General features: G+C 47.6%; 6 long non-coding RNA genes across 7 annotated transcripts; all 6 read left to right on the top strand.

Annotated features, from left to right (window-relative positions):
- Positions 1 to 1,687: 1,687 nt before the first annotated feature.
- On the top strand, positions 1,688 to 2,525 carry LOC137839986 (uncharacterized). Its single transcript, XR_011086379.1, has 3 exons — positions 1,688 to 2,092; positions 2,270 to 2,316; positions 2,440 to 2,525. It is a non-coding gene; the product is annotated as an uncharacterized lncRNA (long non-coding RNA).
- Positions 2,526 to 11,351: 8,826 nt separating this feature from the next.
- Positions 11,352 to 12,727, top strand: LOC137840007 (uncharacterized). Its single transcript, XR_011086395.1, has 3 exons — positions 11,352 to 11,429; positions 11,897 to 12,073; positions 12,201 to 12,727. It is a non-coding gene; the product is annotated as an uncharacterized lncRNA (long non-coding RNA).
- Positions 12,728 to 26,553: 13,826 nt separating this feature from the next.
- LOC137839996 (uncharacterized) lies at positions 26,554 to 27,080 on the top strand. The gene is made up of 3 exons (XR_011086383.1): positions 26,554 to 26,653; positions 26,831 to 26,877; positions 27,001 to 27,080. It is a non-coding gene; the product is annotated as an uncharacterized lncRNA (long non-coding RNA).
- Positions 27,081 to 39,980: 12,900 nt separating this feature from the next.
- Positions 39,981 to 41,598, top strand: LOC137840002 (uncharacterized). Of its 2 annotated transcripts, none has more exons than XR_011086390.1 (4): positions 39,981 to 40,074; positions 40,949 to 41,019; positions 41,156 to 41,260; positions 41,405 to 41,598. It is a non-coding gene; the product is annotated as an uncharacterized lncRNA (long non-coding RNA). The 2 variants fall into 2 exon arrangements; XR_011086389.1 differs by lacking the exon at positions 39,981 to 40,074 and adding an exon at positions 40,434 to 40,864.
- Positions 41,599 to 45,439: 3,841 nt separating this feature from the next.
- On the top strand, positions 45,440 to 46,127 carry LOC137839985 (uncharacterized). The gene is made up of 3 exons (XR_011086378.1): positions 45,440 to 45,694; positions 45,872 to 45,918; positions 46,042 to 46,127. It is a non-coding gene; the product is annotated as an uncharacterized lncRNA (long non-coding RNA).
- A 7,653-nt stretch (positions 46,128 to 53,780) lies between these two features.
- On the top strand, positions 53,781 to 55,229 carry LOC137840008 (uncharacterized). The gene is made up of 3 exons (XR_011086396.1): positions 53,781 to 54,124; positions 54,237 to 54,313; positions 54,781 to 55,229. It is a non-coding gene; the product is annotated as an uncharacterized lncRNA (long non-coding RNA).
- Positions 55,230 to 60,948: the final 5,719 nt, after the last annotated feature.

Below are 60,948 nucleotides of genomic sequence, written 5' to 3'. Positions count from 1 at the left end.
ACAGCGCGCAACAGGTAAGGGCCCAAAGCCAGCCCGGCACTTACTTGCACGCTTACTGGCTTTTGAATGCCACTTTCCATTTGTCCGTCCTAGAGGAACAAAGAGCTGAAAGAATTCATCGAAGCTCAGAAGAGACAAATCAAACAATTGGAGGAGAAGTTTCTGTTTCTCTTTCTATTCTTCTCCTTGGCCTTCATTCTGTGGCCCTAAAACCAGCTGGTGAGTGAGCTCCAGCGGCACCGCACTCGACACCTCCGATACACTGCCAGCCGGTCTCAGACGTTGGCAGACGCTCCGATGCCAACGTATACCCCCCGCCACGGTGACAGAGGCACCGCGTCACACCGGCGCTCATCCAATCAGAAGGCAGGAAAAGCAAATTCACATGCAGGGCACTTTTGAACCAGAAGAGAGCGCCACAAAAAACGGTTGTTGCCCCAAACGCGCACTAAAAAGGGTCAGAATAACAAGAGTCCCACTGGCCAGCCGGGGCCACCCGTCCAGCTGTTTCTTCAGGGGGGAAAAAAATTGGAGTCACCGGTGAGTACATTTTGCATTTAGCTCTGCTTTTCTGCTTCTGTCTTCAAGTGTGTGGCATCCTGCGATCAAAGATTCAGCCAACCCCAAAGCGGTTGACCTCAACGTCCCACCACCATGCCTACCAGAGCAGGTGACGTGATGCTTTGGACATCCTTCCGTCTCAGATGCCCAAAAGTACTCTTTGCCACATCTGCGGCAATACGGTGTCTTTTCAAAGGTGCAAATAAATCCAGCGTGGGCGGAACACGCACGTCTTCGGTTTTTCCCGCTTTGTTTGTGTGACAGCTGTTGTGAAAACTTTATACAAATAAAGTTGTATAGTACAGGTTTGGCCAAGCCGCAACTCCCGAACCGCATGCGGCTCTTTTATGTTCATATCAACATTTGTGTGTGTGTGTGTGTGTGTGTGTGGGGGGGGGGGGGGTTGTGCGTGTTGGCTTCACTTGAGTTCAATTTGGTATTTTGGTCAAAAGCGCATGTGGTGAAATTCCACAAAGTAGGATGGGCAAACACATTTCTTTAAACTATGAGTGTCAATTGGGCTCTCGAAATGGCAGGGAAAAGATGCACAGCAAAACGAAAATACGTAGATGAACACAGGACGTTTTAATCAGAGTGGGAAAGTTTCTATTTTTTGTTGAACGTGATGGCAAACCATTCTGCCTGATATGTCAGACCTCAGCGCATTTCAAAGATTCAAATCTTCAGCGCCATGCACTTCAGCTCACTCCATGCTAACATTGATCAGGCGTCGAACCCGCAACATCATGCTTAAGAGGTGGCCATGCTAACCAGTGCGCCATTATGTCAACGCATAATAACTGTAAGTCTACTGATCAAAACAGCGGTTACTATATGACGTCGCTACGTCGTGGTCACGTGACGCAGACAAGACGTCAATGGACGTGGGCAGAGTTAACTTGTTTAAAAGGGAGTGGGCAGAAGAAATATTTAATTTATTTAAATCTATTTTGAGTGCACACCATTATGCCAATGCATAACAACTGTAAATCTACTAAACAAAACAGCGGTTGCTATATGACATCTGCCACGTCGTGGTCACGTGACATACGTGACGTCGATGGGCGTAACTTTCGCCGGAATTCAAATCCGCGGGGAGAGTTAACTTGTTTAAAAGGGAGTGGGCAGAAGAATTATTTAATTTATTTAAATCTATTTGGAGTGTGCGCCATTATGTCAATGCATAACAACTGTAAGTCTACTAAACAAAACAGCGGTTGCTATATGACGTCTGCCACGTCGTGGTCACGTGACGCGGACGTGACGTCGACGCCTACTTTACATCCCACCGATCACAGGACCCCTCGGCTGCATAACCGTGCCCCCTTCCCAACCAATCGGATTTGCTATACGCGAAAACGACGCCAATGGAAAGAGCTTCCGCCCAAATTTAAATCCGTGGGCGTGGCTCGCAGCAGGAAGTAGGAAAACGGCGGTGATGTTGACAAAGACACAGCGGATGGTAACATACGACTAACAAGAGAAATATTTTTATTTTCTGCTTGCAACTGGACCGTCCAGAGCGTACACGGTAAGTACAACTCATCGTTTTTAAAAATAAGTACTTTTGTTGCCCTGAAAAGCGAGTGAGCGTGGCGTTTGTGGGGGACGTCGAATTTCGACGATTCTTTCTGGTCAACGGTTGTAAATGATTGTGTTGATTAAAAAAGAAAAATTGATGTAACTCTACTTTTAACTGCCGTTTCAGATAGATTTGGAATTGCATCACATCCAATTTTGCCTAGAGCGTACACGGTAAGTAACACTCATTGTGTTTAAGGAGATTTACGTTTGTAATAGCAGAAGTGTAGCCGCGTTGCGTTGTACGTGTGAAAATTGGTCGAGGCGAAATGTTAATGTTTAATTTCATTCCTTTAGGTTCCACGGTGTTTGTTGGCTGCAAGTTTTCCACTGCAAGAAGAGGCTCGTATCATTGACCAGGAGCGAGCTACAATGGTGAGTAGCCATAACATTTATGTTAAACACTTCCTATTTCATGTCTAACAGTACTTGATTTAACAAATAATCATAAATAAATACAGTGTGGGCACTGAAGTTAACATATGTGATTATACTGCCTAATCTGTCACCGAGTAGATTGTTGCAAAGTAATATAAGATCCAAATTCAGAATAGTTTTCAAAAGAAGGCCATTAGAATTATATACAAGTCTGATTACCCTGGACAAGCTATTAATTAAATCACAAATTCTTCAATTCAAAGATTTGGTAGATTATCAGACAAATAATGTCTAACAGTAATTGATTTAACACATCACGATAAGTAGATTGAGTGTGGGCACTCTCAAGTTAACATATGTGATTATACTGCCTAATCTGTTACAGAGTATGTTGTTGCCAAGTAATGTAGAATAGATCCAAAGTAGTAATCCAGAATAGTTTTGAAGAGGCCATTAGAATGATAAACAAATCTGATTACCTTGAACATAATAACAAGCTAAGTGTTTAATATGTCCTATGAAGTCAAAATTGGGCACCATCATGTGGTGAAATTTGGAATTGCATCACATCCAATTTTGCCTGGGAACAAACAGATTACATAAATCTTAGTTTTGAATAAACCACTCCTTCTCAAACAAGTAAACTCTGCCCATTTTGCGCAGTAGATGTTCTGTTAATATCTAGTATTTATACAAAGTCATAATTTAAATTGCTTTCAACCTTCATTCATCGGTTCAACCAACATTACTCGCTCTTATTACCAACTTGTATTGATTTAACTAAGCGTTTAATACTTCCTATCAGGTCTCAAATCGAGATTTGGCAAAATACAATTTCAGCAAATCCAATTTTGCCAGGGAACAAAAATAGATTAAATAAACTAAATAAGTCCTCTTCCCATTAAATAAATCAGAAAAGTCTGTCTTGTAACCAGTCCTCTTCAAACAAGTAAAGTCTGCCCATTTTGTGCCGTAGATTTTGTGTCTATGCCTAGTATTTAAACAAAATCATAATTTAAACGACTTCTTTCCTTCATTCACTTTGGAAATTTGGAATTGCAGCAAATCGAATTTTGCCAGGGAACAAAAATAGATCAATTAAACTAAATAAGTCTTCTTCCCATTAAATAAATTAAAAAAGTCTGTCTTGTAACCAGTCCTTTTCAAACAAGTAAAGTCTGCCCATTTTGTGCCGTCGATTTTGTGTTTATGCCTAGTATTTATACAAAATCATAATTTAAAGGACTTCATTCCTTCATTCACTTTGGAAATTTGGAATTGCAGCACATCAAATTTTGCCTGGGAAGAAAAGTAGATTAAATAAATTTAATAAGTCTTACTACTTCCCATTAAATAAATTAAATACGTCTTACTTGTTTCCACTCCTTTTCAAAACAGTAGTTTAAAACGAGGGCCCTTCACTCAATCTTTAACCTCAACCCCGCACGTTGTGTTGTATCTGTGAATGTTGGTTGTGGCCAAATGATAGTTTTCTTTCATTCGTTTAGGTTCCAAGAAAACTTGATGTAACTCTAGTTTTAACTGCCGTTTCAGATAAGCGGGTATTACGTCGCAGTCATGTGCCGCGGATATGACGTAATTGCCGGAACCTCCGCCAAAATTCAAATCTGTTGGCGCGATGGCCGTGAGCCACTGAGCAGCGACGATTATCAACAGAAATATCTTTATTTTCTGCTTGCAACTGGACCGTCTAGAGCGTACACGGTAAGTAACACTCATTGTGTTTAAGGAGATTTACGTTTGTAATAGCAGAAGTGTAGCCGCGTTGCGTTGTACGTGTGAAAATTGGTCGAGGCGAAATGTTAATGTTTAATTTCATTCCTTTAGGTTCCACGGTGTTTGTTGGCTGCAAGTTTTCCACTGCAAGAAGAGGCTCGTATCATTGACCAGGAGCGAGCTACAATGGTGAGTAGCCATTACATTTATGTTAAACACTTCCTATTTCATGTCTAACAGTACTTGATTTAACAAATAACCATAAATAAATACAGTGTGGGCACTGAAGTTAACATATGTGATTATACTGCCTAATCTGTCACCGAGTAGATTGTTGCAAAGTAATATAAGATCCAAAGTTGTAATTCAGAATAGTTTTCAAAAGAAGGCCATTAGAATTATATACAAGTCTGATTACCCTGAACATAACAACAAGCTATTAATTAAATCACAAATTCTTCAATTCAAAGATTTGGTAGATTATCAGACAAATAATGTCTAACAGTAATTGATTTAACACATCACGATAAGTAGATTGAGTGTGGGCACTCTCAAGTTAACATATATGATTATACTGCCTAATCTGTTACAGAGTATGTTGTTGCCAAGTAATGTAGAATAGATCCAAAGTAGTAATCCAGAATAGTTTTGAAGAGGCCATTAGAATAATAAACAAATCTGATTACCTTGAACATAATAACAAGCTAAGTGTTTAATATGTCCTATGAAGTCGAAATTGGGCACCGTCATGTGGTGAAATTTGGAATTGCATCACATCCAATTTTGCCTGGGAACAAACAGATTAAATAAATCTTAGTTTTGAATAAGCCACTCCTTCTCAAACAAGTAAACTCTGCCCATTTCGCGCAGTAGATGTTCTGTTAATATCTAGTATTTATACAAAGTCATAATTTAAATTGCTTTCAACCTTCATTCATCGGTTCAACCAACATTACTCGCTCTTACTACCAACTTGTATTGATTTAACTAAGCGTTTAATACTTCCTATCAGGTCTCAAGGCAAGATTTGGCAAAATACAGTTTCAGCAAATCCAATTTTGCCAGGGAACAAAAATAGATTAAATAAACTAAATAAGTCTTCTTCCCAATAAATAAATCAGAAAAGTCTGTCTTGTAACCAGTCCTCTTCAAACAAGTAAAGTCTGCCCATTTTGTGCCGTAGATTTTGTGTCCATGCCTAGTATTTAAACAAAATCATAATTTAAACGACTTCTTGCCTTCATTCACTTTGGAAATTTGGAATTGCAGCAAATCGAATTTTGCCAGGGAACAAAAATAGATCAATTAAACTAAGTCTTCTTCCCATTAAATAAATTAAAAAAGTCTGTCTTGTAACCAGTCCTTTTCAAACAAGTAAAGTCTGCCCATTTTGTGCCGTCGATTTTGTGTTAATGCCTAGTATTTATACAAAATCATAATTTAAAGGACTTCATTCCTTCATTCACTTTGGAAATTTGGAATCGCAGCACATCAAATTTTGCCTGGGAAGAAAAGTAGATTAAATAAATTTAATAAGTCTTACTACTTCCCATTAAATAAATTAAATACGTCTTACTTGTTCCCACTCCTTTTCAAAACAGTAGTTTAAAACGAGGGCCCTTCACTCAACCTTTAACCCTATTTATTCACCTTCTAGGCTAAGTGTTAAAGGCTAAGTGTTAAAGGCTAAGTGTTAAAGGCTAAGTGTTAAAGGCTAAGTGTTAAAGGCTAAGTGTTAAAGGCTAAGTGCCAGAGGCTAGGCGCCAGAGGCGAGTTTTTGTGGGCTGAAGTTTTAGTGGGGTTAGTGTGAATACAATCCAAAAGAATACAACAGAATACAATACAATAGAATATAATACATAGATTAAATTCAATAGCTCTTACTACTTCCCATTAAATAAATTAAATACGTCTTACTTGTTCCCAATCCTTTTCAAAAAAGTAGTTTAAAACTGGCCAAATGATAGTTTTCTTTCATTCGTTTAGGTTCCACGGTGTTTGTTGGCTATGTTTTCCACTGTCAGAAGGATGAAAATACAAAGTACAACGCTTGGACGTGGGCGAAGACGTCACCGGTGAGTCCTTCCTTCCTATTTATTTACCTTCTAGATGCTAGAGGCTAAGTGTTAGAGGCTAAGTGTTAGAGGCTAAGTGTTAAAGGCAACACAATACGAACAACACAACACAATACGAACAACTCAACACAATATGAACAACACAATATGAACAACACAACACAATACGAACAACACAACACAATACGAACAACACAACACAATACGAACAACACAACACATTACGAACAACACAACACAATACGAACAACACAACGATACTGCACTGAACAACACGATACCGCACTGAGAAACACGATACCGCACTGAACAACACGATACCGCACTGAACAACACCATGCCGCACTGAACACCATGCCACACTGAACAACACCATCCCGCACTGAACAACACCATGCCGCACTAAACAACACCATGCCGCACTAAACAACACCATGCCGCACTGAACAACACCATGCCTCACTGAACGACACCATGCCGCACTGAAAGACACCATGCCGCACTGAACGACACCATGCCGCACTGAAAGACACCATCCCGCACTGAACACCATGCCGCACTGAACAACACCATCCTGCACTGAACAACACCATCCCGCACTGAACAACACCATGCCGCACTGAACAACATTATGCCGCACTGAACAACATTATGCCGCACTGAACATTATGCCGCACTGAACAACACCATGCCGCACTGAACAACACCATGCCGCACTGAACAACACCATGCCGCACTGAACAACACCATGCCGCACTGAACAACACCATGCCGCACTGAACAACACCATGCCGCACTGAACAACATTATGCCGCACTGAACAACACCATTCCGCATTGAACACCATGCCGCACTGAACAACACCATCCCGCACTGAACAACACCATCCCGCACTGAACAACATTATGCCGCACTGAACAACATTATGCCGCACTGAACAACACCATGCCGCACTGAACAACACCATCCTGCACTGAACAACACCATCCCGCACTGAACAACACCATGCCGCACTGAACAACACCATGCCGCACTGAACAACATTATAACGCACTGAACAACACCATCCCGCACTGAACAACACCATGCCGCACTAAACAACATTATGCCGCACTGAACAACATTACGCCGAAAAGAACAACACCATGCCGCACTGAACAACACCATGCCGCACTGAACAACACCATGCCGCACTGAACAACACCATGCCGCACTGAACAACACCATGCCGCACTGAACAACACGATCCCGCATTGAACACCATGCCGCACTGAACAACACCATGCCGCACTGAACAACACCATGCCGCACTGAACAACACCATGCCGCACTGAACAACACCATTCCGCACTGAACAACACCATGCCGCACTGAACAACATTATGCTGCACTGAACAACACCATGCCGCACTGAACAACAACATGCCGCACTGAAAAACATTATGCCGCACTGAACAACACCATCCCGCACTGAACTACACCATGCCGCACTGAACAACACCATGCCGCACTGAACAACACCATGCCGCAATGAACAACACCATCCCGCACTGAACAACATTATGCCGCACTGAACAACATTATGCCGCACTGAACAACACCATCCTGCACTGAACAACACCATGCCGCACTGAACAACACCATGCCGCACTGAACAACACCATTCCGCACTGAACAACACCATGCCGCACTGAACAACACCATCCTGCACTGAACAACACCATCCCGCACTGAACAACACCATGCCGCACTGAACAACACCATGCCGCACTGAACAACACCATGCCGCACTGAACAACACCATGCCGCACTGAACAACACCATGCCGCACTGAACAACACGATCCCGCATTGAACAACACCATGCCGCACTGAACAACACCATGCCGCACTGAACAACACCATGCCGCACTGAACAACACCATTCCGCACTGAACAACACCATGCCGCCCTGAACAACATTATGCTGCACTGAACAACACCATGCCGCACTGAACAACAACATGCCGCACTGAAAAACATTATGCCGCACTGAACAACACCATCCCGCACTGAACTACACCATGCCGCACTGAACAACACCATGCCGCACTGAACAACACCATGCCGCAATGAACAACACCATCCCGCACTGAACAACATTATGCCGCACTGAACAACATTATGCCGCACTGAACAACACCATCCTGCACTGAACAACACCATGCCGCACTGAACAACACCATGCCGCACTGAACAACACCATTCCGCACTGAACAACACCATGCCGCACTGAACAACACCATCCTGCACTGAACAACACCATCCCGCACTGAACAACACCATGCCGCACTGAACAACACCATGCCGCACTGAACAACACCATGCCGCACTGAACAACACCATGCCGCACTGAACAACACGATCCCGCATTGAACAACACCATGCCGCACTGAACAACACCATGCCGCACTGAACAACACCATCCCGCACTGAACAACACCATGCCGCACTGAACAACATTATGGCGCACTGAACAACATTATGCCGCACTGAACAACACCATGCCGCACTGAACAACACCATGCCGCACTGAACAACACCATGCCGCACTGAACAACACCATCCCGCACTGAACAACACCATGCCGCACTGAGCAACACCATGCCGCACTGAGCAACACCATGCCGCACTGAACAACACCATCCTGCACTGAACAACACCATGCCGCATTGAACAACACCATGCCGCACTGAACAACACCATGCCGCACTGAACAACATTACGCTGCACTGAACAACACCATGCCGCACTGAACAACACCATGCCGCACTGAACAACACCATGCCGCATTGAACAACACCATGCCGCATTGAACAACACCATGCCGCACTGAACAACACCATCCTGCACTGAACAACACCATGCCGCATTGAACAACACCATGCCGCACTGAACAACACCATCCTGCACTGAACAACACCATCCCGCACTGAACAACACCATCCCGCATTGAACAACACCATCCTGCACTGAACAACACCATGCCGCACTGAACAACACCATGCCGCACTGAACAACACCATTCCGCACTGAACAACACCATGCCGCACTGAACAACACCATCCTGCACTGAACAACACCATCCCGCACTGAACAACACCATGCCGCATTGAACAACACCATCCTGCACTGAACAACACCATCCTGCACTGAACAACACCATGCCGCACTGAACAACACCATGCCGCACTGAACAACACCATGCCGCACTGAACAACACCATGCCGCACTGAACAACATTATGCCGCACTGAACAACATTATGTCGCACTGAACAACACCATGCCGCACTGAACAACACCATGCTGCACTGAACAACATTATGCCGCACTGAAAAACACCATGCCGCACTGAACAACACCATCCCGCACTGAACAACACCATGCCGCATTGAACAACACCATGCCGCACTGAACAACACCATGCTGCACTGAACAACACCATGCTGCACTGAACAACACGATCCTGCATTGAACAACACCATGCCGCACTGAACAACACCATCCTGCACTGAACAACACCATCCTGCACTGAACAGCACCACCCCGTACTGAACAACACGATCCCGCATTGAACAACACCATCCCACACTGAACAACACCATGCCGCACTGAACAACACCATTCCGCACTGAACAACACCATGCCGCACTGAACAACACCATGCCGCACTGAACAACACCATTCCGCACTGAACAACACCATCCCGCACTGAACAACACCATGCCGCATTGAACAACACCATGCCGCACTGAACAACACCATGCTGCACTGAACAACACCATGCTGCACTGAACAACACGATCCTGCATTGAACAACACCATGCCGCACTGAACAACACCATCCTGCACTGAACAACACCATCCTGCACTGAACAACACCATCCCGCACTGAACAACACCATGCCGCATTGAACAACACCATGCCGCACTGAAGAACACCATCCTGCACTGAACAACACCATCCCGCACTGAACAACACCATGCCGCACTGAACAACATTATGGCTTACTGAACAACATTATGCCGCACTGAACAACACCATGCCGCACTGAACAACACCATGCCGCACTGAACAACACCATGCCGCACTGAACAACATTATGCCGCACTGAACAACATTATGCCGCACTGAACAACACCATGCCGCACTGAACAACACCATGCCGCACTGAACAACACCATGCCGCACTGAACAACACGACGTCGCACTGAACAACACGACGCCGCACAGAACAACACGACGCCGCACAGAATAACACAATACCGCACAGAACAACACAATACCGCACAAACAATTTTAGATAATATTACGTCGCAGTCATGTGACGCGGACATGACGTCAATAGGCGGAACTCACGGCAAAATTATAATCCGTGGGCGTGGCTTGCAACAGGAAGTAGGAAAGCGGCAATTCTGGCAAACAAGACACAGCGGTTAGTAACACGATGACTTACAAGGCAAATATTTTTGTTTTCAGCTTGCAACTTGACCGTCTAGAGCGTACAAGGTAATTACAACTGTTTTTTTTTTAGCCCTGAAAAGCGAGGGAGTGTGGCGTTTGGGAGGAATGTCGAACTCGGCGTCTGCTTCCAGCCACAGACGCCAAATTTCGACGATTATTTCGACTGGTCAACGGTTGTAAATTATTGCGTTGACTAAAAACTTTATTTAACTCTACTCTTAACTTTGCCGTTTCAGATATGCGGGTATTACACCGCGGAAATGACGTCAATAGGCTGAACTCTCGCCAAAATTCAAATCTGTGGGCGCAATGGCCTTGAGCGAGACACCGGATACAAACACGACGATTATCAACAGAAATATCTTTATTTTCTGCTTGCAAGTGGACCGTCTAGAGCGTACACGGTAAGTACAACTCATTGTGTTTAAAAAGATTTACGTTTGTGTAGTTTGCGTTGCGTTGTATCTGTGAATGTTGGTTTAGGCTAAATGTTAATGTTTAATTTCATTCCTTTAGGTTCCACGGTGTTTGTTGGCTGTATGTTTTCCACTGCAAGAAGAGGCTCGTATCATTGACCAGCAGGAGCTACAATGGTGAGTACCCCTTTCGTCTTCCATTTATGTTAAACACTTCCTATTTCATGTCTAACAGTACTCGATTTAACAAATAACCATAAATAAATACAGTGTGGGCAGTCACGTTAACATATGTGATTATCCTGCCTAATATGTTTATCACAAATATGTCACTAATCACTAATATGTTTATTTGTTTATCACAACACCTTTGGACCTTCAGCAATCGATTATTTCCCTTCATCTACATAGAGACAGAACGATGGTGTCTTAAACATCTCATTCATTTCACCAAATAACTTCACGCAGGTGGATAACGGCCGTCTCGGTCACGCTATGTTGCGTGATGCAGTTTTGAAGAACCAAATGCATTTATTCAATGAATAAGTCAAGCTAGTTCTATGTTTATGATGTTGTAAGTTACGGTACCGATTGAAGTTGAGTTCGAAGCCAGTGGAAAACAGCGCTGCGTTTGTGCTCTCCAGGTACAAATGTTGTGATCTCTGACTGACGACCGGGCGAGACTCGAGTAAGAGATGTCCAAACGAGCTCCGGCAGGGCGGGCCAAGGCGGAGCGAACGGACGCCCTTCAGGCCGCCAATGACGAGCTGAGAACCAAACTGATGGACGTCCAGTTAGAACTTCAGCAGGAGAAGAACAAGGTGAAAACCTCAACAGACAGACACTGCCTGCCTCCCTGCCTGCCTCCCTGCCTGCCTCCCTGCCTGCCTCCCTCCCTCCCAGTTTTCCCGATGTAGATTAGACATGCGTGTGCCATGACTGTGTCAGCCTACATCAACAAATGCACCGAGGACGTCAGCACCACTAAGAATATCATCACCCGGGGCAACCAACGACCCTGGATGACTGAGGAGGTACGTCAAACGCTACGAGCGCGGAACTCTGCCTTCAAGTCTGGCGCCAAGGAGACACTGAGGACAGCGAGAGCCAACTTGAACCGTGCCATCAGGATAGCGAAGCGAGACCGCAGTCGAAAATTTCAGGATCGTTTCCACGACGTCAAAAACATCAGGAGTATGTAGCAAGGCATACGGGCGATTACAGACTACAACTCACCCTCCCCCCCCCCCCGGTGGGTGTAGTTGATGCTGACTTTCTAAATGGTCTAAATAACTTCTTTGGCTGTTCCTGGACTTCAGCTCAGCGTTTAACACCATCATCCCACAGCATCTGGTAGGAAAATTGGAACACCTGGGCTTCAACACCCCCCTTCGCAACTGGCTGCTAGACTTCCTCACCAACAGACCTCAGTCAGTCCGGGTCGGACAGAACACCTCTGATGTCATCACCCTCAGCACAGGCTCCCTTCAGGGCTGCGTCCTGAGCCCCCTGCTGTGCACCCTGATGACACACGACTGCGTCCTCAGGTTCACCACCAATCACATCGTGAAGTCAGCAGACGACACAACGGAGGTGGGGCTCATCAGAGACAACAACGACCTGGACTACAGAGAGGAGGTGGAGCAGCTGGTGGGCTGGTGCAGAGAAAACAGCCTGATCCTGAATGAGGAGAAGATGAAGGAGATCATCGTCGACTTCAGGAAAAAACAGCCTCACCACGCTCCACTGATCATCAACAGCTCAGCTGTGGAGGTGGTCAGCAGCACCAAATTCCTGGGGGTCCACATCACAGAAGACCTCACCTGGACTATGAACACTACGGCACTGGTCAAGAGGGCACAGAAGCGCTTGTACTTCCTGCGGAGGATGAGGAGAGCCCACCTGCCCCCACCCATCATGAGGACGTTCTACAGGAGCACCATAGAGAGCATTCTGACAAGCTGTCTCTCTGTGTGGTGTGGAGGCTGCACCGCCTCCGATTGGAAGAACGTGAGGAGAGTGGTGAGGACAGCAGAGAGGATCATAGGGGCTCCTCTTCCCTCCATTCAGGACATTTCATCTCAGCGCTGCATGTCCCGTGCCCGTAACATCATCAATGACCCATCACACCCCCACCATGGACTGTTCTCCCTGCTGCCCTCTGGGAAGAGGTTTGCAGCATCCGCTGCAGGTCCACCAGGTTCTGCAACAGCTTTTTCCCTGCTGTCATCAGACTGTTGAACACTAGAACTGTTGAGCTCTAAACTGAACTCTGCATCACACATTCACAGAACTGTACTTTATGACACTACGGACCTCTATCTTGCACTATCTCGCACTACCAACTTTACTGAACTTGCATAAACCCTTTAAATAGAAGTTTAATACATGGTTTAGCATTCCTCTGCACACTCTTGAATACTGTTTTGCCTACTTGCACTATTGCATAATTATCACTGCTGCACTTTATACTTATTTTTAATATATATATATATATATATATATAGTATATGTATATATATATATTTTCATAGGATATGTTACTTCTATTCAACTGCAATATCACTACTTTGTTGTAAGACGTATGCAACGGAATTTCGTTTTGTATGCACCATGTGCAGACAAGATGACAATAAAGTTTGTCTAAGTCTAAGTCTAAGTCATGTCAGGTCAGCTGTCTGGAGAGAGAGAGAAGTCAGGACCTGCGGGCGGAGCACCACCGTGCCACCGCCGCCATGACGGAACTCAAAAGCAAACTCCATGAGGAGAAGCAGAAAGAGTTAGCCATTACCAGGGAGACATTACTGCGGCAGCATGAAATGGAGCTGATGAGAGTGATCAAAATCAAAGATGGAGAGATCCAGCGACTGAATGCCTTGGTCCTCAGCCTGAGGGACGGCTCCATGGACAAGGTGATCCGCTCTATCCGTGTCTGACTATCCGCACGCCACGTCGGGCTTCGATGCGGCCGCTACCGTATTGTGTAGCTTGTCCCCAGTAAGCGTCGCGGCGCTCCGTTGCGGTCTCAACGGCCCGGTGTGGCGCAATGTCTGCTCAGGTGAGGAGGGGGGGCGCTTTGCTGGCGGAGGTGGAGGAGACGCGGCGGTGTCGGGAGACGCGGCGGTGTCGGGAGACCGAGCGGTGTCGCCTCCACCAGGAGCGCGGAAGAAGCCCTGGCAGCGGCCCAGCAGGCCTGGCAGTCCCGAGCGGCCGAGCTCCGATCGGCTCATCACCAGCATCGGGAGGAGCTGAGCCGAACCAAGAGAGACTGCGAGAGGGAGATCCGCCGACTGGTAGGACTGATCAGATGCGCGGTGCGTGGCTATGTTCCCAATTTCGTTGTATACCTGCAGTGCAATGACACCTAAGGCATTCTATTCTATTCTATTTCACAAGAAGAAAATGTCCGGTTGCTCGCTTCGCTTTTGTCACAGCAAAGGTGTTCTAGTCGATTCAAGAAAAAAATTGGCCGGTTGCTCTCTTTGTTTTTGTCACAATTCTGGCAAATGAGTTTGCCCGCCTGCCTGAGCGCTCCCCGTTTGTACATCCAGACGAATGAGATCAAGCTGAAAGACAGAGCGGTTAGTGTTTTGGATGAAGCCCTGGGGCCGGCCACGTCCACCGCCTTCAGCTGCAGACTCAGGCTGCCGAGCAGCAGATCGCTGCCCTGAGGGATTCCCAAAGGGCGGGCCTAAACTACCCTGGAAGTGGGGTCAACGCCGCTACTAGCAATCCTCTTCATTGCGTAAGCCACCTCATCACACACTTGCAGTACGCATGACTTAGTTCGTTGCTGGAGGAAGGTAGCACAAAAACAGTTTTGAACTTTGAACGAGTGCTTGTGTGTGTGTGTTGCGGGGCGTTTTCAGTCTCAGGAGGATCGGGACACGCGACGGTTTCATCTGAAAATCGCTGAGCTCAGCGCAGTCATCAGGAAACTGGAGGATCGAAACGCCCTGCTTTCTGAAGAGCGCAATGAACTGGTAATTTATTGACGGCACGCTTGAAGGTTTGCGCTACGTTTGATGCGCGCCATCCAGCGAGGCACCCATTGCGCTTGCTTATTAGTTGAGCGGCGCGGCGAGTCGGTTGCCTGGTAGATGTCTTTTATTGGGAGCCAAAGCCACGATTCCGTTCAAACCGATGCAAAAGGAATGGATACGTTCTGGCCCGCGTGTTGTGCGTCTTTCACATCCCGCACTTCATGCTTGCAGCTAAAGCGACTGAGAGAAACAGAAAGCCAGTTTCTGCCACTCCTGTACAAAAACAAACGCCTGAGCAGGAAGAATGAAGAACTCTCGCTGGTGCTGTGTCGCCTTGAAAACAAAGTGCGCTTTGTCACCCAGGAGAACGAGGAGATGGCAAGCTTGGTAAGTCGACGCGGACAACGGCGTCGTGCCAACAGAGTCCACTGCATTTGTGTTCCACAGAGAAGGCCTAGTTCGCTCAATGACCTGGACCGCGGTTGCGGCCAGCAGGACGGTGAAATGGAGTTCCTTCAAGTTGTGGAGCAGCGGCACATCATCGACGACTTGTCCAAGGTCTTCAGGCAGGCGACTCGGTGCACGTACGGCAGCGCCGCGCTCGCTCGCTGTCGCCAGGAAACCTTTTCCGTCCAAAGCTTGGCCGGCGGCCGCCATCCAAAAAATTGGCCCCTTAAATTCCGACCTTTCAAGCAGGAGCATTGTGCGCACGCGTTTGAACACGCTTTAGACTTGTTTTGCCGTTTTCAGCAGCTCAAAGCTCCCGTTTTGTCAGCGCCTTTGCCACTCGCTGTGCGCTGAAAACGACGGACTTGCCCGGCTGCTCAGCCCGTCAACCATGAGCCGCGAGCGCGACGTCATTGTCCGTAGGCAGCTAGTGGCAAAATGCACCCTGTTAGAGTTGCGCTCGCTCCAACTTATTTTGCAAGAACCACACGGGAGACAAGTAAGTTCTTTTGGACACCTGCAGGTGGAGAGTCCATCCGTTGTACGAATGAAGTCTGACTCTCGGCTCCTGCACGAGCATTTTAATTAAGAGAAACAGGGTGGGTGTAAGAGTGGATTGAATAGAGGAAGCCCTTGACCTCTAGTCAAAACATAGCAAGGGGTGTTTTACGACTTTGTGTAGGAAGGGATAAGCGATAGGGATAAATAAGGGATAAATAATATTATTTATTACAGGTCGCAGTCAAAGTCAAAGCAACACAATGATACGATAAAGATAATCTGGAAAACCCTGACACACCCTGTAGTTGTCACTTTTGGAAAAGACGAGCGTCCCTCCAATCATCGCCGGTGACGTGTTTTTCAGGCTCTGGAGACAGGAGCTCATGTCAGAAATGTCATTGTGAGTCGCGTTTGTTTCTGCGCCGGAGCCGTTCGTTCCCTTTGCATCCAAAGAATCTCAAAGGCGGATTATTTGTGTCGACAGGAGAGAGATTTGCTGCTACGATACCGACGTCGAGAATCTCTGAGGAGGAACAAAGCGTGAGGTCCTGCAAGGTGAGTCTGTTTGTTTGCGGCTGCTTGGTGTTGCGCAAGATGAAATGGCCTTTTTCTCGCTATCGTTCCTCTCGTCGATTCATCGTGAGGTGTCGCTTCAGTTTGTTCAGAGAGATGTTTGCTTCCGCGCCCGCAGGTCATCGAAACATTTTACGGCTACGACGAAGACGTGTTGGTGGACCCGGACGGATCGTCCTTGTCTTTTCACACCGACAGAACCCCCGACACGGAACCCGAAGAGGTAGCCCGCCATTTCTGCCAGCGTATTGGCACCAAACATTCCTCTTCAGCCTGGAATCGGACTCGTCTTTGCGTCGCGGGTGCTTTGTCGCCGGTCTGACTGATTCTGGTACTAGTGCTGTGTTGCATTGGTGTGTGCATGAAGAGGCGGAGCTTCGCTACCGCCAGCTGACGCAAGAATATCAAGCGCTGCAACGAGCCTACGCTCTGCTAGCCCAGACCAGCGAAGGGGACTACGACGCCGAGAAGGAGATCAAGGTGGCGCCCCTTCCCGCAACCCCCGGCCGGGTCGCAGCCTCCCCGTTCTCACCCAGCCTCGGGTGTTCTCTGGTCTGAAAGGAGGAGGAGGAGCCTCCCTCCTCCTCCTTTCAGACCAGAGAAAAGCTGATGGTAGAAATGGGTCACTATCAAAGCAGAGTAGCAGATCTGGAGTCAGCGCTGAAGCAACAAGGACAGGTAAGCTCATCAATGAGCACACCTTTTTCTCAGACAAAATAGCTACATTCTTCAGTCACTCATCCGTCTGGCATTACTGGACCAACCCCCCCCCCCCCCCCCGAACGTGGCTGGGAAAATGCGGAGAAAAGCAAATGTCATTTTCCAGTCAACCAAAGAATTTGTGGATGAAAATGACACAACATTCCAAAGCTGTCCACGCGTTTGTCTCTTCTAGAATGTCAAGTGGGTGGAGGAGAAGCAGCTGCTGCGTCAGAGCAATCAGCAGTTGGCCGAAAAGGTGACGGAAAGAAAGGCGCTGGGCGGAGTCGCTTGGCGTCACACCTGTCGGGAAGCCCCGCAGATGAGGTCTGACTGTCTTTTCAGGTCAGGCGGATGGAGGCGGAAGAAGCGCGTCTGAAAGAGCACATCCAGGATATCCGAGACCAAAACGAACTGCTTGAGTTCCGCATCCTGGAGCTGGAGGTGGGAAGACTCGCACAAGCGTGTTGAGGCCAGAGATGTGACGGACGGACGGACGGACGGACGGATGCATGCCTCTGCCTTTCAGGAGAGGGAGTGGCGCTCCCCCGTCTTGAAGTTTCTGCAAGTCCGTTTCCCAGACGGCCTCAGCCCTTTGCAGATCTACTGCGAGGCCGAGGGCGTGAGCGTACGTAAGGCGTCCCTCGCAACCCTAACCTTAACCCGAGGTCCCAGAACACCTTACATTGCTCCTTGCGCCTTTCCCCCGGACATCGTCATCAGTGATCTGATGAAGAAGCTGGACATCCTGGGCTATAACGCCGTAAGTGTATGTCGAACTCCTTATGTTCGCACTCCACGAGACTCGGCGGCTCAAATGTGACTTTTGGAAGGCTTTGCGCTGAAAGAAGCTTGTTGACGCTGTGCCTTTGGGCTCTTGCAGAATCTCACCAACGAGGAGCAGGTGGTCGTGATTCACGCCAGGACCCTTCTCACCCTAGCCGAGAAGGTAACGCGCACGTCCACGCACGCTCTCGCATTCTGCTTATGTGACAGCAGCCTTTCCTCAGTGGTTAGAATACATCAAAGTGACCAAGTCAGCACTTCAACAGAAGATGTTGGACATTGAAAGTGAGAAGGTAGACAGACACGCGACATCAGCCAAGGGGAACTCCGGCAATGTGCCCCAACAATTCTGACCTTGAGCTGTGCTAGGATATGTTCTGCAAGCAGAAGGGCTACCTGGATGAAGAGTTGGACTTCAGGAAGTGTTCCATGGACCAGGCTCATAAGGTAAGCCGCCCTCAAATCTCCCGCCGGACCACTGATGGACGAGGATTGCGGCCCAGAGGATCCTGGAGCTGGAGGCCATGTTGTACGAGGCGCTACCGCAGCGGGACTGCCCCGCCACGGACGGCGAAAAAGCCAGCCACGCTGGCGTGAATGACGTGCTGACGGCGGATCAGAGAGAAGAGCTTAGGAGCGCCGTGGACCAATGGAAGCGAGCCCTGATGTGCGAGTTGAGGGAGCGCGACGCTTGCATCCTCCAAGAGAGAATGGATCTGCTGCACAGCGCGCAACAGGTAAGGGCCCAAAGCCAGCCCGGCACTTACTTGCACGCTTACTGGCTTTTGAATGCCACTTTCCATTTGTCCGTCCTAGAGGAACAAAGAGCTGAAAGAATTCATCGAAGCTCAGAAGAGACAAATCAAACAATTGGAGGAGAAGTTTCTGTTTCTCTTTCTATTCTTCTCCTTGGCCTTCATTCTGTGGCCCTAACACCAGCTGGTGAGTGAGCTCCAGCGGCACCGCACTCGACACCTCCGATACACTGCCAGCCGGTCTCAGACGTTGGCAGACGCTCCGATGCCAACGTATACCCCCCGCCACGGTGACAGAGGCACCGCGTCACACCGGCGCTCATCCAATCAGAAGGCAGGAAAAGCAAATTCACATGCAGGGCACTTTTGAACCAGAAGAGAGCGCCACAAAAAACGGTTGTTGCCCCAAACGCGCACTAAAAAGGGTCAGAATAACAAGAGTCCCACTGGCCAGCCGGGGCCACCCGTCCAGCTGTTTCTTCAGGGGGGAAAAAAATTGGAGTCACCGGTGAGTACATTTTGCATTTAGCTCTGCTTTTCTGCTTCTGTCTTCAAGTGTGTGGCATCCTGCGATCAAAGATTCAGCCAACCCCAAAGCGGTTGACCTCAACGTCCCACCACCATGCCTACCAGAGCAGGTGACGTGATGCTTTGGACATCCTTCCGTCTCAGATGCCCAAAAGTACTCTTTGCCACATCTGCGGCAATACGGTGTCTTTTCAAAGGTGCAAATAAATCCAGCGTGGGCGGAACACGCACGTCTTCGGTTTTTCCCGCTTTGTTTGTGTGACAGCTGTTGTGAAAATTTTATACAAATAAAGTTGTATAGTACAGGTTTGGCCAAGCCGCAACTCCCGAACCGCATGCGGCTCTTTTATGTTCATATCAACATTTGTGTGTGTGTGTGTGTGGGGGGGGGGGTTGTGCGTGTTGGCTTCACTTGAGTTCAATTTGGTATTTTGGTCAAAAGCGCATGTGGTGAAATTCCACAAAGTAGGATGGGCAAACACATTTCTTTAAACTATGAGTGTCAATTGGGCTCTCGAAATGGCAGGGAAAAGATGCACAGCAAAACGAAAATACGTAGATGAACACAGGACGTTTTAATCAGAGTGGGAAAGTTTCTATTTTTTGTTGAACGTGATGGCAAACCATTCTGCCTGATATGTCAGACCTCAGCGCATTTCAAAGATTCAAATCTTCAGCGCCATGCACTTCAGCTCACTCCATGCTAACATTGATCAGGCGTCGAACCCGCAACATCATGCTTAAGAGGTGGCCATGCTAACCAGTGCGCCATTATGTCAACGCATAATAACTGTAAGTCTACTGATCAAAACAGCGGTTACTATATGACGTCGCTACGTCGTGGTCACGTGACGCAGACAAGACGTCAATGGACGTGGGCAGAGTTAACTTGTTTAAAAGGGAGTGGGCAGAAGAAATATTTAATTTATTTAAATCTATTTTGAGTGCACACCATTATGCCAATGCATAACAACTGTAAATCTACTAAACAAAACAGCGGTTGCTATATGACATCTGCCACGTCGTGGTCACGTGACATACGTGACGTCGATGGGCGTAACTTTCGCCGGAATTCAAATCCGCGGGGAGAGTTAACTTGTTTAAAAGAGAGTGGGCAGAAGAATTATTTAATTTATTTAAATCTATTTGGTGTGTGCGCCATTATGTCAATGCATAACAACTGTAAGTCTACTAAACAAAACAGCGGTTGCTATATGACGTCTGCCACGTCGTGGTCACGTGACGCGGACGTGACGTCGACGCCTACTTTACATCCCACCGATCACAGGACCCCTCGGCTGCATAACCGTGCCCCCTTCCCAACCAATCGGATTTGCTATACGCGAAAACGACGCCAATGGAAAGAGCTTCCGCCCAAATTTGAATCCGTGGGCGTGGCTCGCAGCAGGAAGTAGGAAAACGGCGGCGATGTTGACAAAGACACAGCGGATGGTAACATACGACTAACAAGAGAAATATTTTTATTTTCTGCTTGCAACTGGACCGTCCAGAGCGTACACGGTAAGTACAACTCATCGTTTTTAAAAAGAAGTACTTTTGTTGCCCTGAAAAGCGAGTGAGCGTGGCGTTTGTGGGGGACGTCGAATTTCGACGATTCTTTCTGGTCAACGGTTGTAAATGATTGTGTTGATTAAAAAAGAAAACTTGATGTAACTCTACTTTTAACTGCCGTTTCAGATAGATTTGGAATTGCATCACATCCAATTTTGCCTAGAGCGTACACGGTAAGTAACACTCATTGTGTTTAAGGAGATTTACGTTTGTAAATGACCTGGACCGCGGTTGCGGCCAGCAGGACGGTGAAATGGAGTTCCTTCAAGTTGTGGAGCAGCGGCACATCATCGACGACTTGTCCAAGGTCTTCAGGCAGGCGACTCGGTGCACGTACGGCAGCGCCGCGCTCGCTCGCTGTCGCCAGGAAACCTTTTCCGTCCAAAGCTTGGCCGGCGGCCGCCATCCAAAAAATTGGCCCCTTAAATTCCGACCTTTCAAGCAGGAGCATTGTGCGCACGCGTTTGAACACGCTTTAGACTTGTTTTGCCGTTTTCAGCAGCTCAAAGCTCCCGTTTTGTCAGCGCCTTTGCCACTCGCTGTGCGCTGAAAACGACGGACTTGCCCGGCTGCTCAGCCCGTCAACCATGAGCCGCGAGCGCGACGTCATTGTCCGTAGGCAGCTAGTGGCAAAATGCACCCTGTTAGAGTTGCGCTCGCTCCAACTTATTTTGCAAGAACCACACGGGAGACAAGTAAGTTCTTTTGGACACCTGCAGGTGGAGAGTCCATCCGTTGTACGAATGAAGTCTGACTCTCGGCTCCTGCACGAGCATTTTAATTAAGAGAAACAGGGTGGGTGTAAGAGTGGATTGAATAGAGGAAGCCCTTGACCTCTAGTCAAAACATAGCAAGGGGTGTTTTACGACTTTGTGTAGGAAGGGATAAGCGATAGGGATAAATAAGGGATAAATAATATTATTTATTACAGGTCGCAGTCAAAGTCAAAGCAACACAATGATACGATAAAGATAATCTGGAAAACCCTGACACACCCTGTAGTTGTCACTTTTGGAAAAGACGAGCGTCCCTCCAATCATCGCCGGTGACGTGTTTTTCAGGCTCTGGAGACAGGAGCTCATGTCAGAAATGTCATTGTGAGTCGCGTTTGTTTCTGCGCCGGAGCCGTTCGTTCCCTTTGCATCCAAAGAATCTCAAAGGCGGATTATTTGTGTCGACAGGAGAGAGATTTGCTGCTACGATACCGACGTCGAGAATCTCTGAGGAGGAACAAAGCGTGAGGTCCTGCAAGGTGAGTCTGTTTGTTTGCGGCTGCTTGGTGTTGCGCAAGATGAAATGGCCTTTTTCTCGCTATCGTTCCTCTCGTCGATTCATCGTGAGGTGTCGCTTCAGTTTGTTCAGAGAGATGTTTGCTTCCGCGCCCGCAGGTCATCGAAACATTTTACGGCTACGACGAAGACGTGTTGGTGGACCCGGACGGATCGTCCTTGTCTTTTCACACCGACAGAACCCCCGACACGGAACCCGAAGAGGTAGCCCGCCATTTCTGCCAGCGTATTGGCACCAAACATTCCTCTTCAGCCTGGAATCGGACTCGTCTTTGCGTCGCGGGTGCTTTGTCGCCGGTCTGACTGATTCTGGTACTAGTGCTGTGTTGCATTGGTGTGTGCATGAAGAGGCGGAGCTTCGCTACCGCCAGCTGACGCAAGAATATCAAGCGCTGCAACGAGCCTACGCTCTGCTAGCCCAGACCAGCGAAGGGGACTACGACGCCGAGAAGGAGATCAAGGTGGCGCCCCTTCCCGCAACCCCCGGCCGGGTCGCAGCCTCCCCGTTCTCACCCAGCCTCGGGTGTTCTCTGGTCTGAAAGGAGGAGGAGGAGCCTCCCTCCTCCTCCTTTCAGACCAGAGAAAAGCTGATGGTAGAAATGGGTCACTATCAAAGCAGAGTAGCAGATCTGGAGTCAGCGCTGAAGCAACAAGGACAGGTAAGCTCATCAATGAGCACACCTTTTTCTCAGACAAAATAGCTACATTCTTCAGTCACTCATCCGTCTGGCATTACTGGACCAACCCCCCCCCCCCCCCGAACGTGGCTGGGAAAATGCGGAGAAAAGCAAATGTCATTTTCCAGTCAACCAAAGAATTTGTGGATGAAAATGACACAACATTCCAAAGCTGTCCACGCGTTTGTCTCTTCTAGAATGTCAAGTGGGTGGAGGAGAAGCAGCTGCTGCGTCAGAGCAATCAGCAGTTGGCCGAAAAGGTGACGGAAAGAAAGGCGCTGGGCGGAGTCGCTTGGCGTCACACCCGTCGTGAAGCCCCGCAGATGAGGTCTGACTGTCTTTTCAGGTCAGGCGGATGGAGGCGGAAGAAGCGCGTCTGAAAGAGCACATCCAGGATATCCGAGACCAAAACGAACTGCTTGAGTTCCGCATCCTGGAGCTGGAGGTGGGAAGACTCGCACAAGCGTGTTGAGGCCAGAGATGTGACGGACGGACGGACGGACGGACGGATGCATGCCTCTGCCTTTCAGGAGAGGGAGTGGCGCTCCCCCGTCTTGAAGTTTCTGCAAGTCCGTTTCCCAGACGGCCTCAGCCCTTTGCAGATCTACTGCGAGGCCGAGGGCGTGAGCGTACGTAAGGCGTCCCTCGCAACCCTAACCTTAACCCGAGGTCCCAGAACACCTTACATTGCTCCTTGCGCCTTTCCCCCGGACATCGTCATCAGTGATCTGATGAAGAAGCTGGACATCCTGGGCTATAACGCCGTAAGTGTATGTCGAACTCCTTATGTTCGCACTCCACGAGACTCGGCGGCTCAAATGTGACTTTTGGAAGGCTTTGCGCTGAAAGAAGCTTGTTGACGCTGTGCCTTTGGGCTCTTGCAGAATCTCACCAACGAGGAGCAGGTGGTCGTGATTCACGCCAGGACCCTTCTCACCCTAGCCGAGAAGGTAACGCGCACGTCCACGCACGCTCTCGCATTCTGCTTATGTGACAGCAGCCTTTCCTCAGTGGTTAGAATACATCAAAGTGACCAAGTCAGCACTTCAACAGAAGATGTTGGACATTGAAAGTGAGAAGGTAGACAGACACGCGACATCAGCCAAGGGGAACTCCGGCAATGTGCCCCAACAATTCTGACCTTGAGCTGTGCTAGGATATGTTCTGCAAGCAGAAGGGCTACCTGGATGAAGAGTTGGACTTCAGGAAGTGTTCCATGGACCAGGCTCATAAGGTAAGCCGCCCTCAAATCTCCCGCCGGACCACTGATGGACGAGGATTGCGGCCCAGAGGATCCTGGAGCTGGAGGCCATGTTGTACGAGGCGCTACCGCAGCGGGACTGCCCCGCCACGGACGGCGAAAAAGCCAGCCACGCTGGCGTGAATGACGTGCTGACGGCGGATCAGAGAGAAGAGCTTAGGAGCGCCGTGGACCAATGGAAGCGAGCCCTGATGTGCGAGTTGAGGGAGCGCGACGCTTGCATCCTCCAAGAGAGAATGGATCTGCTGCACAGCGCGCAACAGGTAAGGGCCCAAAGCCAGCCCGGCACTTACTTGCACGCTTACTGGCTTTTGAATGCCACTTTCCATTTGTCCGTCCTAGAGGAACAAAGAGCTGAAAGAATTCATCGAAGCTCAGAAGAGACAAATCAAACAATTGGAGGAGAAGTTTCTGTTTCTCTTTCTATTCTTCTCCTTGGCCTTCATTCTGTGGCCCTAACACCAGCTGGTGAGTGAGCTCCAGCGGCACCGCACTCGACACCTCCGATACACTGCCAGCCGGTCTCAGACGTTGGCAGACGCTCCGATGCCAACGTATACCCCCCGCCACGGTGACAGAGGCACCGCGTCACACCGGCGCTCATCCAATCAGAAGGCAGGAAAAGCAAATTCACATGCAGGGCACTTTTGAACCAGAAGAGAGCGCCACAAAAAACGGTTGTTGCCCCAAACGCGCACTAAAAAGGGTCAGAATAACAAGAGTCCCACTGGCCAGCCGGGGCCACCCGTCCAGCTGTTTCTTCAGGGGGGAAAAAAATTGGAGTCACCGGTGAGTACATTTTGCATTTAGCTCTGCTTTTCTGCTTCTGTCTTCAAGTGTGTGGCATCCTGCGATCAAAGATTCAGCCAACCCCAAAGCGGTTGACCTCAACGTCCCACCACCATGCCTACCAGAGCAGGTGACGTGATGCTTTGGACATCCTTCCGTCTCAGATGCCCAAAAGTACTCTTTGCCACATCTGCGGCAATACGGTGTCTTTTCAAAGGTGCAAATAAATCCAGCGTGGGCGGAACACGCACGTCTTCGGTTTTTCCCGCTTTGTTTGTGTGACAGCTGTTGTGAAAATTTTATACAAATAAAGTTGTATAGTACAGGTTTGGCCAAGCCCCAACTCCCGAACCGCATGCGGCTCTTTTATGTTCATATCAACATTTGTGTGTGTGTGTGTGTGTGGGGGGGGGTTGTGCGTGTTGGCTTCACTTGAGTTCAATTTGGTATTTTGGTCAAAAGCGCATGTGGTGAAATTCCACAAAGTAGGATGGGCAAACACATTTCTTTAAACTATGAGTGTCAATTGGGCTCTCGAAATGGCAGGGAAAAGATGCACAGCAAAACGAAAATACGTAGATGAACACAGGACGTTTTAATCAGAGTGGGAAAGTTTCTATTTTTTGTTGAACGTGATGGCAAACCATTCTGCCTGATATGTCAGACCTCAGCGCATTTCAAAGATTCAAATCTTCAGCGCCATGCACTTCAGCTCACTCCATGCTAACATTGATCAGGCGTCGAACCCGCAACATCATGCTTAAGAGGTGGCCATGCTAACCAGTGCGCCATTATGTCAACGCATAATAACTGTAAGTCTACTGATCAAAACAGCGGTTACTATATGACGTCGCTACGTCGTGGTCACGTGACGCAGACAAGACGTCAATAGACGTGGGCAGAGTTAACTTGTTTAAAAGGGAGTGGGCAGAAGAAATATTTAATTTATTTAAATCTATTTTGAGTGCACACCATTATGCCAATGCATAACAACTGTAAATCTACTAAACAAAACAGCGGTTGCTATATGACATCTGCCACGTCGTGGTCACGTGACATACGTGACGTCGATGGGCGTAACTTTCGCCGGAATTCAAATCCGCGGGGAGAGTTAACTTGTTTAAAAGAGAGTGGGCAGAAGAATTATTTAATTTATTTAAATCTATTTGGTGTGTGCGCCATTATGTCAATGCATAACAACTGTAAGTCTACTAAACAAAACAGCGGTTGCTATATGACGTCTGCCACGTCGTGGTCACGTGACGCGGACGTGACGTCGACGCCTACTTTACATCCCACCGATCACAGGACCCCTCGGCTGCATAACCGTGCCCCCTTCCCAACCAATCGGATTTGCTATACGCGAAAACGACGCCAATGGAAAGAGCTTCCGCCCAAATTTGAATCCGTGGGCGTGGCTCGCAGCAGGAAGTAGGAAAACGGCGGCGATGTTGACAAAGACACAGCGGATGGTAACATACGACTAACAAGAGAAATATTTTTATTTTCTGCTTGCAACTGGACCGTCCAGAGCGTACACGGTAAGTACAACTCATCGTTTTTAAAAAGAAGTACTTTTGTTGCCCTGAAAAGCGAGTGAGCGTGGCGTTTGTGGGGGACGTCGAATTTCGACGATTCTTTCTGGTCAACGGTTGTAAATGATTGTGTTGATTAAAAAAGAAAACTTGATGTAACTCTACTTTTAACTGCTGTTTCAGATAGATTTGGAATTGCATCACATCCAATTTTGCCTAGAGCGTACACGGTAAGTAACACTCATTGTGTTTAAGGAGATTTACGTTTGTAATAGCAGAAGCGTAGGCGCGTTGCGTTGTACGTGTGAAAATTGGTCGAGGCGAAATGTTAATGTTTAATTTCATTCCTTTAGGTTCCACGGTGTTTGTTGGCTGCAAGTTTTCCACTGCAAGAAGAGGCTCGTATCATTGACCAGGAGCGAGCTACAATGGTGAGTAGCCATAACATTTATGTTAAACACTTCCTATTTCATGTCTAACAGTACTTGATTTAACAAATAACCATAAATAAATACAGTGTGGGCACTGAAGTTAACATATGTGATTATACTGCCTAATCTGTCACCGAGTAGATTGTTGCAAAGTAATATAAGATCCAAAGTTGTAATTCAGAATAGTTTTCAAAAGAAGGCCATTAGAATTATATACAAGTCTGATTACCCTGAACATAACAACAAGCTATTAATTAAATCACAAATTCTTCAATTCAAAGATTTGGTAGATTATCAGACAAATAATGTCTAACAGTAATTGATTTAACACATCACAATAAGTAGATTGAGTGTGGGCACTCTCAAGTTAACATATATGATTATACTGCCTAATCTGTTACAGAGTATGTTGTTGCCAAGTAATGTAGAATAGATCCAAAGTAGTAATCCAGAATAGTTTTGAAGAGGCCATTAGAATAATAAACAAATCTGATTACCTTGAACATAATAGCTAAGTGTTTAATATGTCCTATGAAGTCGAAATTGGGCACCGTCATGTGGTGAAATTTGGAATTGCATCACATCCAATTTTGCCTGGGAACAAACAGATTAAATAAATCTTAGTTTTGAATAAGCCACTCCTTCTCAAACAAGTAAACTCTGCCCATTTCGCGCAGTAGATGTTCTGTTAATATCTAGTATTTATACAAAGTCATAATTTAAATTGCTTTCAACCTTCATTCATCGGTTCAACCAACATTACTCGCTCTTATTACCAACTTGTATTGATTTAACTAAGCGTTTAATACTTCCTATCAGGTCTCAAATCGAGATTTGGCAAAATACAATTTCAGCAAATCCAATTTTGCCAGGGAACAAAAATAGATTAAATAAACTAAATAAGTCCTCTTCCCATTAAATAAATCAGAAAAGTCTGTCTTGTAACCAGTCCTCTTCAAACAAGTAAAGTCTGCCCATTTTGTGCCGTAGATTTTGTGTCTATGCCTAGTATTTAAACAAAATCATAATTTAAACGACTTCTTTCCTTCATTCACTTTGGAAATTTGGAATTGCAGCAAATCGAATTTTGCCAGGGAACAAAAATAGATCAATTAAACTAAATAAGTCTTCTTCCCATTAAATAAATTAAAAAAGTCTGTCTTGTAACCAGTCCTTTTCAAACAAGTAAAGTCTGCCCATTTTGTGCCGTCGATTTTGTGTTTATGCCTAGTATTTATACAAAATCATAATTTAAAGGACTTCATTCCTTCATTCACTTTGGAAATTTGGAATTGCAGCACATCAAATTTTGCCTGGGAAGAAAAGTAGATTAAATAAATTTAATAAGTCTTACTACTTCCCATTAAATAAATTAAATACGTCTTACTTGTTTCCACTCCTTTTCAAAACAGTAGTTTAAAACGAGGGCCCTTCACTCAATCTTTAACCTCAACCCCGCACGTTGTGTTGTATCTGTGAATGTTGGTTGTGGCCAAATGATAGTTTTCTTTCATTCGTTTAGGTTCCAAGAAAACTTGATGTAACTCTACTTTTAACTGCCGTTTCAGATAAGCGGGTATTACGTCGCAGTCATGTGCCGCGGATATGACGTAATTGCCGGAACCTCCGCCAAAATTCAAATCTGTTGGCGCGATGGCCGTGAGCCACTGAGCAGCGACGATTATCAACAGAAATATCTTTATTTTCTGCTTGCAACTGGACCGTCTAGAGCGTACACGGTAAGTAACACTCATTGTGTTTAAGGAGATTTACGTTTGTAATAGCAGAAGTGTAGCCGCGTTGCGTTGTACGTGTGAAAATTGGTCGAGGCGAAATGTTAATGTTTAATTTCATTCCTTTAGGTTCCACGGTGTTTGTTGGCTGCAAGTTTTCCACTGCAAGAAGAGGCTCGTATCATTGACCAGGAGCGAGCTACAATGGTGAGTAGCCATAACATTTATGTTAAACACTTCCTATTTCATGTCTAACAGTACTTGATTTAACAAATAACCATAAATAAATACAGTGTGGGCACTGAAGTTAACATATGTGATTATACTGCCTAATCTGTCACCGAGTAGATTGTTGCAAAGTAATATAAGATCCAAAGTTGTAATTCAGAATAGTTTTCAAAAGAAGGCCATTAGAATTATATACAAGTCTGATTACCCTGAACATAACAACAAGCTATTAATTAAATCACAAATTCTTCAATTCAAAGATTTGGTAGATTATCAGACAAATAATGTCTAACAGTAATTGATTTAACACATCACAATAAGTAGATTGAGTGTGGGCACTCTCAAATTAACATATATGATTATACTGCCTAATCTGTTACAGAGTATGTTGTTGCCAAGTAATGTAGAATAGATCCAAAGTAGTAATCCAGAATAGTTTTGAAGAGGCCATTAGAATAATAAACAAATCTGATTACCTTGAACATAATAACAAGCTAAGTGTTTAATATGTCCTATGAAGTCGAAATTGGGCACCGTCATGTGGTGAAATTTGGAATTGCATCACATCCAATTTTGCCTGGGAACAAACAGATTAAATAAATCTTAGTTTTGAATAAGCCACTCCTTCTCAAACAAGTAAACTCTGCCCATTTCGCGCAGTAGATGTTCTGTTAATATCTAGTATTTATACAAAGTCATAATTTAAATTGCTTTCAACCTTCATTCATCGGTTCAACCAACATTACTCGCTCTTACTACCAACTTGTATTGATTTAACTAAGCGTTTAATACTTCCTATCAGGTCTCAAGGCAAGATTTGGCAAAATACAGTTTCAGCAAATCCAATTTTGCCAGGGAACAAAAATAGATTATATAAACTAAATAAGTCTTCTTCCCAATAAATAAATCAGAAAAGTCTGTCTTGTAACCAGTCCTCTTCAAACAAGTAAAGTCTGCCCATTTTGTGCCGTAGATTTTGTGTCCATGCCTAGTATTTAAACAAAATCATAATTTAAACGACTTCTTGCCTTCATTCACTTTGGAAATTTGGAATTGCAGCAAATCGAATTTTGCCAGGGAACAAAAATAGATCAATTAAACTAAGTCTTCTTCCCATTAAATAAATTAAAAAAGTCTGTCTTGTAACCAGTCCTTTTCAAACAAGTAAAGTCTGCCCATTTTGTGCCGTTGATTTTGTGTTAATGCCTAGTATTTATACAAAATCATAATTTAAAGGACTTCATTCCTTCATTCACTTTGGAAATTTGGAATTGCAGCACATCAAATTTTGCCTGGGAAGAAAAGTAGATTAAATAAATTTAATAAGTCTTACTACTTCCCATTAAATAAATTAAATACGTCTTACTTGTTCCCACTCCTTTTCAAAACAGTAGTTTAAAACGAGGGCCCTTCACTCAACCTTTAACCCTATTTATTCACCTTCTAGGCTAAGTGTTAAAGGCTAAGTGTTAAAGGCTAAGTGTTAAAGGCTAAGTGTTAAAGGCTAAGTGTTAAAGGCTAAGTGTTAGAGGCTAAGTGCCAGAGGCTAGGCGCCAGAGGCGAGTTTTTGTGGGCTGAAGTTTTAGTGGGGTTAGTGTGAATACAATCCAAAAGAATACAACAGAATACAATACAATAGAATATAATACATAGATTAAATTCAATAGCTCTTACTACTTCCCATTAAATAAATTAAATACGTCTTACTTGTTCCCAATCCTTTTCAAAAAAGTAGTTTAAAACGAGGGCCCTTCACTCAACCTTTAACCTCAACCCCGCACGTCACATTGTGTTGTATCTGTGAATGTTGGTTGTGGCCAAATGATAGTTTTCTTTCATTCGTTTAGGTTCCACGGTGTTTGTTGGCTATGTTTTCCATTGTCAGAAGGATGAAAATACAAAGTACAACGCTTGGACGTGGGCGAAGACGTCACCGGTGAGTCCTTCCTTCCTATTTATTTACCTTCTAGATGCTAGAGGCTAAGTGTTAGAGGCTAAGTGTTAGAGGCTAAGTGTTAAAGGCAACACAATACGAACAACACAACACAATACGAACAACTCAACACAATATGAACAACACAATATGAACAACACAACACAATACGAACAACACAACACAATACGAACAACACAACACAATACGAACAACACAACACATTACGAACAACACAACACAATACGAACAACACAACGATACTGCACTGAACAACACGATACCGCACTGAGAAACACGATACCGCACTGAACAACACGATACCGCACTGAACAACACCATGCCGCACTGAACACCATGCCACACTGAACAACACCATCCCGCACTGAACAACACCATGCCGCACTAAACAACACCATGCCGCACTGAACAACACCATGCCTCACTGAACGACACCATGCCGCACTGAAAGACACCATGCCGCACTGAACGACACCATGCCGCACTGAAAGACACCATGCCGCACTGAACAACACCATCCCGCACTGAACAACACCATCCCGCACTGAACAACACCATGCCGCACTGAACAACATTATGCCGCACTGAACAACATTATGCCGCACTGAACAACATTATGCCGCACTGAACATTATGCCGCACTGAACAACACCATGCCGCACTGAACAACACCATGCCGCACTGAACAACACCATGCCGCACTGAACAACACCATGCCGCACTGAACAACACCATGCCGCACTGAACAACACCATGCCGCACTGAACAACACCATGCCGCACTGAACAACATTATGCCGCACTGAACAACACCATGCCGCACTGAACAACACCATCCTGCACTGAACAACACCATTCCGCATTGAACACCATGCCGCACTGAACAACACCATCCCGCACTGAACAACACCATCCCGCACTGAACAACATTATGCCGCACTGAACAACATTATGCCGCACTGAACAACACCATGCCGCACTGAACAACACCATGCCGCACTGAACAACACCATGCCGCACTGAACAACATTATAACGCACTGAACAACACCATCCCGCACTGAACAACACCATGCCGCACTAAACAACATTATGCCGCACTGAACAACATTATGCCGAAATGAACAACACCATGCCGCACTAAACAACACCATGCCGCACTGAACAACACCATGCCGCACTAAACAACACCATGCCGCACTGAACAACACGATCCCGCATTGAACACCATCCCGCACTGAACAACACCATGCCGCACTGAACAACACCATGCCGCACTGAACAACACCATGCCGCACTGAACAACACCATGCCGCACTGAACAACACCATTCCGCACTGAACAACACCATGCCGCACTGAACAACATTATGCTGCACTGAACAACACCATGCCGCACTGAACAACAACATGCCGCACTGAAAAACATTATGCCGCACTGAACAACACCATGCCGCACTGAACAACACCATCCCGAACTGAACAACACCATCCCGAACTGAACAACACCATGCCGCATTGAACAACACCATGCCGCACTGAACAACACCATCCTGCACTGAACAACACCATCCCGCACTGAACAACACCATGCCGCACTGAACAACACCATGCCGCACTGAACAACACCATGCCGCAATGAACAACACCATCCCGCACTGAACAACATTATGCTGCACTGAACAACATTATGCCGCACTGAACAACATTATGCCGCACTGAACAACATTATGCCGCACTGAACAACATTATGCCGCACTGAACAACATTATGCCGCACTGAACAACACCATGCCGCACTGAACAACACCATGCCGCACTGAACAACACCATGCCGCACTGAACAACACCATGCCGCACTGAACAACACGATCCCGCATTGAACAACACCATGCCGCACTGAACAACACCATCCTGCACTGAACAACACCATCCCGCACTGAACAACACCATGCCGCACTGAACAACATTATGGCGCACTGAACAACATTATGCCGCACTGAACAACACCATGCCGCACTGAACAACACCATGCCGCACTGAACAACACCATGCCGCACTGAACAACACCATCCCGCACTGAACAACACCATGCCGCACTGAGCAACACCATGCCGCACTGAACAACACCATCCCGCACTGAACAACACCATGCCGCACTGAACAACACCATTCCGCACTGAACAACACCATGCCGCACTGAACAACATTACGCTGCACTGAACAACACCATGCCGCACTGAACAACACCATGCCGCACTGAACAACACCATGCCGCATTGAACAACACCATGCCGCATTGAACAACACCATGCCGCACTGAACAACACCATCCTGCACTGAACAACACCATGCCGCATTGAACAACACCATGCCACACTGAACAACACCATCCTGCACTGAACAACACCATCCCGCACTGAACAACACCATCCCGCATTGAACAACACCATCCTGCACTGAACAACACCATGCCGCACTGAACAACACCATGCCGCACTGAACAACACCATGCCGCACTGAACAACACCATTCCGCACTGAACAACACCATGCCGCACTGAACAACACCATCCTGCACTGAACAACACCATCCCGCACTGAACAACACCATGCCGCATTGAACAACACCATCCTGCACTGAACAACACCATCCTGCACTGAACAACACCATGCCGCACTGAACAACACCATGCCGCACTGAACAACACCATGCCGCACTGAACAACACCATGCCGCACTGAACAACATTATGCCGCACTGAACAACATTATGTCGCACTGAACAACACCATGCCGCACTGAACAACACCATGCTGCACTGAACAACACCATGCCGCACTGAACAACAACATGCCGCACTGAAAAACATTATGCCGCACTGAACAACACCATGCCGCACTGAACAACACCATTCCGCACTGAACAACACCATGCCGCACTGAACAACACCATGCCGCACTGAACAACACCATGCCGCACTGAACAACACCATGCCGCATTGAACAACACCATGCCGCACTGAACAACACCATCCTGCACTGAACAACACCATCCCGCACTGAACAACACCATGCCGCATTGAACAACACCATGCCGCACTGAACAACACCATCCTGCACTGAACAACACCATCCCGCACTGAACAACACCATGCCGCACTGAACAACATTATGGCCTACTGAACAACATTATGCCGCACTGAACAACACCATGCCGCACTGAACAACACCATGCCGCACTGAACAACACCATGCCGCACTGAACAACATTATGCCGCACTGAACAACATTATGCCGCACTGAACAACACCATGCCGCACTGAACAACACCATGCCGCACTGAACAACACCATGCCGCACTGAACAACACGACGTCGCACTGAACAACACGACGCCGCACAGAACAACACGACGCCGCACAGAATAACACAATACCGCACAGAACAACACAATACCGCACAAACAGTTTTAGATAATATTACGTCGCAGTCATGTGACGCGGACATGACGTCAATAGGCGGAACTCACGGCAAAATTATAATCCGTGGGCGTGGCTTGCAACAGGAAGTAGGAAAGCGGCAATTCTGGCAAACAAGACACAGCGGTTAGTAACACGATGACTTACAAGGCAAATATTTTTGTTTTCAGCTTGCAACTTGACCGTCTAGAGCGTACAAGGTAATTACAACTGTTTTTTTTAAGCCCTGAAAAGCAAGGGAGTGTGGCGTTTGGGAGGAATGTCGAACTCGGCGTCTGCTTCCAGCCACAGACGCCAAATTTCGACGATTATTTCGACTGGTCAACGGTTGTAAATTATTGCGTTGACTAAAAACTTTATTTAACTCTACTCTTAACTTTGCCGTTTCAGATATGCGGGTATTACACCGCGGAAATGACGTCAATAGGCTGAACTCTCGCCAAAATTCAAATCTGTGGGCGCAATGGCCTTGAGCGAGACACCGGATACAAACACGACGATTATCAACAGAAATATCTTTATTTTCTGCTTGCAAGTGGACCGTCTAGAGCGTACACGGTAAGTACAACTCATTGTGTTTAAAAAGATTTACGTTTGTGTAGTTTGCGTTGCGTTGTATCTGTGAATGTTGTTTTAGGCTAAATGTTAATGTTTAATTTCATTCCTTTAGGTTCCACGGTGTTTGTTGGCTGTATGTTTTCCACTGCAAGAAGAGGCTCGTATCATTGACCAGCAGGAGCTACAATGGTGAGTACCCCTTTCGTCTTCCATTTATGTTAAACACTTCCTATTTCATGTCTAACAGTACTCGATTTAACAAATAACCATAAATAAATACAGTGTGGGCAGTCACGTTAACATATGTGATTATCCTGCCTAATATGTTTATCACAAATATGTCACTAATCACTAATATGTTTATTTGTTTATCACAACACCTTTGGACCTTCAGCAATCGATTATTTCCCTTCATCTACATAGAGACAGAACGATGGTGTCTTAAACATCTCATTCATTTCACCAAATAACTTCACGCAGGTGGATAACGGCCGTCTCGGTCACGCTATGTTGCGTGATGCAGTTTTGAAGAACCAAATGCATTTATTCAATGAATAAGTCAAGCTAGTTCTATGTTTATGATGTTGTAAGTTACGGTACCGATTGAAGTTGAGTTCGAAGCCAGTGGAAAACAGCGCTGCGTTTGTGCTCTCCAGGTACAAATGTTGTGATCTCTGACTGACGACCGGGCGAGACTCGAGTAAGAGATGTCCAAACGAGCTCCGGCAGGGCGGGCCAAGGCGGAGCGAACGGACGCCCTTCAGGCCGCCAATGACGAGCTGAGAACCAAACTGATGGACGTCCAGTTAGAACTTCAGCAGGAGAAGAACAAGGTGAAAACCTCAACAGACAGACACTGCCTGCCTCCCTGCCTGCCTCCCTGCCTGCCTCCCTGCCTGCCTCCCTCCCTCCCAGTTTTCCCGATGTAGATTAGACATGCGTGTGCCATGACTGTGTCAGCCTACATCAACAAATGCACCGAGGACGTCAGCACCACTAAGAATATCATCACCCGGGGCAACCAACGACCCTGGATGACTGAGGAGGTACGTCAAACGCTACGAGCGCGGAACTCTGCCTTCAAGTCTGGCGACAAGGAGACACTGAGGACAGCGAGAGCCAACTTGAACCGTGCCATCAGGATAGCGAAGCGAGACCGCAGTCGAAAATTTCAGGATCGTTTCCACGACGTCAAAAACATCAGGAGTATGTGGCAAGGCATACGGGCGATTACAGACGACAACTCACCCTCCCCCCCCCGGTGGGTGTAGTTGATGCTGACTTTCTAAATGGTCTAAATAACTTCTTTGGGAGGTTCGAGGCACTAAACGGCACTCCAGCAGTTAAAACTGTCCCCCATCAGGAAGAGGAGGTACTCTGCCTTGACTCCGCCGATGTGTTGAAGACCCTGAGGAGAGTCAACCCCTGTAAGGCCCCTGGCCCGGACAACATTCCTGGGCGTGTGTTCAGGGAATGTGCAAGTCATCTGGCTGGGGTCATCACAGACATTTTTAACACCTCGCTGGGCCAAGCCACAGTGCCGGCGTGCTTTAAGACTGCCTCCATCATTCCGGTGCCGAAGAAACCTCAAATCACCTCATTTAATGATTACCGGCCTGTTGCACTGACTCCGGTTATGATGAAGTGCTTCGAAAGGCTGCTTAAAGGTCACATCGTTTCCAGACTCCCCCTATTATTTGACCCGTTCCAGTTTGCCGACCGGCAAAACCGCTCCACTCAGGAAGCCATCTCCTCCGTTCTTCACCTGAGCCTGGCTCACCTGGAGGAGAAGAACACCCATGTGCGGAGGCTGTTCCTGGACTTCAGCTCAGCGTTTAACACCATCATCCCACAGCATCTGGTAGGAAAATTGGAACACCTGGGCTTCAACACCCCCCTTCGCAACTGGCTGCTAGACTTCCTCACCAACAGACCTCAGTCAGTCCGGGTCGGACAGAACACCTCTGATGTCATCACCCTCAGCACAGGCTCCCTTCAGGGCTGCGTCCTGAGCCCCCTGCTGTGCACCCTGATGACACACGACTGCGTCCTCAGGTTCACCACCAATCACATCGTGAAGTCAGCAGACGACACAACGGTGGTGGGGCTCATCAGAGACAACAACGACCTGGACTACAGAGAGGAGGTGGAGCAGCTGGTGGGCTGGTGCAGAGAAAACAGCCTGATCCTGAATGAGGAGAAGATGAAGGAGATCATCGTCGACTTCAGGAAAAAACAGCCTCACCACGCTCCACTGATCATCAACAGCTCAGCTGTGGAGGTGGTCAGCAGCACCAAATTCCTGGGGGTCCACATCACAGAAGACCTCACCTGGACTATGAACACTACGGCACTGGTCAAGAGGGCACAGAAGCGCTTGTACTTCCTGCGGAGGATGAGGAGAGCCCACCTGCCCCCACCCATCATGAGGACGTTCTACAGGAGCACCATAGAGAGCATTCTGACAAGCTGTCTCTCTGTGTGGTGTGGAGGCTGCACCGCCTCCGATTGGAAGAACGTGAGGAGAGTGGTGAGGACAGCAGAGAGGATCATAGGGGCTCCTCTTCCCTCCATTCAGGACATTTCATCTCAGCGCTGCATGTCCCGTGCCCGTAACATCATCAATGACCCATCACACCCCCACCATGGACTGTTCTCCCTGCTGCCCTCTGGGAAGAGGTTTGCAGCATCCGCTGCAGGTCCACCAGGTTCTGCAACAGCTTTTTCCCTGCTGTCATCAGACTGTTGAACACTAGAACTGTTGAGCTCTAAACTGAACTCTGCATCACACATTCACAGAACTGTACTTTATGACACTACGGACCTCTATCTTGCACTATCTCGCACTACCAACTTTACTGAACTTGTATAAACCCTTTAAATAGAAGTTTAATACATGGTTTAGCATTCCTCTGCACACTCTTGAATACTGTTTTGCCTACTTGCACTATTGCATAATTATCACTGCTGCACTTTATACTTATTTTTAATATATATATATATATATATATATATATATATATATAGTATATGTATATATATATATATATTTTTTCATAGGATATGTTACTTCTATTCAACTGCAATATCACTACTTTGTTGTAAGACGTATGCAACGGAATTTCGTTTTGTATGCACCATGTGCAGACAAGATGACAATAAAGTTTGTCTAAGTCTAAGTCTAAGTCATGTCAGGTCAGCTGTCTGGAGAGAGAGAGAAGTCAGGACCTGCGGGCGGAGCACCACCGTGCCACCGCCGCCATGACGGAACTCAAAAGCAAACTCCATGAGGAGAAGCAGAAAGAGTTAGCCATTACCAGGGAGACATTACTGCGGCAGCATGAAATGGAGCTGATGAGAGTGATCAAAATCAAAGATGGAGAGATCCAGCGACTGAATGCCTTGGTCCTCAGCCTGAGGGACGGCTCCATGGACAAGGTGATCCGCTCTATCCGTGTCTGACTATCCGCACGCCACGTCGGGCTTCGATGCGGCCGCTACCGTATTGTGTAGCTTGTCCCCAGTAAGCGTCGCGGCGCTCCGTTGCGGTCTCAACGGCCCGGTGTGGCGCAATGTCTGCTCAGGTGAGGAGGGGGGGCGCTTTGCTGGCGGAGGTGGAGGAGACGCGGCGGTGTCGGGAGACCGAGCGGTGTCGCCTCCACCAGGAGCGCGGAAGAAGCCCTGGCAGCGGCCCAGCAGGCCTGGCAGTCCCGAGCGGCCGAGCTCCGATCGGCTCATCACCAGCATCGGGAGGAGCTGAGCCGAACCAAGAGAGACTGCGAGAGGGAGATCCGCCGACTGGTAGGACTGATCAGATGCGCGGTGCGTGGCTATGTTCCCAATTTCGTTGTATACCTGCAGTGCAATGACACCTAAGGCATTCTATTCTATTCTATTTCACAAGAAGAAAATGTCCGGTTGCTCGCTTCGCTTTTGTCACAGCAAAGGTGTTCTAGTCGATTCAAGAAAAAAATTGGCCGGTTGCTCTCTTTGTTTTTGTCACAATTCTGGCAAATGAGTTTGCCCGCCTGCCTGAGCGCTCCCCGTTTGTACATCCAGACGGATGAGATCAAGCTGAAAGACAGAGCGGTTAGTGTTTTGGATGAAGCCCTGGGGCCGGCCACGTCCACCGCCTTCAGCTGCAGACTCAGGCTGCCGAGCAGCAGATCGCTGCCCTGAGGGATTCCCAAAGGGCGGGCCTAAACTACCCTGGAAGTGGGGTCAACGCCGCTACTAGCAATCCTCTTCATTGCGTAAGCCACCTCATCACACACTTGCAGTACGCATGACTTAGTTCGTTGCTGGAGGAAGGTAGCACAAAAACAGTTTTGAACTTTGAACGAGTGCTTGTGTGTGTGTGTTGCGGGGCGTTTTCAGTCTCAGGAGGATCGGGACACGCGACGGTTTCATCTGAAAATCGCTGAGCTCAGCGCAGTCATCAGGAAACTGGAGGATCGAAACGCCCTGCTTTCTGAAGAGCGCAATGAACTGGTAATTTATTGACGGCACGCTTGAAGGTTTGCGCTACGTTTGATGCGCGCCATCCAGCGAGGCACCCATTGCGCTTGCTTATTAGTTGAGCGGCGCGGCGAGTCGGTTGCCTGGTAGATGTCTTTTATTGGGAGCCAAAGCCACGATTGCGTTCAAACCGATGCAAAAGGAATGGATACGTTCTGGCCCGCGTGTTGTGCGTCTTTCACATCCCGCACTTCATGCTTGCAGCTAAAGCGACTGAGAGAAACAGAAAGCCAGTTTCTGCCACTCCTGTACAAAAACAAACGCCTGAGCAGGAAGAATGAAGAACTCTCGCTGGTGCTGTGTCGCCTTGAAAACAAAGTGCGCTTTGTCACCCAGGAGAACGAGGAGATGGCAAGCTTGGTAAGTCGACGCGGACAACGGCGGCGTGCCAACAGAGTCCACTGCATTTGTGTTCCACAGAGAAGGCCTAGTTCGCTCAATGACCTGGACCGCGGTTGCGGCCAGCAGGACGGTGAAATGGAGTTCCTTCAAGTTGTGGAGCAGCGGCACATCATCGACGACTTGTCCAAGGTCTTCAGGCAGGCGACTCGGTGCACGTACGGCAGCGCCGCGCTCGCTCGCTGTCGCCAGGAAACCTTTTCCGTCCAAAGCTTGGCCGGCGGCCGCCATCCAAAAAATTGGCCCCTTAAATTCCGACCTTTCAAGCAGGAGCATTGTGCGCACGCGTTTGAACACGCTTTAGACTTGTTTTGCCGTTTTCAGCAGCTCAAAGCTCCCGTTTTGTCAGCGCCTTTGCCACTCGCTGTGCGCTGAAAACGACGGACTTGCCCGGCTGCTCAGCCCGTCAACCATGAGCCGCGAGCGCGACGTCATTGTCCGTAGGCAGCTAGTGGCAAAATGCACCCTGTTAGAGTTGCGCTCGCTCCAACTTATTTTGCAAGAACCACACGGGAGACAAGTAAGTTCTTTTGGACACCTGCAGGTGGAGAGTCCATCCGTTGTACGAATGAAGTCTGACTCTCGGCTCCTGCACGAGCATTTTAATTAAGAGAAACAGGGTGGGTGTAAGAGTGGATTGAATAGAGGAAGCCCTTGACCTCTAGTCAAAACATAGCAAGGGGTGTTTTACGACTTTGTGTAGGAAGGGATAAGCGATAGGGATAAATAAGGGATAAATAATATTATTTATTACAGGTCGCAGTCAAAGTCAAAGCAACACAATGATACGATAAAGATAATCTGGAAAACCCTGACACACCCTGTAGTTGTCACTTTTGGAAAAGACGAGCGTCCCTCCAATCATCGCCGGTGACGTGTTTTTCAGGCTCTGGAGACAGGAGCTCATGTCAGAAATGTCATTGTGAGTCGCGTTTGTTTCTGCGCCGGAGCCGTTCGTTCCCTTTGCATCCAAAGAATCTCAAAGGCGGATTATTTGTGTCGACAGGAGAGAGATTTGCTGCTACGATACCGACGTCGAGAATCTCTGAGGAGGAACAAAGCGTGAGGTCCTGCAAGGTGAGTCTGTTTGTTTGCGGCTGCTTGGTGTTGCGCAAGATGAAATGGCCTTTTTCTCGCTATCGTTCCTCTCGTCGATTCATCGTGAGGTGTCGCTTCAGTTTGTTCAGAGAGATGTTTGCTTCCGCGCCCGCAGGTCATCGAAACATTTTACGGCTACGACGAAGACGTGTTGGTGGACCCGGACGGATCGTCCTTGTCTTTTCACACCGACAGAACCCCCGACACGGAACCCGAAGAGGTAGCCCGCCATTTCTGCCAGCGTATTGGCACCAAACATTCCTCTTCAGCCTGGAATCGGACTCGTCTTTGCGTCGCGGGTGCTTTGTCGCCGGTCTGACTGATTCTGGTACTAGTGCTGTGTTGCATTGGTGTGTGCATGAAGAGGCGGAGCTTCGCTACCGCCAGCTGACGCAAGAATATCAAGTGCTGCAACGAGCCTACGCTCTGCTAGCCCAGACCAGCGAAGGGGACTACGACGCCGAGAAGGAGATCAAGGTGGCGCCCCTTCCCGCAACCCCCGGCCGGGTCGCAGCCTCCCCGTTCTCACCCAGCCTCGGGTGTTCTCTGGTCTGAAAGGAGGAGGAGGAGCCTCCCTCCTCCTCCTTTCAGACCAGAGAAAAGCTGATGGTAGAAATGGGTCACTATCAAAGCAGAGTAGCAGATCTGGAGTCAGCGCTGAAGCAACAAGGACAGGTAAGCTCATCAATGAGCACACCTTTTTCTCAGACAAAATAGCTACATTCTTCAGTCACTCATCCGTCTGGCATTACTGGACCAACCCCCCCCCCCCCCCCCCCGAACGTGGCTGGGAAAATGCGGAGAAAAGCAAATGTCATTTTCCAGTCAACCAAAGAATTTGTGGATGAAAATGACACAACATTCCAAAGCTGTCCACGCGTTTGTCTCTTCTAGAATGTCAAGTGGGTGGAGGAGAAGCAGCTGCTGCGTCAGAGCAATCAGCAGTTGGCCGAAAAGGTGACGGAAAGAAAGGCGCTGGGCGGAGTCGCTTGGCGTCACACCCGTCGTGAAGCCCCGCAGATGAGGTCTGACTGTCTTTTCAGGTCAGGCGGATGGAGGCGGAAGAAGCGCGTCTGAAAGAGCACATCCAGGATATCCGAGACCAAAACGAACTGCTTGAGTTCCGCATCCTGGAGCTGGAGGTGGGAAGACTCGCACAAGCGTGTTGAGGCCAGAGATGTGACGGACGGACGGACGGACGGACGGATGCATGCCTCTGCCTTTCAGGAGAGGGAGTGGCGCTCCCCCGTCTTGAAGTTTCTGCAAGTCCGTTTCCCAGACGGCCTCAGCCCTTTGCAGATCTACTGCGAGGCCGAGGGCGTGAGCGTACCTAAGGCGTCCCTCGCAACCCTAACCTTAACCCGAGGTCCCAGAACACCTTACATTGCTCCTTGCGCCTTTCCCCCGGACATCGTCATCAGTGATCTGATGAAGAAGCTGGACATCCTGGGCTATAACGCCGTAAGTGTATGTCGAACTCCTTATGTTCGCACTCCACGAGACTCGGCGGCTCAAATGTGACTTTTGGAAGGCTTTGCGCTGAAAGAAGCTTGTTGACGCTGTGCCTTTGGGCTCTTGCAGAATCTCACCAACGAGGAGCAGGTGGTCGTGATTCACGCCAGGACCCTTCTCACCCTAGCCGAGAAGGTAACGCGCACGTCCACGCACGCTCTCGCATTCTGCTTATGTGACAGCAGCCTTTCCTCAGTGGTTAGAATACATCAAAGTGACCAAGTCAGCACTTCAACAGAAGATGTTGGACATTGAAAGTGAGAAGGTAGACAGACACGCGACATCAGCCAAGGGGAACCGGCAATGTGCCCCAACAATTCTGACCTTGAGCTGTGCTAGGATATGTTCTGCAAGCAGAAGGGCTACCTGGATGAAGAGTTGGACTTCAGGAAGTGTTCCATGGACCAGGCTCATAAGGTAAGCCGCCCTCAAATCTCCCGCCGGACCACTGATGGACGAGGATTGCGGCCCAGAGGATCCTGGAGCTGGAGGCCATGTTGTACGAGGCGCTACCGCAGCGGGACTGCCCCGCCACGGACGGCGAAAAAGCCAGCCACGCTGGCGTGAATGACGTGCTGACGGCGGATCAGAGAGAAGAGCTTAGGAGCGCCGTGGACCAATGGAAGCGAGCCCTGATGTGCGAGTTGAGGGAGCGCGACGCTTGCATCCTCCAAGAGAGAATGGATCTGCTGCACAGCGCGCAACAGGTAACGGCCCAAAGCCAGCCCGGCACTTACTTGCACGCTTACTGGCTTTTGAATGCCACTTTCCATTTGTCCGTCCTAGAGGAACAAAGAGCTGAAAGAATTCATCGAAGCTCAGAAGAGACAAATCAAACAATTGGAGGAGAAGTTTCTGTTTCTCTTTCTATTCTTCTCCTTGGCCTTCATTCTGTGGCCCTAACACCAGCTGGTGAGTGAGCTCCAGCGGCACCGCACTCGACACCTCCGATACACTGCCAGCCGGTCTCAGACGTTGGCAGACGCTCCGATGCCAACGTATACCCCCCGCCACGGTGACAGAGGCACCGCGTCACACCGGCGCTCATCCAATCAGAAGGCAGGAAAAGCAAATTCACATGCAGGGCACTTTTGAACCAGAAGAGAGCGCCACAAAAAACGGTTGTTGCCCCAAACGCGCACTAAAAAGGGTCAGAATAACAAGAGTCCCACTGGCCAGCCGGGGCCACCCGTCCAGCTGTATCTTCAGGGGGGAAAAAAATTGGAGTCACCGGTGAGTACATTTTGCATTTAGCTCTGCTTTTCTGCTTCTGTCTTCAAGTGTGTGGCATCCTGCGATCAAAGATTCAGCCAACCCCAAAGCGGTTGACCTCAACGTCCCACCACCATGCCTACCAGAGCAGGTGACGTGATGCTTTGGACATCCTTCCGTCTCAGATGCCCAAAAGTACTCTTTGCCACATCTGCGGCAATACGGTGTCTTTTCAAAGGTGCAAATAAATCCAGCGTGGGCGGAACACGCACGTCTTCGGTTTTTCCCGCTTTGTTTGTGTGACAGCTGTTGTGAAAATTTTATACAAATAAAGTTGTATAGTACAGGTTTGGCCAAGCCGCAACTCCCGAACCGCATGCGGCTCTTTTATGTTCATATCAACATTTGTGTGTGTGTGTGTGTGTGTGGGGGGGGGGGGGGGGTTGTGCGTGTTGGCTTCACTTGAGTTCAATTTGGTATTTTGGTCAAAAGCGCATGTGGTGAAATTCCACAAAGTAGGATGGGCAAACACATTTCTTTAAACTATGAGTGTCAATTGGGCTCTCGAAATGGCAGGGAAAAGATGCACAGCAAAACGAAAATACGTAGATGAACACAGGACGTTTTAATCAGAGTGGGAAAGTTTCTATTTTTTGTTGAACGTGATGGCAAACCATTCTGCCTGATATGTCAGACCTCAGCGCATTTCAAAGATTCAAATCTTCAGCGCCATGCACTTCAGCTCACTCCATGCTAACATTGATCAGGCGTCGAACCCGCAACATCATGCTTAAGAGGTGGGCATGCTAACCAGTGCGCCATTATGTCAACGCATAATAACTGTAAGTCTACTGATCAAAACAGCGGTTACTATATGACGTCGCTACGTCGTGGTCACGTGACGCAGACAAGACGTCAATGGACGTGGGCAGAGTTAACTTGTTTAAAAGGGAGTGGGCAGAAGAAATATTAAATTTATTTAAATCTATTTTGAGTGCACACCATTATGCCAATGCATAACAACTGTAAATCTACTAAACAAAACAGCGGTTGCTATATGACATCTGCCGCGTGTGGTCAGACAGAACTTCCGCCGGAATTCAAATCCGCGGGGAGAGTTAACTTGTTTAAAAGGGAGTGGGTAGAAGAATTATTTAATTTATTTAAATCTATTAGGCGGCTTGGTGGCGCACTGGGTAGCACGTCCGCCTCACAGTTAGGAGGGTGCGGGTTCGATTCCACCTCCGGCCCTCCCTGTGTGGAGTTTGCATGTTCTCCCCGGGCCCGCGTGGGTTTTCTCCGGGCACTCCGGTTTCCTCCCACATTCCAAAAACATGCTTGGTAGGCCGATTGAAGACTCCAAATTGTCCCTAGGTGTGAGTGTGAGTGCGATTGGTTGTCTGTCTCTGTGTGCCCTGCGATTGGCTGGCAACCAGTTCAGGGTGTCCCCCGCCGACTGCCCGATGACAGCTGGGATAGGCTCCAGCACGCCCGCGACCCCCGTGGGGACTAAGCGGTTCAGAAAATGGATGGATGGATGGATGGATAAATCTATTTGGAGTGTGCGCCATTATGTCAATGCATAACAACTGTAAGTCTACTAAACAAAACAGCGGTTGCTATATGACGTCTGCCACGTCGTGGTCACGTGACGCGGACGTGACGTCGACGCCTACTTTACATCCCACCGATCACAGGACCCCTCGGCTGCATAACCGTGCCCCCTTCCCAACCAATCGGATTTGCTATACGCGAAAACGACGCCAATGGAAAGAGCTTCCGCCCAAATTTAAATCCGTGGGCGTGGCTCGCAGCAGGAAGTAGGAAAACGGCGGTGATGTTGACAAAGACACAGCGGATGGTAACATACGACTAACAAGAGAAATATTTTTATTTTCTGCTTGCAACTGGACCGTCCAGAGCGTACACGGTAAGTACAACTCATCGTTTTTAAAAATAAGTACTTTTGTTGCCCTGAAAAGCGAGTGAGCGTGGCGTTTGTGGGGGACGTCGAATTTCGACGATTCTTTCTGGTCAACGGTTGTAAATGATTGTGTTGATTAAAAAAGAAAACTTGATGTAACTCTACTTTTAACTGCCGTTTCAGATAGATTTGGAATTGCATCACATCCAATTTTGCCTAGAGCGTACACGGTAAGTAACACTCATTGTGTTTAAGGAGATTTACGTTTGTAATAGCAGAAGTGTAGCCGCGTTGCGTTGTACGTGTGAAAATTGGTCGAGGCGAAATGTTAATGTTTAATTTCATTCCTTTAGGTTCCACGGTGTTTGTTGGCTGCAAGTTTTCCACTGCAAGAAGAGGCTCGTATCATTGACCAGGAGCGAGCTACAATGGTGAGTAGCCATAACATTTATGTTAAACACTTCCTATTTCATGTCTAACAGTACTTGATTTAACAAATAACCATAAATAAATACAGTGTGGGCACTGAAGTTAACATATGTGATTATACTGCCTAATCTGTCACCGAGTAGATTGTTGCAAAGTAATATAAGATCCAAAGTTGTAATTCAGAATAGTTTTCAAAAGAAGGCCATTAGAATTATATACAAGTCTGATTACCCTGAACAAGCTATTAATTAAATCACAAATTCTTCAATTCAAAGATTTGGTAGATTATCAGACAAATAATGTCTAACAGTAATTGATTTAACACATCACGATAAGTAGATTAAGTGTGGGCACTCTCAAGTTAACATATGTGATTATACTGCCTAATCTGTTACAGAGTATGTTGTTGCCAAGTAATGTAGAATAGATCCAAAGTAGTAATCCAGAATAGTTTTGAAGAGGCCATTAGAATGATAAACAAATCTGATTACCTTGAACATAATAACAAGCTAAGTGTTTAATATGTCCTATGAAGTCAAAATTGGGCACCATCATGTGGTGAAATTTGGAATTGCATCACATCCAATTTTGCCTGGGAACAAACAGATTACATAAATCTTAGTTTTGAATAAACCACTCCTTCTCAAACAAGTAAACTCTGCCCATTTTGCGCAGTAGATGTTCTGTTAATATCTAGTATTTATACAAAGTCATAATTTAAATTGCTTTCAACCTTCATTCATCGGTTCAACCAACATTACTCGCTCTTATTACCAACTTGTATTGATTTAACTAAGCGTTTAATACTTCCTATCAGGTCTCAAATCGAGATTTGGCAAAATACAATTTCAGCAAATCCAATTTTGCCAGGGAACAAAAATAGATTAAATAAACTAAATAAGTCCTCTTCCCATTAAATAAATCAGAAAAGTCTGTCTTGTAACCAGTCCTCTTCAAACAAGTAAAGTCTGCCCATTTTGTGCCGTAGATTTTGTGTCTATGCCTAGTATTTAAACAAAATCATAATTTAAACGACTTCTTTCCTTCATTCACTTTGGAAATTTGGAATTGCAGCAAATCGAATTTTGCCAGGGAACAAAAATAGATCAATTAAACTAAATAAGTCTTCTTCCCATTAAATAAATTAAAAAAGTCTGTCTTGTAACCAGTCCTTTTCAAACAAGTAAAGTCTGCCCATTTTGTGCCGTCGATTTTGTGTTTATGCCTAGTATTTATACAAAATCATAATTTAAAGGACTTCATTCCTTCATTCACTTTGGAAATTTGGAATTGCAGCACATCAAATTTTGCCTGGGAAGAAAAGTAGATTAAATAAATTTAATAAGTCTTACTACTTCCCATTAAATAAATTAAATACGTCTTACTTGTTTCCACTCCTTTTCAAAACAGTAGTTTAAAACGAGGGCCCTTCACTCAATCTTTAACCTCAACCCCGCACGTTGTGTTGTATCTGTGAATGTTGGTTGTGGCCAAATGATAGTTTTCTTTCATTCGTTTAGGTTCCAAGAAAACTTGATGTAACTCTACTTTTAACTGCCGTTTCAGATAAGCGGGTATTACGTCGCAGTCATGTGCCGCGGATATGACGTAATTGCCGGAACCTCCGCCAAAATTCAAATCTGTTGGCGCGATGGCCGTGAGCCACTGAGCAGCGACGATTATCAACAGAAATATCTTTATTTTCTGCTTGCAACTGGACCGTCTAGAGCGTACACGGTAAGTAACACTCATTGTGTTTAAGGAGATTTACGTTTGTAATAGCAGAAGTGTAGCCGCGTTGCGTTGTACGTGTGAAAATTGGTCGAGGCGAAATGTTAATGTTTAATTTCATTCCTTTAGGTTCCACGGTGTTTGTTGGCTGCAAGTTTTCCACTGCAAGAAGAGGCTCGTATCATTGACCAGGAGCGAGCTACAATGGTGAGTAGCCATAACATTTATGTTAAACACTTCCTATTTCATGTCTAACAGTACTTGATTTAACAAATAACCATAAATAAATACAGTGTGGGCACTGAAGTTAACATATGTGATTATACTGCCTAATCTGTCACCGAGTAGATTGTTGCAAAGTAATATAAGATCCAAAGTTGTAATTCAGAATAGTTTTCAAAAGAAGGCCATTAGAATTATATACAAGTCTGATTACCCTGAACATAACAACAAGCTATTAATTAAATCACAAATTCTTCAATTCAAAGATTTGGTAGATTATCAGACAAATAATGTCTAACAGTAATTGATTTAACACATCACGATAAGTAGATTGAGTGTGGGCACTCTCAAGTTAACATATATGATTATACTGCCTAATCTGTTACAGAGTATGTTGTTGCCAAGTAATGTAGAATAGATCCAAAGTAGTAATCCAGAATAGTTTTGAAGAGGCCATTAGAATAATAAACAAATCTGATTACCTTGAACATAATAACAAGCTAAGTGTTTAATATGTCCTATGAAGTCGAAATTGGGCACCGTCATGTGGTGAAATTTGGAATTGCATCACATCCAATTTTGCCTGGGAACAAACAGATTAAATAAATCTTAGTTTTGAATAAGCCATTCCTTCTCAAACAAGTAAACTCTGCCCATTTCGCGCAGTAGATGTTCTGTTAATATCTAGTATTTATACAAAGTCATAATTTAAATTGCTTTCAACCTTCATTCATCGGTTCAACCAACATTACTCGCTCTTACTACCAACTTGTATTGATTTAACTAAGCGTTTAATACTTCCTATCAGGTCTCAAGGCAAGATTTGGCAAAATACAGTTTCAGCAAATCCAATTTTGCCAGGGAACAAAAATAGATTAAATAAACTAAATAAGTCTTCTTCCCAATAAATAAATCAGAAAAGTCTGTCTTGTAACCAGTCCTCTTCAAACAAGTAAAGTCTGCCCATTTTGTGCCGTAGATTTTGTGTCCATGCCTAGTATTTAAACAAAATCATAATTTAAACGACTTCTTGCCTTCATTCACTTTGGAAATTTGGAATTGCAGCAAATCGAATTTTGCCAGGGAACTATTCAAGATGGCGGCGCGTGCACACGCAGCGGCCACTCTCTGTCCCGTTCGGTGTTTTGTGAGTGTTTACTGAGTGTTTGTCTGGCAGTTTTGTGTGTATTCGTCTCGTGTGATACGTCGTGCTACTAGTGCGGCGGGCATGTTCTGCTCAACATCGGCGGAAGTGGGTTTTATGGCGTTCTGGACTTTGGTGTGGAGAGATTTGCTGCTGGTGTTAGCGCTCGGACTGGTTCGTCATGGAGCGACGCCGGACTGGCCTGCTCTTCCTCCCCCGGTTGGACTGCGTCCTGAGCTCGGACTGCTCCGTCCTGGAGCATTGTTGGGATGCGTCGGCAGCGGGTCTGCGAGGCAGCGGAAGAGGGGCCAGCGCGGAGACGTCGGGCCAGGCTTGCGGCCAACCCAGCTCGCCCATCCGTGCCTTCCATTCTCCTGGCGTACGTTCGTTCGCGGGACGACAAGATGGGTTGCGTTCGCCTGATAGGATCCACGAACCGGACAGTGCGTGCCTGCTGTGTGCTCGTGTTCACAGTGGCCTGGTTGACTGTCATCTTACCGGACTCTGCTGTGCATCGGGAGCGGCTAGCGTGCTATCACGCTTATTGTTCATTGATGTTGACTTCTTATGTTATTTTTCCTGTGTTGTTTACTTGTATGTGCGTTGTGAACTCTGTCTTGTCACCCTGGGATAGTGAGAAACGTAATTTCGATCTCTTTGTGTGTCTTGACATGCGGAGGAATTGACAATAAAGGAGACTTTGACTTTGACTTTTGACTTTGACTTTGAACAAAAATAGATCAATTAAACTAAGTCTTCTTCCCATTAAATAAATTAAAAAAGTCTGTCTTGTAACCAGTCCTTTTCAAACAAGTAAAGTCTGCCCATTTTGTGCCGTCGATTTTGTGTTAATGCCTAGTATTTATACAAAATCATAATTTAAAGGACTTCATTCCTTCATTCACTTTGGAAATTTGGAATTGCAGCACATCAAATTTTGCCTGGGAAGAAAAGTAGATTAAATAAATTTAATAAGTCTTACTACTTCCCATTAAATAAATTAAATACGTCTTACTTGTTCCCAATCCTTTCCAAAAAAGTAGTTTAAAACGAGGGCCCTTCACTCAACCTTTAACCTCAACCCCGCACGTCACATTGTGTTGTATCTGTGAATGTTGGTTGTGGCCAAATGATAGTTTTCTTTCATTCGTTTAGGTTCCACGGTGTTTGTTGGCTATGTTTTCCACTGTCAGAAGGATGAAAATACAAAGTACAACGCTTGGACGTGGGCGAAGACGTCACCGGTGAGTCCTTCCTTCCTATTTATTTACCTTCTAGATGCTAGAGGCTAAGTGTTAGAGGCTAAGTGTTAAAGGCAACACAACACAATACGAACAACTCAACACAATATGAACAACACAATATGAACAACACAACACAATACGAACAACACAACACAATACGAACAACACAACACAATACGAACAACACAACACATTACGAACAACACAAAACAATACGAACAACACAACGATACTGCACTGAACAACACGATACCGCACTGAGAAACACGATACCGCACTGAACAACACGATACCGCACTGAACAACACCATGCCGCACTGAACACCATGCCACACTGAACAACACCATCCCGCACTGAACAACACCATGCCGCACTAAACAACACCATGCCGCACTGAACAACACCATGCCTCACTGAACGACACCATGCCGCACTGAAAGACACCATGCCGCACTGAACGACACCATGCCGCACTGAAAGACACCATCCCGCACTGAACACCATGCCGCACTGAACAACACCATCCTGCACTGAACAACACCATCCCGCACTGAACAACACCATGCCGCACTGAACAACATTATGCCGCACTGAACAACATTATGCCTCACTGAACATTATGCCGCACTGAACAACACCATGCCGCACTGAACAACACCATGCCGCACTGAACAACACCATGCCGCACTGAACAACACCATGCCGCACTGAACAACACCATGCCGCACTGAACAACACCATGCCGCACTGAACAACACCATGCCGCACTGAACAACACCATGCCGCACTGAACAACACCATGCCGCACTGAACAACACCATGCCGCACTGAACAACACCATTCCGCACTGAACAACACCATGCCGCACTGAACAACATTATGCTGCACTGAACAACACCATGCCGCACTGAACAACAACATGCCGCACTGAAAAACATTATGCCGCACTGAACAACACCATGCCGCACTGAACAACACCATCCCGAACTGAACAACACCATGCCGCATTGAACAACACCATGCCGCACTGAACAACACCATCCTGCACTGAACAACACCATCCCGCACTGAACAACACCATGCCGCACTGAACAACACCATGCCGCACTGAACAACACCATGCCGCAATGAACAACACCATCCCGCACTGAACAACATTATGCCGCACTGAACAACATTATGCCGCACTGAACAACATTATGCCGCACTGAACAACATTATGCCGCACTGAACAACATTATGCCGCACTGAACAACACCATGCCGCACTGAACAACACCATGCCGCACTGAACAACACCATGCCGCACTGAACAACACCATGCCGCACTGAACAACACGATCCCGCATTGAACAACACCATGCCGCACTGAACAACACCATCCTGCACTGAACAACACCATCCCGCACTGAACAACACCATGCCGCACTGAACAACATTATGGCGCACTGAACAACATTATGCCGCACTGAACAACACCATGCCGCACTGAACAACACCATGCCGCACTGAACAACACCATCCAGCACTGAACAACACCATGCCGCACTGAGCAACACCATGCCGCACTGAACAACACCATCCCGCACTGAACAACACCATGCCGCACTGAACAACACCATTCCGCACTGAACAACACCATGCCGCACTGAACAACACCATGCCGCACTGAACAACACCATGCCGCACTGAACAACACCATGCCGCATTGAACAACACCATGCCGCATTGAACAACACCATGCCGCACTGAACAACACCATCCTGCACTGAACAACACCATGCCGCATTGAACAACACCATGCCGCACTGAACAACACCATCCTGCACTGAACAACACCATCCCGCACTGAACAACACCATCCCGCATTGAACAACACCATCCTGCACTGAACAACACCATGCCGCACTGAACAACACCATGCCGCACTGAACAACACCATTCCGCACTGAACAACAGCATGCCGCACTGAACAACACCATCCTGCACTGAACAACACCATCCCGCACTGAACAACACCATGCCGCATTGAACAACACCATCCTGCACTGAACAACACCATCCTGCACTGAACAACACCATCCTGCACTGAACAACACCATGCCGCACTGAACAACACCATGCCGCACTGAACAACACCATGCCGCACTGAACAACATTATGCCGCACTGAACAACATTATGTCGCACTGAACAACACCATGCCGCACTGAACAACACCATGCTGCACTGAACAACATTATGCCGCACTGAAAAACACCATGCCGTACTGAACAACACCATCCCGCACTGAACAACACCATGCCGCATTGAACAACACCATGCCGCACTGAACAACACCATGCTGCACTGAACAACACCATGCTGCACTGAACAACACGATCCTGCATTGAACAACACCATGCCGCACTGAACAACACCATCCTGCACTGAACAACACCATCCTGCACTGAACAACACCACCCCGTACTGAACAACACGATCCCGCATTGAACAACACCATCCCACACTGAACAACACCATGCCGCACTGAACAACACCATTCCGCACTGAACAACATCATGCCGCACTGAACAACACCATGCCGCACTGAACAACACCATGCCGCACTGAACAACACCATGCCGCACTGAACAACATTATGCCGCACTGAACAACACCATGCCGCACTGAACAACACCATCCCGCACTGAACAACACCATGCCGCATTGAACAACACCATGCCGCACTGAACAACACCATCCTGCACTGAACAACACCATCCCGCACTAAACAACACCATGCCGCACTGAACAACATTATGGCTTACTGAACAACATTATGCCGCACTGAACAACACCATGCCGCACTGAACAACACCATGCCGCACTGAACAACACCATGCCGCACTGAACAACATTATGCCGCACTGAACAACATTATGCCGCACTGAACAACATAATGCCGCACTGAACAACACCATGCCGCACTGAACAACACCATGCCGCACTGAACAACACGACGTCGCACTGAACAACACGACGCCGCACAGAACAACACGACGCCGCACAGAATAACACAATACCGCACAGAACAACACAATACCGCACAAACAGTTTTAGATAATATTACGTCGCAGTCATGTGACGCGGACATGACGTCAATAGGCGGAACTCACGGCAAAATTATAATCCGTGGGCGTGGCTTGCAACAGGAAGTAGGAAAGCGGCAATTCTGGCAAACAAGACACAGCGGTTAGTAACACGATGACTTACAAGGCAAATATTTTTGTTTTCAGCTTGCAACTTGACCGTCTAGAGCGTACAAGGTAATTACAACTGTTTTTTTTTTAGCCCTGAAAAGCGAGGGAGTGTGGCGTTTGGGAGGAATGTCGAACTCGGCGTCTGCTTCCAGCCACAGACGCCAAATTTCGACGATTATTTCGACTGGTCAACGGTTGTAAATTATTGCGTTGACTAAAAACTTTATTTAACTCTACTCTTAACTTTGCCGTTTCAGATATGCGGGTATTACACCGCGGAAATGACGTCAATAGGCTGAACTCTCGCCAAAATTCAAATCTGTGGGCGCAATGGCCTTGAGCGAGACACCGGATACAAACACGACGATTATCAACAGAAATATCTTTATTTTCTGCTTGCAAGTGGACCGTCTAGAGCGTACACGGTAAGTACAACTCATTGTGTTTAAAAAGATTTACGTTTGTGTAGTTTGCGTTGCGTTGTATCTGTGAATGTTGGTTTAGGCTAAATGTTAATGTTTAATTTCATTCCTTTAGGTTCCACGGTGTTTGTTGGCTGTATGTTTTCCACTGCAAGAAGAGGCTCGTATCATTGACCAGCAGGAGCTACAATGGTGAGTACCCCTTTCGTCTTCCATTTATGTTAAACACTTCCTATTTCATGTCTAACAGTACTCGATTTAACAAATAACCATAAATAAATACAGTGTGGGCAGTCACGTTAACATATGTGATTATCCTGCCTAATATGTCTATCACAAATATGTCACTAATCACTAATATGTTTATTTGTTTATCACAACACCTTTGGACCTTCAGCAATCGATTATTTCCCTTCATCTACATAGAGACAGAACGATGGTGTCTTAAACATCTCATTCATTTCACCAAATAACTTCACGCAGGTGGATAACGGCCGTCTCGGTCACGCTATGTTGCGTGATGCAGTTTTGAAGAACCAAATGCATTTATTCAATGAATAAGTCAAGCTAGTTCTATGTTTATGATGTTGTGAGTTACGGTACCGATTGAAGTTGAGTTCGAAGCCAGTGGAAAACAGCGCTGCGTTTGTGCTCTCCAGGTACAAATGTTGTGATCTCTGACTGACGACCGGGCGAGTAAGAGATGTCCAAACGAGCTCCGGCAGGGCGGGCCAAGGCGGAGCGAACGGACGCCCTTCAGGCCGCCAATGACGAGCTGAGAACCAAACTGATGGACGTCCAGTTAGAACTTCAGCAGGAGAAGAACAAGGTGAAAACCTCAACAGACAGACACTGCCTGCCTCCCTGCCTGCCTCCCTGCCTGCCTCCCTGCCTGCCTCCCTCCCTCCCAGTTTTCCCGATGTAGATTAGACATGCGTGTGCCATGACTGTGTCAGCCTACATCAACAAATGCACCGAGGACGTCAGCACCACTAAGAATATCATCACCCGGGGCAACCAACGACCCTGGATGACTGAGGAGGTACGTCAAACGCTACGAGCGCGGAACTCTGCCTTCAAGTCTGGCGACAAGGAGACACTGAGGACAGCGAGAGCCAACTTGAACCGTGCCATCAGAATAGCGAAGCGAGACCGCAGTCGAAAATTTCAGGATCGTTTCCACGACGTCAAAAACATCAGGAGTATGTGGCAAGGCATACGGGCGATTACAGACGACAACTCACCCTCCCCCCCCCCGGTGGGTGTAGTTGATGCTGACTTTCTAAATGGTCTAAATAACTTCTTTGGGAGGTTCGAGGCACTAAACGGCACTCCAGCAGTTAAAACTGTCCCCCATCAGGAAGAGGAGGTACTCTGCCTTGACTCCGCCGATGTGTTGAAGACCCTGAGGAGAGTCAACCCCTGTAAGGCCCCTGGCCCGGACAACATTCCTGGGCGTGTGTTCAGGGAATGTGCAAGTCATCTGGCTGGGGTCATCACAGACATTTTTAACACCTCGCTGGGCCAAGCCACAGTGCCGGCGTGCTTTAAGACTGCCTCCATCATTCCGGTGCCGAAGAAACCTCAAATCACCTCATTTAATGATTACCGGCCTGTTGCACTGACTCCGGTTATGATGAAGTGCTTCGAAAGGCTGCTTAAAGGTCACATCGTTTCCAGACTCCCCCTATTATTTGACCCGTTCCAGTTTGCCGACCGGCAAAACCGCTCCACTCAGGAAGCCATCTCCTCCGTTCTTCACCTGAGCCTGGCTCACCTGGAGGAGAAGAACACCCATGTGCGGAGGCTGTTCCTGGACTTCAGCTCAGCGTTTAACACCATCATCCCACAGCATCTGGTAGGAAAATTGGAACACCTGGGCTTCAACACCCCCCTTCGCAACTGGCTGCTAGACTTCCTCACCAACAGACCTCAGTCAGTCCGGGTCGGACAGAACACCTCTGATGTCATCACCCTCAGCACAGGCTCCCTTCAGGGCTGCGTCCTGAGCCCCCTGCTGTGCACCCTGATGACACACGACTGCGTCCTCAGGTTCACCACCAATCACATCGTGAAGTCAGCAGACGACACAACGGTGGTGGGGCTCATCAGAGACAACAACGACCTGGACTACAGAGAGGAGGTGGAGCAGCTGGTGGGCTGGTGCAGAGAAAACAGCCTGATCCTGAATGAGGAGAAGATGAAGGAGATCATCGTCGACTTCAGGAAAAAACAGCCTCACCACGCTCCACTGATCATCAACAGCTCAGCTGTGGAGGTGGTCAGCAGCACCAAATTCCTGGGGGTCCACATCACAGAAGACCTCACCTGGACTATGAACACTACGGCACTGGTCAAGAGGGCACAGAAGCGCTTGTACTTCCTGCGGAGGATGAGGAGAGCCCACCTGCCCCCACCCATCATGAGGACGTTCTACAGGAGCACCATAGAGAGCATTCTGACAAGCTGTCTCTCTGTGTGGTGTGGAGGCTGCACCGCCTCCGATTGGAAGAACGTGAGGAGAGTGGTGAGGACAGCAGAGAGGATCATAGGGGCTCCTCTTCCCTCCATTCAGGACATTTCATCTCAGCGCTGCATGTCCCGTGCCCGTAACATCATCAATGACCCATCACACCCCCACCATGGACTGTTCTCCCTGCTGCCCTCTGGGAAGAGGTTTGCAGCATCCGCTGCAGGTCCACCAGGTTCTGCAACAGCTTTTTCCCTGCTGTCATCAGACTGTTGAACACTAGAACTGTTGAGCTCTAAACTGAACTCTGCATCACACATTCACAGAACTGTACTTTATGACACTACGGACCTCTATCTTGCACTATCTCGCACTACCAACTTTACTGAACTTGTATAAACCCTTTAAATAGAAGTTTAATACATGGTTTAGCATTCCTCTGCACACTCTTGAATACTGTTTTGCCTACTTGCACTATTGCATAATTATCACTGCTGCACTTTATACTTATTTTTAATATATATATATATATATATATATATATATATATATATAGTATATGTATATATATATATATTTTCATAGGATATGTTACTTCTATTCAACTGCAATATCACTACTTTGTTGTAAGACGTATGCAACGGAATTTCGTTTTGTATGCACCATGTGCAGACAAGATGACAATAAAGTTTGTCTAAGTCTAAGTCTAAGTCATGTCAGGTCAGCTGTCTGGAGAGAGAGAGAAGTCAGGACCTGCGGGCGGAGCACCACCGTGCCACCGCCGCCATGACGGAACTCAAAAGCAAACTCCATGAGGAGAAGCAGAAAGAGTTAGCCATTACCAGGGAGACATTACTGCGGCAGCATGAAATGGAGCTGATGAGAGTGATCAAAATCAAAGATGGAGAGATCCAGCGACTGAATGCCTTGGTCCTCAGCCTGAGGGACGGCTCCATGGACAAGGTGATCCGCTCTATCCGTGTCTGACTATCCGCACGCCACGTCGGGCTTCGATGCGGCCGCTACCGTATTGTGTAGCTTGTCCCCAGTAAGCGTCGCGGCGCTCCGTTGCGGTCTCAACGGCCCGGTGTGGCGCAATGTCTGCTCAGGTGAGGAGGGGGGGCGCTTTGCTGGCGGAGGTGGAGGAGACGCGGCGGTGTCGGGAGACCGAGCGGTGTCGCCTCCACCAGGAGCGCGGAAGAAGCCCTGGCAGCGGCCCAGCAGGCCTGGCAGTCCCGAGCGGCCGAGCTCCGATCGGCTCATCACCAGCATCGGGAGGAGCTGAGCCGAACCAAGAGAGACTGCGAGAGGGAGATCCGCCGACTGGTAGGACTGATCAGATGCGCGGTGCGTGGCTATGTTCCCAATTTCGTTGTATACCTGCAGTGCAATGACACCTAAGGCATTCTATTCTATTCTATTTCACAAGAAGAAAATGTCCGGTTGCTCGCTTCGCTTTTGTCACAGCAAAGGTGTTCTAGTCGATTCAAGAAAAAAATTGGCCGGTTGCTCTCTTTGTTTTTGTCACAATTCTGGCAAATGAGTTTGCCCGCCTGCCTGAGCGCTCCCCGTTTGTACATCCAGACGGATGAGATCAAGCTGAAAGACAGAGCGGTTAGTGTTTTGGATGAAGCCCTGGGGCCGGCCACGTCCACCGCCTTCAGCTGCAGACTCAGGCTGCCGAGCAGCAGATCGCTGCCCTGAGGGATTCCCAAAGGGCGGGCCTAAACTACCCTGGAAGTGGGGTCAACGCCGCTACTAGCAATCCTCTTCATTGCGTAAGCCACCTCATCACACACTTGCAGTACGCATGACTTAGTTCGTTGCTGGAGGAAGGTAGCACAAAAACAGTTTTGAACTTTGAACGAGTGCTTGTGTGTGTGTGTTGCGGGGCGTTTTCAGTCTCAGGAGGATCGGGACACGCGACGGTTTCATCTGAAAATCGCTGAGCTCAGCGCAGTCATCAGGAAACTGGAGGATCGAAACGCCCTGCTTTCTGAAGAGCGCAATGAACTGGTAATTTATTGACGGCACGCTTGAAGGTTTGCGCTACGTTTGATGCGCGCCATCCAGCGAGGCACCCATTGCGCTTGCTTATTAGTTGAGCGGCGCGGCGAGTCGGTTGCCTGGTAGATGTCTTTTATTGGGAGCCAAAGCCACGATTGCGTTCAAACCGATGCAAAAGAAATGGATACGTTCTGGCCCGCGTGTTGTGCGTCTTTCACATCCCGCACTTCATGCTTGCAGCTAAAGCGACTGAGAGAAACAGAAAGCCAGTTTCTGCCACTCCTGTACAAAAACAAACGCCTGAGCAGGAAGAATGAAGAACTCTCGCTGGTGCTGTGTCGCCTTGAAAACAAAGTGCGCTTTGTCACCCAGGAGAACGAGGAGATGGCAAGCTTGGTAAGTCGACGCGGACAACGGCGGCGTGCCAACAGAGTCCACTGCATTTGTGTTCCACAGAGAAGGCCTAGTTCGCTCAATGACCTGGACCGCGGTTGCGGCCAGCAGGACGGTGAAATGGAGTTCCTTCAAGTTGTGGAGCAGCGGCACATCATCGACGACTTGTCCAAGGTCTTCAGGCAGGCGACTCGGTGCACGTACGGCAGCGCCGCGCTCGCTCGCTGTCGCCAGGAAACCTTTTCCGTCCAAAGCTTGGCCGGCGGCCGCCATCCAAAAAATTGGCCCCTTAAATTCCGACCTATCAAGCAGGAGCATTGTGCGCACGCGTTTGAACACGCTTTAGACTTGTTTTGCCGTTTTCAGCAGCTCAAAGCTCCCGTTTTGTCAGCGCCTTTGCCACTCGCTGTGCGCTGAAAACGACGGACTTGCCCGGCTGCTCAGCCCGTCAACCATGAGCCGCGAGCGCGACGTCATTGTCCGTAGGCAGCTAGTGGCAAAATGCACCCTGTTAGAGTTGCGCTCGCTCCAACTTATTTTGCAAGAACCACACGGGAGACAAGTAAGTTCTTTTGGACACCTGCAGGTGGAGAGTCCATCCGTTGTACGAATGAAGTCTGACTCTCGGCTCCTGCACGAGCATTTTAATTAAGAGAAACAGGGTGGGTGTAAGAGTGGATTGAATAGAGGAAGCCCTTGACCTCTAGTCAAAACATAGCAAGGGGTGTTTTACGACTTTGTGTAGGAAGGGATAAGCGATAGGGATAAATAAGGGATAAATAATATTATTTATTACAGGTCGCAGTCAAAGTCAAAGCAACACAATGATACGATAAAGATAATCTGGAAAACCCTGACACACCCTGTAGTTGTCACTTTTGGAAAAGACGAGCGTCCCTCCAATCATCGCCGGTGACGTGTTTTTCAGGCTCTGGAGACAGGAGCTCATGTCAGAAATGTCATTGTGAGTCGCGTTTGTTTCTGCGCCGGAGCCGTTCGTTCCCTTTGCATCCAAAGAATCTCAAAGGCGGATTATTTGTGTCGACAGGAGAGAGATTTGCTGCTACGATACCGACGTCGAGAATCTCTGAGGAGGAACAAAGCGTGAGGTCCTGCAAGGTGAGTCTGTTTGTTTGCGGCTGCTTGGTGTTGCGCAAGATGAAATGGCCTTTTTCTCGCTATCGTTCCTCTCGTCGATTCATCGTGAGGTGTCGCTTCAGTTTGTTCAGAGAGATGTTTGCTTCCGCGCCCGCAGGTCATCGAAACATTTTACGGCTACGACGAAGACGTGTTGGTGGACCCGGACGGATCGTCCTTGTCTTTTCACACCGACAGAACCCCCGACACGGAACCCGAAGAGGTAGCCCGCCATTTCTGCCAGCGTATTGGCACCAAACATTCCTCTTCAGCCTGGAATCGGACTCGTCTTTGCGTCGCGGGTGCTTTGTCGCCGGTCTGACTGATTCTGGTACTAGTGCTGTGTTGCATTGGTGTGTGCATGAAGAGGCGGAGCTTCGCTACCGCCAGCTGACGCAAGAATATCAAGCGCTGCAACGAGCCTACGCTCTGCTAGCCCAGACCAGCGAAGGGGACTACGACGCCGAGAAGGAGATCAAGGTGGCGCCCCTTCCCGCAACCCCCGGCCGGGTCGCAGCCTCCCCGTTCTCACCCAGCCTCGGGTGTTCTCTGGTCTGAAAGGAGGAGGAGGAGCCTCCCTCCTCCTCCTTTCAGACCAGAGAAAAGCTGATGGTAGAAATGGGTCACTATCAAAGCAGAGTAGCAGATCTGGAGTCAGCGCTGAAGCAACAAGGACAGGTAAGCTCATCAATGAGCACACCTTTTTCTCAGACAAAATAGCTACATTCTTCAGTCACTCATCCGTCTGGCATTACTGGACCAACCCCCCCCCCCCCCCCGAACGTGGCTGGGAAAATGCGGAGAAAAGCAAATGTCATTT

The sequence above is a fragment of the Syngnathus scovelli genome, unplaced genomic scaffold, assembly GCF_024217435.2.
Source record: "Syngnathus scovelli strain Florida unplaced genomic scaffold, RoL_Ssco_1.2 HiC_scaffold_30, whole genome shotgun sequence".
In the NCBI taxonomy this organism is placed as follows: Eukaryota; Metazoa; Chordata; class Actinopteri; order Syngnathiformes; family Syngnathidae; genus Syngnathus; species Syngnathus scovelli.
Note: the sequence above shows the minus strand (reverse complement) of the source record. Positions and strands in the feature narration are given on the sequence as shown.